Genomic DNA, 72,089 nt, shown 5'->3' on the forward strand with positions numbered 1-72,089 from the left:
ATTTGATTTTGATAAATAATTCAAATTAATTTCAAAATATTTCGATTATACGTTGCTTTTCACTTTGTGATCAAAAACATGCCAGAAAATACATCCATTATTCAAAGGGTTTGAAGCTCCCTAAACTCTGGATCAAATGCTAGGCTGTTTTATAATCAATGGAACAGAATTCGATCTGTAGGACCCACCCATATTCCTTTGAATACTATCCTGTTCACATGACAAATAATTATTCAGAAAAAATGGAAAATAATCCTGGCAGTGAAATAAGGTACTCGGGTTGAATTTCATCTTTGACATAGGCTCAAAATAGGAAGCATGGGACTAATAACATGTCACATATTTTGATTAATTTGTCTTAAAGTCTCAGTGGTCCAGCAAGCATCTTAGGGTCGAGGTGCATTGGGCACTCCTTCTGTGACTCTAAAAATGCAAAATTGCTGTAGCATCTGTCTGAGCTGACCCCTTAAATTCTGATATTTTGTTTAATAAAAAAAAAAATAAGGCGAATCAGCAGGGCCCCAAATGTATGTGGTGCATTGTTTGGGAAGAACATTCAGACTGGTGAATAGAAATTACTGTAGACAAATATTGAGTTATTTGACAACAATGAATATATGTTATTAATTTGAGAGAAAGCTTTCATAGTGAGATGTGCAGATGGGGGTATGATAGTGAATAAAATATAGTTAGAGAGTATTTGACAATAGACAATAGATGCAGGAGTAGGCCATTTGGCCCTTCGAGCTAGCATCGCCATTCAATGTGATCATGGCTGATCATCCCCAATCAGTACCCCGTTCCTGCCTTCTCCCCATATCCCCCTATTTTTAAGAGCCCTATCTAGATCTCTCTTGAATGCATCCAGAGAACCTGCCTCCACCACCCTCTGAGGCAGAGAATTCCACACTCACCACTCTCTGTGAGAAAAAGTGTTTCCTCATCTCCGTTTGAAATGGCTTAATCCTTATTCTTAAACTGTGGCCCCTGGTTCTGGACTCCCCCAACATCGGGAACATGTTTCCTGCCTCTAGTGTGTCCAAGCCCTTAACAATCTGATACGTTTCAATGAGATACCCTCTCATCCTTCTAAACTCCAGAGTGTACAGGTCCAGCTGCTCCATTCTCTCAGCATACGACAGTCCCGCCATCCCAGGAATTAACCTCATAAACCTACGCTGCACTCCCTCAATAGCAAGAATGTCCTTCCGCAAATTAGGGGACAAAAACTGCACACAATACTCCAGGTGTGGTCTCACTAGGGCTCTGTACAACTGCAGAAGGAAACATATTGAAAACATAGAGAACATTATTATCATAAAATGTGAGTGTACAATCTTTGTCTCAAAATACGGTTTGCTTGAAATACAGTCCATTTATTTACTAGATGATCTTAATAATCTTTAAAACTGTTTACTGTGATCCTCGGTGTAAAAATGAATAATCTACATAAAATATAAATATGTATTTGATCCAAACAAATACGTATGTTGTAGAAGATTAACTGTGGAAATATCTAGTCACTGGAGGAAATTGTACACTTTAGAATTGTAATTTGTATAATATCTGCACATTGCTGTTAATTCTTGGCTGTGTTTCAACCACTCTTGTGAATGCTTTATCTCCTTTCTCACTCCACTGTGCTTTGTAACATATTCCCTCTCTTTCTTCATCACTTTCTGCACACCACGCTATGCTGTCACTCTCTTTCTCTCTCCTTCAATCAACTAGGCTTCACTTTCAACATGTGCCATTAACCGATCTGAGCAGGTACCATCAACAGGGTTTTCAATCTGTCATTTAGACACCAGGTCAGAAAGTCACTCATGAAATGTTGTGATCACACTGAATCATATACGATAACTCATTCTTCAGAATGCGAGAGAATCCTATGCCAAGATTTATTTATAAGAAATATCACGAATAGCATGGATTCATTATGACATAGAATTATTCTTATTCTATGATACTTATTATACAAATTCTTATTATACAAAGATTATACACTCACACAAATAATTTTATGATAATAATGGTCTCTATGTTTTCAATATGTTTCCTTCTGCAGTTGTACAGAGCCCTAGTGAGACCACACCTGGAGTATTGTGTGCAGTTTTGGTCCCCTAATAACATAGGATTCATTATATCATAGTTAAGCCTACCAATATATCATAAACCATTGCATCTGCTTATCACCCCATTATCTTTACAATATCCTAAAATTCTTTACAAAAGCTTCACAAACATTTCATTGGATTATTTGTTTACAGGGTGGCACAGTGGCACAGCGGTAGAGTTGCTGCCTTACAGCGCCAGAGACATGGGTTTGATCCTGACTACGGGCGCTTGTCTGTACAAAATTTGTATGTTCTTCCCGTGACCCGTGAGTTTTCTCCAGGATCTCCGGTTTCCTCCCACACTCCAAAGCCGTACACGTTTGTAAGTTAATTAGCTTGGTATAATTGTAAATTGTCTCTAGTATGTGTAGATACCATTAGCGTGTGAGGAAGGGCCTTTTTCCGCACTGCATCTCTATACCTATAAAAGTCTCATCTTGTATGTGTGTATGTGTTTTTGTATTTTCACCAAAACGCTACGTGCGGTGCTCCCTCCTTACCGCCCCTCCCACACATTTCCCATCGCGGACCAAATATGATTTGAAAGTAATACGGCCAACTCTCAACACCATGGTAAAGGAATTCTATCCCACACAGACCAGCTTCTAAAGTTATTCAAGGTCATTCTCCAACTTCTATTCCTGAAAACAGCTGAGATACCATAGAGACTTCAATGCACATAGTTCTTAAATTTGCTCTCAGCGAGAGAAGGCCCAAAATTGCAAAGCCATTGTTATTCCTTCCACCCCCCCCCTACACCCCCTCCCCCACACACCCCTCCCCCACACACCCCTCCCCCACACACCCCTCCCCCACACACACACACACACACACACACACACACACACACACACACACACACACACACACACACACACACACACACACACACACACACACACACACACACACACACACACACACACACACACACACACACACACACACACACACACACACACGTGTTGCGTTGGGGGAACAGGTGAGTGCTAGAATATTATGTAGGGGGAGCAGACCCAGCAGGTCTGCACTTGTTCTAGTCTCTATATAAAATGAAGTTATTTGCCAATTTGTTCCCATTAGCAATTAGGTGTGCTGAAAAAAAAATCAACCAGAAGAAAATAAACCAAGAAATTGCACTTCTAGGAGCTGTTGAATATTGCTTGAGCTTTTTCCCAGTATGGTTTCTTCCTTCTGAAGGATAAGATTTTTTTTCAGCTGAATTATTGAGTGCACTATAATGCCACACAGTGGGGCATTTAATGAAGCAGGAGAAAAATAGCTCATTTTCAACATTTCTTAACTGAAATGATTACTCATTGAACTTGGAACAGTGAAAGGAAACCCATTGCATTAGTTAACTCAACTAATTTCTCACACAATGGAAAGCAGTGCGACATTTACAATGTTACTTTATTGTCCCATATACTTAAGTACAGTGAAAATCTTTTTGTTTACAGTTCAGTGGAAATCCTACTATAGATTAGGCACAATCATATTAAGTATAAGATGGTAAGATAGTAGAACACACTGAGTGAGTACACAAGGGGCACCATGTTTTAGGCACCAACTGGTATCCTTCAAGTCCGAAAATTAAAGAAACAAATTTGGCCATAACTTGGCCTTAACTTGGCCATAAAAGCTTGTTATCCTGAGAGTGGCACTGGATCGGAGTTTCAGAAGCCGTCGTGGCCAGGCGATGTGTTGATGTCCTCTACTGTTGCTCTGCGATTCCGTGGCACTGCAGGACACGTTCGTTCTGTGTGCTCGGCCACTTGGAACGGTGCCCTATTTAATAGAGCCCCAGGCTGCTTTAGGGCCTCCGGCGGCCCACTCCGCTGACTGAACCACACTAACGTCTCAATAACAGCCCATGAACTTGCCGTGTTTCATCTCCAATGGCCATCGCACAGCAACTGTGCCCCAGGATCCATCTGAGCACATTGAGAACACCGGAGCTTATACCCTAGCCTGCTCATCTGCATCGATCTTTCCTTCCATCCGCCACTGCAGCCATCTTGAAGACGCACCTGCCAGGTCACAAAAGTTTCCCTGCTCCTCACAGTTCACTAAGGGGTGGAAGATTGCAACCTTCACGTGGTCCGCCCTGTTTCGACTAATGCAATCAACTAGACGTGCACAAACAGAAGATCAAATAGAACAAGTTGTCCTACAACTTTAAGCTGTGCATGCCATACGAAAGAAGAAGAAGACAGTTCACTAAGAAGAAATGTGGAACGGCTGTTGAAATGTCAAATGTCTCCTGAATTCATGTACTCATTTCTTTTTAACAAAAGAGGATGTGAAATCACATGAGTTCTGCTTAGGTAAGCTAATTCGTAGTGAAGATAGACACAAAATACTGGAGTAACTCAGCAGGACAGGCAGCATCTCTGGAGAGAAGAAATGGGGATGTCTCAGGTTGATACCATTCTTCGGAAGGGTCTGAAAAGGGTCTCGACCCAAAAGTCACCTATTCCTTCTCTCCAGAGTTGCTGTCTGTCCCGCTGAGTTACTCCAGCATTTTGTGTCCATCTTCGGTGTAAACCAGCATCTGCAGTTCATTCCTACATAATTCTTTGTGAAATTTGACAAGATGTGTTCCTGTCAGATTTGGCCAAGTGAAAAAGTAATGCTTCCCAACATCTAATAATTTCCTACTTAAACATGTCAACCAGTAAGAATATGATAACCAGTGCTCTATTATTATAAAAGAACAAGGGACATGAATGTTCAGTATTACATTAATATTGCTATAATATTATGAAAGGAACATTATTATAAACTGAATAAGCTAACACGTGTCAAGCACTAATTCTTAATATTCGTTAAAAAAATGAATGTGTAATGCCTGCCAATTGAAAGCTATTGTAAGCCACTGAGGCAGTGCATTCATGTAACATAATTAATGCACTGTCTGTCTTCAATATTATTCTTCTGTCTCTGTCAAATGATACTAAAATCTAGGAATGAATGTCAATTAATGTCAAAATTAATACCTCAGAGGTTCCGTGCTAACCCATTTTCTCATCCACTCTCTACACACTCAGGACAAGTTACAGAGGCCAATTAATGTACACACCCGTACATTTTTGGGAAGTGTGAAGGAGACCAGAACAACCGAAGGAAACCCATGCAGTTACAGGGTAAATATGCAAACTCCTCACAGGCAGTAGCCGAGGTTTGTTTTGAACTCAGTTCTTGGGTGCTGATGGCAGCAGCTCTACCAACTATACTACTGTGCCACCCTATAAGAAAAATATATGAAAAACCAAATACAGTGTAACTGGTGCCTTCATTTGTGATCAGTGCTGGTGTATACAGTGGAGATGTTTTAGGACTCTGCATCAAATGGTATTAACTGCTCAGAGTTAATCATACTAATATGAAGTTTAGCATGTTTACTAAGTTTACTGCAAGGATATGAACACCATATCTGATTCTGTATCTGTATTCATATCCATGTTTCCTTATGACACTCTGGCCCATAAACTCTCTACCAGCTGACAGAGCATTACATTCCCCACTGTTTGTCCCTGTTACATATTCTGTTCATGTTCCCCCCGAGTCACCTGCTCACCAGTGGTAAATAATCTAACAACCCACACGCAGTTGGTGAAAACAAACGTAATCCCTTGTGATTACTGAGAGAAGTGTAAACTCTTCAGTGACAGGTCAGGATTGAACCAGGATCATCGGAGCTATGAGGCAGAAGTTCTACCAGCCTATGAATATAAATGGCGTTTCCGAATAGGATAATCTATAGAAGCTATTTGTCTTAACTATAAAAAAGATCATGGGAGGTGTGAGTGCTCAAGGCACTATAGTATTGACTGAGTGATTGTGTTACAACCTGCAACAGAGCCCTCATATTTGTAGATCCAAGATGGGAATATTCACACAGTTTTTAAAGGAGCCTATGACTCTTAATAGGAGAACTGGAAATAAGGCTGAATAGTCTAGTTAATGTACTGTGCTGGAACAATAGCAGTAGAGTCCAACGCCAACATTTCAGAAGCCTCAGGTCTCACTGTACTGATTGAGATACACATGCTTTATCCCTACATGCAACTTGGCTCCTATCCCCTCTCAACCTACTAAATATATTACATTTAATATTTCAGAAGTCCCAGTCCAAATATATTTTCTTTGATGGGTTTAACGTGATTGAATATAATACCTGGATAATCTTGAATGAGTAATCTCTTGGCTAAACATATTCTTCTTTCAAACTGATCAATGAATACAATGTTGAAGAAAGAACTGCAAATGCTGGAAAAATCGGAGACAAAAATGCTGGAGAAATTCAGCGGTTGAGGAATAGGTGACGTTTCGGATCGAGACCATTCTTCAGACTGATGTGGAGGTGGGGGGGGGGGGGGGGGGGGGCGGAGGGAGCGGGAAGAAGAAAGGAAGAGATGGAGACAGTAGGCTGTGGGAAAGCTGGGAAGGGAAGGGGAAGGAGGTAGAAAGCAAGGACTACCTGAAATTGGAGGTCGAATGACTAAAATGTGATTTTTCACAGGATATATAAGGGAAAATTATCCTTTGAATGCATGATTCACTTTTCTTTCACTGAAATCTTTGACAGTTAATCTTTGACTTTTGCCCTTATGTGTTATCTTTAGCATTCTATTGTCCCATCTCAATGGTAAGGTGTTGTGTTATTAAGAATACACATAAAACTGAAGTAACTCAGTGAGTCAGGCAGTATCTCCGGAGAAACATTTCGGGCTGAGACCCTTCTTCAGACTGAGAGTCAGGGGAAAGAGAAACAAGAGATATAGAAGGTTTGCGGAGGTGCAAGTGAACCTCTGCGTCACCTGAAAAGATATTAAGTTCCGCAGCTTGCAATGAATAACTCTTAGTTATAAGATCGTGGTAGGAGAGAGCTGTGCTGTAAAGTTAGGTAAGGCATCCAAACCAGTCTTACAAAATCTCAGTTTAGTCCAGTTCGGTTTAGTTTATTGTCACCTGCACTGAGGATAGCATGCCACAAAAGCTTTTTGTTGCATGCTATCCAGTAGGCAGAAAGACAATACATGATTGCAATGGGGCTATTTACAGTGTATACGTGATAAGGGAATAACATTTACTGCAAGGTAAATCCAGCAAAGTCTAATCAATGATAGTCCAAGGGTCACCAATGAAGAAGATAATAGTTCAGGACTGCTCTCTGGTTGTGGTAGGATGATTCAGTTGCCTGGTAACAACTGGGAAGAAATTGTCCCTGAATCTGGTTGTGTACGTTTTTGTTCAGTTTTTATTCTTGGAGAAAGAAAAGGCTTTGTACCTACATTTTGTCTCTTTCTAAAGAATGTTACGAATTGCAGAGATAATGGATACCCTTTCCATGAAAGTCTACATCCAGCTCTCAATAAAGCAAAGATTTCAATAACATTATTCTCCGTTGATGCTCACCAGCTGAACATTTGTGCAATAAAAGTCCACTTTGGGTCACTCCATTGTATACAGAGACTAAAAGGCACCAGAAGTGCAATCAATACTCCTTGGATTCTCAAAGAAACAGCAAACCTGTAGGTTGTGCTTCCTGTTGTGTTGCCTGACTGATCAGTGATAAAAGTAATTGAGCAGCTAGCCCTGGTGAATAATGGATCCGTGACCTTCATGATACCTCTGTGGATAGCAAAAAGGTTGATGTGGTAGATGTCACTGACACTAGACTGAAAGAGAACCCAATGCATAAAATGTGAGGAAAGTAATGAGTCTGATGGCTACTTTGCACGGATGTGTAATCCTGCCTGGACCTGTATAAATAGCAGGGCAATGTGACAATATGCTTGCTATCCCTCAGCTTCCCACACAATGATTCTCAGTCATTCTCAGCTATTATGCCTGGAAGAGCAGTCATGATATGTGTGTGTACTGAACTAAATTCAGGAGAGACCTTGTGTGTCATTTTACATCACAGCTTGCCTTTTTCTGCCTTTGTTGATCCTCCCAAGCCAATTGCGAGAATGTGAAATAAAGAATTTTGTGTTCTTCAAAGACAAAAAAAAAGCTTCTGCTTTATAACTGATTTCTTGTCAGCACAGCCAATTGTTGTGCCAATTCTGTTGAAAAACTGGATTTGAACAAGCATTAAAAAGTTCAATGAAGGCAAATTTCAGCTGTAGAATTTTGGGCGGCTGTGAACAATTATATATGGGAGGTACACAAAATTGCTGGAGGAACTCAGCGGGTGCAGCAGCATCTATGGAGCGAAGGAAATAGGCGACGTTTCGGGCCGAAACCCTTCTTCAGACTGATGGGGGGTCTATATGGGACATCAGTTTGACTTTGTGTGACTGTAAAATAGACAGTGTTGATTCAGCTACCTCAGGAGAGATACATAAATGAAAAAGAAACAGAGTTCTGGAGTAATTCAGCGAGTCAGACAGCATCTCTGGAGAGCATGGAGTTATGCCAGCACTTTCTGTTTTACTTTGTAAGACTTTCCAGCAGTTTGTGTCTTTTTCATGAACCAGTATCTGCAGTTCTATATAACTGCATTTAAATTGGTATCGAAGATAGACACGAAACGCTGGAGTAACTCAGTGAGACAGGCAGCATCTCTGGAGAGAAGGAATGGATGACGTTTCAGTTTGAGACCCTTCTTGAGACTGAAAGTCATGGGAAAGGAAAAAGAGAGATATAGAAGATGATGCAGAGAGATAAAGAACAATGAAATTGATATCACCGAGTTAACAATTTATTAAAAGTTTAAATTAAAATGGAAATTGCTTCTGCATCCAAGAGCAATTTGTTTGATGTGTTATTTAAAAGTTAAAGCTTAACACTGGAGATATTTGCTCCCCAATTTATTATTAAGGATGAAACTATGATTGAGGGATGTTAGGCAGCATTTTCATCTCACAGCAAGAAGAGTTTAGTTTAGTCTAGTTTGGTTTGGAGATACAGCATGGAAATAGGCTCTTTGGCACACCGAGTCCACGCTGACCAGCAATCCCCATGACACTAGTACACACTACAAACAGAGGTGATAGTGCAACCACAGTCAGACACCACCAGTGCAGGAAGAGCTTCCAGTTCCTCAGAAAAAATGCAGTCTATGTCCATTTAGATTTCATAGTATCTGTTACATTTATTTAAACTCTGATTAAGTGCACAAAATATGATATTCATGGTAATAAGCAGACATTTGTTAATTGCACTCTTTGCGACAATATTCCACATTAAAATAAAACATTGCAGAAAAACTAAATGAAGACAGAGCATCATCATTACACATTCTAAGCTTCTAGGAAATGTCAGTTTTGATAACAGAGGGTTATTAAAAATGCATGTATCAGATATAAGATACAGTTCCACAAGAAATGGAAAGGAATCAAATAGTATTTCTCATCTACCTTTTTATGGGAGGAGGAGATAGAGATGGGTAGTGATATCATTGTAAGGTTTTGAGGATTTTATGAGCATTTTTTACCAGATTTAGGGAGAGCCTGCAGTACTGAAAGCTGAGTTTTCAATACAATGAAATGAACGGAGGTGATAGATCGCAGTGATTAAACAGAGGTATAAAAGCTAGGAAGCCCATTTGTAAAATACATAGCAAATGAAAATGAGGACTAATTGATTCAGCTGAAGGGGCTGTCCCACTTGGGCGACATAATTGGCGAGTTTAGAAGAGTTTGAAAAAATGACATGTTGAAGACCTCCTTCGACTTCGTTGAAGACCAGCTTCGACTAGCTACGACTAACTTTGGGAAAATTGGACACCGAATAGTGGAGAGTGACAGTTGGCTGACAGTTACAGATACCTGGGATTACAAGTAACATCAGATCTGAACTGGACTTTGAACACTGCTGCCACAGTGAAAAAAGCCCAGCAGAGACTGTACTTCATCAGGCTGCTCAGAAAAGCTGGTCTGCACTGTCGCCCTCTCACCCAGGTCTACAAAGGACTGATAGAGAGCATCCTCACCACAGGCATCACGGTGTGGTATGGAAACACCACACAGACAGAGAGGAAGGCTCTGCAAAGAGTCATAAAGACTGCAGAGAGGATTTCAGAATGGAACTCCCCTCCATGGACACAATCTACACACAGCGCTGTCAAAAAAGAGCAGAGAGAATCATCAGAGACACACTACATCCAGCTCACTCCCTGCTCAAACACAAAAACTGCACATACGACCTCAGGCACAGACGAGCGGACAGCATCGCCACAAACAGAACACGCTTTTTTAAGAGCTTCTTCCCTGCCACAGTGAGACTCTTGGCCAAAACAAAATGAACTGATGTCCTGACCTACCTCATAGCATATCATATTATATCAAATTATATTGTCTCCTGGGCCTGTGCAATTTACAATGCAATCGACAATTTTATATAGGGTTTGTGTAATTTACAATGCTCTCACTTTCCCCTTTATATAGGGTTTTAGGCACTTTCTTTTTTATTTCTAGAGAAGTATATGTTTTTATAGATTATGTGTCTTTCTGTGTGTCTTTTTAACTTGACTTGACTCTCTGAACAACCGCACAAGAGTTCCTATGTGTGTAAGCACAAATGGCAAATAAAGTTTTTGACCTTTGACCTTGACCTTGAAGACGACCTCCTTCGATCTCCTTCGACCTCCCTTCGACTAAGATGAAGACTATCTATAACTACCTTCAACTACCCTCAATTACCCACGACTAATATGCCTACCTTCTATGACCTACCTACGAGTAAACCTACGAGTAAAAAAAAGTATCGACTTTTTCCATGGCGACCTTTTTGTACTCGCAGGCATTTTTTAACATATTGAAAAAAACGCCGCGACCTAGCTGAGACCTCGAGTACGCGGAGACCACTCTTGAGCATGAAGGAGAGTTACGAAGACCTCGTACGATCTCGTGTCAACCATGCTGCGAGGATGAGTCGAGGGCAAACTCGCCAGAACTCGCGGATTAGGTCGCCCAAGTGGGACAGGCCCTTAAAGCTCAATGATCAAGATGGTCATGTTTTAACAATCCATGCCAAGAGCAAGGTGGAGGTACCTGCGTTTATTGAGCTCATTCCTGACAAGGAGGTTAATCAGCTTTTCATATATCTCCTTATTGTGTGAAAGATGAAAGAAGGTGATGGATGTTGGAAAATTTGGATGATGATAGCAAATCTCTTGGGTTTGAAGGCAGGTTTCTGCTCCAGGTTTTATAGATTTTGAGGTAACTGATAGAGGAACCGTTGAATGATCTGTACATGGGTCAGGAATGGCCTGATGAGGAGGCAGGTGGGTAGTTTGTGAGATGGTCCATTCTTTCTGCTATTTACTACATAGTCAATTCCATTTGGCTGATTAGTTTGTGCATAGTTATTCTCAGTATGTTTTCATTAAATTTAGCATTGAGGAAATATGAAATAATGGATGATTTATTTAGCTCATAAAATCACTAATAAAACACAAAAGACCCCAAGGAACTGCAGATGCTGGAATCTTGAGCAAAACAAAGCACTGGAGTAACAGTGGGCAAGGCATCCTCTGTGGTGAAAATTAATAAGCAACTTTTCAGTCCCAAATCTATCAATTCAAAGAAGAGTTTTGACCTGAAATGTCACCTATCCATTCCATCCAAAAAATGCTGCCTTGCCCATTGAGTTACACCAGTACTTTGTGCTTTGAATAAAACACACGAGTTGCTTAAAGATTCAGCAGGTTCTAACAACTTAAATCTATTTTCTCAAGGTAGACACAGCCGAGAGCTTAACTTTGCAAGTTTGCCCCATTTTTCTGCACACCCTTGAGATGTGGGTGGTGAAAGAACCACAAACAATTTTGCCACTCTACCCTATAATCCTGAAAAGGTGGGTGGGGGTCTCCTTTCTAAACTGAATCACTAGTCACTAAATAGTCAATCACATTGGTGTGCAAGTGAATCAATTGGCTTTTATATCAACTTGACATTTATATGGCCACTTTACTGATCTAGGTTTCATGTCCCCAGCACCATAAATTTCCATTTAAGCCAAAGGATCAGGCCAGGTTTGTCAATTTGCCCAAAATGTATTAAATTGACTGACATTAATTTTTAAACCATGGGTGATTAACTGCAGCTTACAACTGAAGTTCATTCAAAGTCAAAATGTCATCATTTATACAGAAGCTTCTTGCTTATTTTATAGGAATGGTAGGTGAAATGATCCATGTCAAGACATAAGCTTTTACAGTGTTTATGCTTTTAAAGGTGTTATTTTTTTGGCCACTATTGCTAGCTGGTCTCATTTTTACTATGAATAGATCAAAAAGTTTGCTGGTTTAGTTTAAAATAATCAATAATACAACCAATAACTGGAGAATAAAGTGGGAAAGGGTTTATAGCTAACCTGCCTGTGCAATGCCAGCATTAATCGCAGGTGCAGTTCTGGCTCATTTGGAACTGGATTAAACAATGCTTGTGTTTTGCAATGTCAAGTCAACTCAAACCCTGGCAATGTATATTCTTAGAGAAACCATTTGGCAGGAGCTGCCTTTTAACAGCTGAAGGATTATCAGAGATGTAAATGTGAGCTGGGGCTTTAAATAAATACCAGCACGAGACATTATTAACCTTACCAGTAGTATCTCTACTGATTTTAGCTCCCTGGCCAAATTCTCAATGATTGGTACCATCTATAACAGTGAATTAAAATCAATCTTGCCTATATCGTTGCCTATATGTGACAAATCCATTAACCTACCACATATCAGTTATTTTTACAGTTATTATTTACTTGGAAATGTAAGAGTAAAAAATAACGAGTTCAATTAGTTTTGTTTGACTTTATATTTTCTGCGGCTCACTCATTTGTACAACTTCATTGGTTTTAATTTTGACTTCCTATGGATCACAATCATTGCAACAATTTGTAATTCAAGCACTAGGTAAGTTTCTATCATCGCTATACCAGAGGATTTACTTGCAACGATTTGCCAGGCTACGTCCAACTCACCCTGGAGTTACAATGATTAAGACTGAAATGACGTAAACAGTATATCTGAGCAAACAAAAACTTAAGTGATGACCAGAATAAAAGTAAATTTGGTTATGGCACAGTGGTGTTATTTTATTATTCAGTAGAAGGATTCTCCAAAAATATGCAGTCTGAAACAGAGACAAACAATAGACTAAGCATCTTTACCATTATGATTTGTGTCAATCAGTTTATCCTCCTGAAAGGCATTCTTATAATAACAAAAATACTGTACATTGTCAAAAGTATTATTTCAAAATGCAGAGGAATGTTACAACTATGAGGCAAACTATTTCTTTAAACCTTAAACCTTTCCTCTTCCTTAAACCAAGTAACCATACTTCTTTCCTAAGTGCAATTCCACTGTCAATTACAATTGTGTCAAATTTACTTTAGTTGTATGTAGAAGATCTGATATTTGATTATGGAGAGTATTTACCAATACCTGTGATGTAACAATAACATTCCTAACTGAAATCTGCTTGTGCACTTCTTCAAGTTTTTCCAAAGATAGACTGGGAAACACTAGGCATGATGAGGTTGAGTATGAAGCAGAATGCTGCATTATTTTGTAGACCAACAATTGAACATAAAGAGGAATATTCATGATAAACTCCAATTAATTGTCCTCGGCCCATCACATAGATGTTGTCATGAAGAAGATGTCCCAGCACTAATCCCTGTGGATCACCACTAATCACAAAAACAGCCCTCTGCTAATACCCTCTGCTAGATGGTTCAAAAACCATGATTCATCGACACAAAGTGATGGACAAAAGGTAAAGTGTATTGTTAGATGAGATTAGTTTTACACAAAGGTAAAGTACAGTTCCAGTGGTCACGGTATCAATCCTGATCTCAGGTTTAATTTAGTTTAGTTTAGTTTAATTTAGAGATACAGTGCACAAACAGGCCCATCGGCTCACAGAGTCTCTGCCGACCAGCTATCCCTGCACACTAACACTATCCTACACACACTAGGTACAATTTACAGAAACCAATTACCCTACAAACCTGTATGCCTTTGGAGTGTCGGAGGAAACTGGAGATCCTGGAGGAAGCCCATGCAGGTCAAGGAGAAAACGCACAAACTCTGTACAGATAGCACCTGTGGTCAGAATCGAACCCGGCTCTCTGGGCAGTTTAAAGCAGCAACTCTACCACAAGGTTGTGTGTGTAGAGTTTGCACGTTTCCTCTATGATGATGTGGATTTCCTGCGGATAGTCAAATTTCCACCTATGTCCACAAGGCATGCTGGCAGGTGAATCGGTCACAGTTAATTGCTCCATGTGGAACTGGAACTGGCAGTCAATCAGGGAAAGATGATGGGAATTGTGAGACAACAGACGTGCAGGAAAATAAATGAGGGGATCATTTCTGGTAGAGCTGCTGCTTCACCATGGTAGATACCATGGTTCAAACTAGGCCTCGGAAGCTGTCCATGGAGAGTTTGTACGTTCTCCCTGTGCCAAGTGGATTTTCTCCAGGTGCTCCGGTTTCCTCCCACATCCCAAAGGCATGTGGGTGCATAGGTTAATTTTGCCTCTGTAAATTGCCCATAGTGTGTAGGTTGTGGATGAGAAAGTGGGATAGTGTAGATGTAGTGTGAACGGACAACCCATGGTCAATGCGAACTTGGTGGGCCACAGGTCCTGTTTCCATGGCAAATCTCTAAACTGCACTGAAGTGATTGCTCTGGGAACCAGCAAAGCTTTCTACAATCATCTGGAGGAACTGCAGTCTCTTGTGCCTCCAGTATAACTTCATTCTATGTCCAAAGAACATGTGTGGATTATTATGATATGGAATTCACTTCCCATCAGGATAGAGAATAAAATTATTCGGAACTATCAAAAGGGAATTGGAACACTTTACATGGCAGTGGGATTAAGGGAACAATACTCACATGTTGTTCAGCAGAGAGAAGGCATGGATTTGATGGGCCAAGTGCTTTCTTTCCCTGCTGCAGTTCCAAGATGTTAAGAATTCAGTTGAAAGCTTTGAGTAAAGAAAATCAATTCATAATGACAGGTGGCAAAATTGCAATAATATCTCAAATCCGAGAACTGTTGCCTTTGAAAGAAAATCATTTTTTTGAAAAGATCTTTGGAAAGAAAGATGTTCTGGCATTAGCACAAGCTATAGCTTTGATTTAAAAAAATACCTACAGAGCAGTGCTTTTGCATAGTAATCAGACACCAGATGTCTGATGTTGGATTATGATCATGCAGACTGAGTACTCTCAGAAGAAAAAAATCAAAAACCTTTAAATTACAGAAACATGCTTAGTCTGAACCATGCTGCTTATTTTTCTTATGATCTTCTCGGTTTATTTAATGAGTCAAGTAGTTCATAAGAAAGGATACTTGCTCGGCTCTCAGTTTGCACCAAAGTAAATGATGATGCCACATTTATGGGTTAAGGACTGATTATCAGCCCTGATTTGCTCACTAGGTTACTGCTGAAGACTTTCTCGAGCAGAGTATAGAGGCATTGAATTATAACAGGATTAAGCTCAGTTGTGATGTCTCTACAGTTCACATGCCTCCATTTGAAGGTTTGCAGACAAATAATTCCCATCTAGTGAGGTCCCAAGAATAAGGTTTATCTCTAACGTTCAAAATGTGCAAAAAACTTCTGCAGAATGGTTCAGCTATGAACTTTGATGTGATAGTCCAATAGTTAAAAATAAATTATGATTGAAGATTTAAAAAAAGGAAGTGCAGATGCTGGTTTACAAATAAGGACACAAAGTGCTGTAGTAAAACTCAGCGGGTCAGGCAGCATCTCTGGAGAACAAGGATGGGTGATGTATCGGGTCGGGGCCCTTCTTCAGACCTATTGTGGGGTATTGGCGGTAGAAGCTGGAAGGGAGTTGAGTCAAGACAATTCATGGCATGAAATGGGTTGATGCAGGTGATGGTTATTTTTAATGGGCAGATATTTGAAATGAAAAGACAGAGATGTGAGACAAAAGAATTAAAGAGTTGCAAATTTTGAACCTAGAGGAATGAATGTAGGTGGAAAAGCAGGGAAGGGGCGAAATGGAATTTGGAGAATTCAATGTTCATACCGTTGGGTTGTAAGTTAGCCAAGTTGAACAGGAGGTGTTGTTCTTCCAATTGCATGTGGCCTCACTCTACCAATGAAGGAGGTCAAGGCAGTAAGTTCTGTATGGGAAAGGGAAGGGGAGATAAAGTGGTTAACTCTCCCACCTTCTTACCTGTGCCCCATCTGTAATCGCACCTATTCTCCCCCGCTCCACTTACATTCCTACCTCTAGCTTCACAATTCACAACTCTTTTTGTCTCACACTTTCTGTCTATTCTTCTCTTCTCCCTTCAATCAGTCTGAAGAAAGGTCCCAATGCAAAACGTCACCCATCCATGTTTTCCAGAGAAACTGCCTGACCAGTGGAGTTACTCCAGCACTTTGTGTCTTTTACTGAAAATGTATTGTTTTAATGTCACACTTTGAATATGCAGAATATTGATCACAATTTTTATTTCATCCTTTAAATGGATATCAGAGTTGAAGACATTATCGGTGGCCATCATAAACTTCCCTTGAGAACCCTTCTATGATCCATTGAGTTGAGTCAATAATTAATGACTGGAAGGATTTCTATGATACTGACTGTGCTATGATAAATGATATTCCAAGTCAGGCTGGTGGTTGAAAGTTCATTGTAATCTGACATGTTAACTCTACCCATGGGTAGTGGTTACTGGGTTTTTCCAACAGTTTCTAATATTAATTCTGATTTCCATCATTCATACTATTTCTCTTCTGATCTCTGTCTTGATCGTTGATGTGTGAAGGTTATACCATGATACATGATCAGAGGTTTTGCTGTTGTATCATTTTGTAGCTGATGGATGCTCAGTAGCTAATAGATACCCAGTTTTGAGGTGTTGTATTTGTACTCAATCTGTCCCGTTTACATTAGTGATGCATCCATACAGCTACATGAACAGCACCCTCAATTTGAAAATGAGATATGCCTTCTCAAAGCTGACATGCAGATCTCATCTATCAATACCATCAGTTGGACTTGTATCTGAAAAAGGTAGATTGATGTGCACAAAGTCAAATTTCACCATGGACTGTTTCGTCATCTGTCGTAGGTCCAGGCCAATAATAATTTCCTTTTGAATTCAGCCACTGAAGTCAATAGTCCTGACATTGCATAGCACATAGTGATAGCAATTAAGTTTAGTTTAGTTGAGAGATACAACGCGGAAACAGGCCCTTCGGTCCCCGAATCCGCACCGACCAGCGACCCCCACACATAATCACTAACATGCATACACTAGTGAAAATTTACATTTAAACCAAGCCAAATAACCTACAAACCTACATCTTTGGAGTGTGGGATGAAACCGAAGATCTCAGAGAAAATCTCCACGGTCATGAGTAGAACGTACAAACTTCGTACAGACAGGATCTCTGGCCCTGTAACTGCTGCAAGTTAGCAACTCTACTGCTGTGCCACTAAGCCGACCTCAAAGTTCCTCAAGCAGTGTATGTGTCTGTTATCCTTGGAAGTGCTTTGGCGTGATCAACATTAAACAATAATGTTTTTGTTAGTTGATAGAGAGCAATAGATAGCAATCCTTGGGACATGTCTTTGCTTCTGTTTGGCCTTGTGCTATTGTCTTCATTGAATCTGAATTTAGTGTTCCAAACCTCCAAGGAGTTTTCCTCTCTACACAACCATGATGCCACTTTGGACAAAACAAATTCAAGAATGGTGATGGAGAAATTTGGTTCTTTGGTTTTTGAGAGATTTGGATTTTGCTTGATTATTCTAGAGAATAGTTTTCCCACTATGGCATATACAGTTATTATTGAGAAGGGTCTGCATGGCTGACTGATCTGAGAATATATAAATTGTGTCCAGATTAATATTGGATGGAGGATCCAATTTTAAGATTATTGTTTTACCTTTGAACTTTTGATGCAACCTCTTGGCCTGTTTAAATGTCGCAGATGGTGTTTAATCAGCTGTGAGTTTGAGAGAGAACAGTAGATTTCAGTGACATCTTTCAAATCTAAATAAATCTTGATTTGTAAGCTTCAGTGGTACTTTAAAGAGGAATTCAGATAAATTTACAAGCGAGATAATTATAAGTGTTGAAATATTGTAAAAAGCATAACAATCTGCGACACATAATTATGAATATGATGCTGATAATATTTTCTCCCAACAGATATATCGTAATAGTAAATAAATTTATGAAGAAAACCTTTACAATTATTTTACATCAGGTTTATGAATAAACCTTGGCTAGTGATTAATGGATGTCTTTATTGAGACGGTCAGTAGCATGATAGATAGTGAAGCACAGGATATTATTCACTAAAGGATGCAGGAGAGGTTAATGGAGGATGTGGGAAAATTGGCAGATAGGGCAAGAGGTTAGGGAGGGGTTTGTGTAGTAAATAAGAGAAACAACAGCAAATATGACATTACACTGCAAGCAAATGACGACATGCTCTCCAGATGTATATTTTGGCTAACCTTAGCTAGCTTTCCTTGTTACCCTGGCTTGTCCTAATTGTAAGAGTTCAAGACTCACTAAAATGCTTCCGCTAAAGTGGCTACGGTGTCTCTAGTTGAAAGAAATTGCAATTTAATGAAGAGAAAAGAATACCAAACCAATTACTGAACCTTAATCATGTCTTCAGCTAAGTAGGTGTGAGCCTTCTGTATCATTAGTATTCCTGGTCTGGTCCCTGGATATGGAATCTATTTACTAAAAAATTACATTGTACTTTCAACACCAGAATAAACAATGACAGGGACACTGAATAGAGCTGTATTTCACAATAAAGTATCTCATTTATTTATGTGCTAAAAGGCCACCATACACAAAACAGCTGCATGACCTGCAGTGTGGAATGCAGCACCAGTCAAATTTGAGGAGAGGCAGTCCATAATGAAAACATGTGCTCGAACAGTTTTATAAAGAATATCATTTATTTCCAGATGCTTGAAATGTTTGCTAATAGTCATGGTGATAGGGCTTACTTAAGAATGTCATTCTCATCAAACTTGCAGAATGTCCATTCAGGATATTAATGATTGAAGGACACCATGAAAATTAATTTGGGCCAATTCTTGGAAAATGTTTAACCTTTCATCACCAAGGGCGGCAAGGTGGCGCAGCAGTAGAGTTGCTGCCTTACAGCGGCAGAGACCCGGGTTAAATCCTGACCATGAGAGCTGTCTGTACGTAGAGTTTGTGCATTTTCCCCACGACCACGTAGGTTTTCTCCGGGTGGTCTGGTTTCCCCCCACACCCCGAAGACATACAGGTTTGCAGGTTAATTGGCTTCAGTAAAAATTGTAAATTGTCCCTAGTGGGTAGGATAGTGCTAGTGTCTGTAGATCACTGTTTGGCACGGACTCCATGGGCCAAAAGGCCTGTTTCCATGCTATATGTACAAAACACTGTACAGGCAGCATCCGTAGCCAGGATTGAACCCGAGTCTGGCGCTGTAAGGCAACAACTCCACCGCTGCGCCACTATGCCGCCCACTGAAGGAAAATATTATTTAAATGCGTTACCTTGTCATTACTTTGATTCTAAAGTAAAATGGTCACTCTGCTAGACCCTGACTCCCTCATAATTGCTGCTCTGTTAAACCTGATAAACAAGTCCTTACCTTCCACATAAACTTTAAAAATGCTCCAGCTCCTACTCTATTCCACTTGGGCTGACTGCTGCTTAGTCTTTACATGGAATACAGTATGTTCACTTCATTGAAACATAAAAGTAAGATTTGTCATTGAGTCATAGGGTGATACAGTGTGGAAACAGGCCCTTCGGCCAAACTTGTCCACACCGGCCAATATGTCCCAGCTATGCTAGCCCCACCTGCCCGTGTTGGGTCAATATCCCTCCAAACCTGTCCTATCCATGTACCTGTCTAACTGTTTCTTAAATATTAGGATAGTCCCTGCCTCAACTACCTCCTCTGGTAGCTTGTTCCATACACCCACCACCCTTTGTGTGAAAAACCTACCCCCCAGATTCCTATTAATTCTTTCCCCCATCACCTTAAGTCTTTTATCCTGGAACCTTTAATCCTGAACCACTTTCCCACTATAATCATGCCTTATCTATACCTCATGGATTTTCCTGCCTTTTCTCCTTGTCCCTTGACGTCCCTTGACATCCCTATCTAACGAAAATCCAATAAATTAATTTCACCCATTCATTTGACAGTATTTACTTACCTAATTGTCTGCAGAATTCATTTTTATACCTTTTAATCCATCCACTCTGCACAAAATATGTACAGTAGACATTTGAATTGTCAGGGTTCTGTGCAGTAATAAAGATGTTAATGCAAAATAAATGCTGCCACTTTCTGAAATAGTCAGCTGCCTTTGCCTTTTAAGACCAATTGATAGTACAGGTAATTACTCATTACTGTTAAATGGAGAGAGCAGCAATCTCAGCAGTCAGAGAGCATGTTTAACTTTTAACTTTGCTGTAGACAAAACTCCATCAACTGTCAGACATAGAAGACCATTATAAAATCTACTTTGACCAGAAAATAATGGCGTACTTGGCAGTAGTGACCTCGCAAAAAAAATGTGATTGGAATTCATTAAGATCATAATATCATCAGTGATAGGAGCAGAATTAGGCCATTTGGCCTATCAAGTCTACTCTGCCATTCAATCATGGCTGATCGTGCTTGCATCGGCAGCACATATACTAAAATTGGAACGATACAGAGAAGATTAGCATGGCCCCATCGCAAGGATGACATGCAAATTCGTCAAGCGTTCCATATTTTTTTTCTTTAAATATCTTCAGATCCGCCACTTTGCCATGAAAAAATGTCCCTCTTTTCCTGATCTCCTGCCTGTCACAATGTTGGATAAACTCACTCTTATATTTGCAAATAAAGGACTGATCTCTGTATTATATTCTCAACTGATGTCTTTAGGAGATCAAAACCTGAACAAAGCTAAAACTAGGTGGGAGGACGACCTTGGTATGGATCTGTCTGGGGAATGCTGGACAGAAGCACTAAAAAGAGTCCATTCCTCATCATCAAGTGCTAGATTGGGGCTCATACAATTCAAAGTTTTACACAGGACTCATTTAAGCAAAGCCACACTTGCTGACATATATCCGGGGACAGACACTGGTTGTGACAGGTGCTCCTTCTCTCCAGCCAATCTAGCTCATGCATTCTGGTCCTGCCCCAAACTTGGTGACTACTGGGCAGTGGTTTTTAAAATCAGTGAAGTCCTTGGGGTGACAGTGAGGCCTTGCTCGCTTGTAGCTGTATTCGGTGTAGCAGATGAAACTTTGGGTTTAAATGCTAACCAATCTGACATCATTGCATTCACATCGCTTTTGGCTCGTAGGAGAATTTTGCTGGTCTGGAAATCTACCACTCCTCCATCTGCTGCCGCTTGGCTGGAGGACGTAATGTTTTTTCTAAAACTAGAAAAGATCAAATTTACACTGAGGGTGTCTGTGAAAAAGTTTTATTCGAAATGAAAACCTTTTTTTGTCATACTTTGAGAGTCTAAAATAACTACCCACTGACTGAGGGCACTTGATTGTAGATGGGGATCTGCCTTTATTTATGTTTTACTTTTATTTATTTACTTATTTTTGTTTACACGAATGTTGATTACCTCACAGGACGGTTGATGCATAATGAATGGGTGCATTCTGAACCATCTGACATGTTGTGGGTATGTATGGGCCTGAACCTTGGAAGAATGTAGAGGTATTGCTGTCAAAATGTGCATTTGTATTTGTGATATGTTGTATTGTGAACACATCAGCTGTCAAGGGGAGTTCAGGGAGGGTGAGCGAGGGTAACTTTGTTGTTATATATAAAAAACAAAATGGAGGGAAATGTAATGCATTACGTCAGCGGTATTGTATCTTTCCTTCAATAAAAATATTCAATATGAAATCATGGCTGATCTATCTCTCTCCCCTTCTCACCATAACCTCTGACAAGAGGTCTCTCTATTAAGAGATTGGAACAAACAGCAGAATATTCATATTAATTATGATTATCTTCTCAAAGGAGAAAGTAAAATGGTTCTAAAATACCTAACAGAGGTTTCCCTTCCTATTGTCATAAAGATTGGAGCATGTTTGGCGCCTTCTGTCAGTGGATAGAATTCCTAAATATTGCAATCCATTTTTTATCCAATTATTGATTTTCTCTATCATAGAAAAATTAACCACTGATTATAGGTTTTATCTGAATTTGAAAGATGACAGGTTGTTGGATTCAAAAGAAAAGGCAAAACACTTTCAAACAAACATTGTCACAAAACACTCCAATTAACCTTTTTGCCTGATATTTGAAATTGGTGACCTTTTGTGGCAACATATTCCAAGTTAGCGGCTATCAGCAATAATATTGAGGAATTTATTTCTTTTCTTGACACCTGAAAGTGCAATTATATCATTTACTCACGAATTCCAAAATCCCTCTCTTAATTTCTAACTGAAAACCTTTTAAACAATGAAGTGGCTTTGCGCTTAATGTAGGAAATAGGTTTTAACGCTATAGTTAAGGAATTGAGAAGTAGTGGAAAAAGAGCAGATATAGTCAAGGAAGTCAAAGATGGAGAACAAAGGAGGGCCCAGTAAGGGAAGACTGCCGAGAAACAAGGTGTTGGTGGCCAATGGGGGGGGGGGGGGGGGGGTCAAGTCAAGTCAAGCACAGTGAGTGTAGGGCCAACAATCCATTTCAATCCATTTCATGTCAAGTCAATTCATTTCAAGTCAAGTCAAGCACAGGGCAGGCAAGGCCAGCCAACAATACAAATCATTTGCTTTCATTTCAGGTGAGCTCAAGCAAAACAAAGGCAAAGCAAAAGCAAAAGCATAGGGAAGGCGGAGCCAGCCAACAATACAATCCATTTGCTTTCATTTCACGTGAGCTCAAGCAAAGCAAAGCAAAACAAAAGCACAAGGCAGGCCAAACAACTCATTTCATTTCATTTCCATTTCCATTTCAATTTCAAGCACAGGGCAGGCCAAACAACTCATTTAATTTCATTAAGGGCTAACAAATCATTTATTGCAAGCACATTAAAGGTTAACAAATCATCATTCATTGCAAGAACATTGCTGGCTAACAAATCATTTATTGCAAGCACATTAAGAGTTACCAAATCATCATTCATTACAAGCACATTGCTGGCTAACAAATCATTTATTGCAAGCATATAAAGGGTTAACCACATAAAGCACATAACCAATAGAGCACATAACTGCATAACCACATAACCACATAAAGCACATAAAGGGTAGACTCACAGTTCAGTAGACTCGCAGCAGAAATGGAGTTGTGGCCTCTCCCTCGCGATCTTTCAGAGTGACTGACTCATGTCCAGGCTTTCGGGGTTTTATAGTCCTGCCCTCCCCCGGAAGGGGCGTTATCTTTATCAGTGTGATTGACAGGTGAGAGGACCAATCAGCTGATCTCAAGATTTTTTAAACACTCATAACTTTTTTATTTTTCATCAATTGGAAAAATCTTCAGGGCAGCTTCAGCGGAGGAGGACTGTGAGTAAGATGGCCAAAAATCATAGTGATATAGGGCAGCATTTTTTTCTAAAATCAATATACAGCGCAGACAGGAAGTGGTCAAGATGAGACTTTTAGTTATATAGATAAAGAAGGATTAGAAAGCCTTGCCTAGAATTTGGTCAGCACATTTTAGTGGATCAAGAGTACGATAGTTTGAGGTGGGTTAAAGAATAGTCTGTTTTTGGGCAAAATAGTATAAATTTTAGTAAACACAAGGCGCAATACATGGTATGGAACAGCCTTTACATAATGGCAGGCATCTCAAGAAATTTAGTTATCTTGATCATTCTCTGGGGAAGGAGAGAGAGAGAGAGAGAGAGAGAGAGAGAGAGAGAGAGAGAGAGAGAGAGAGAGAGAGAGAGATTTGCATGCTTGAGAGATTTGAGAATTGGGACAAATTGAAAGAAAGTTAAGGCAAGGGTAATCTACTGTGGATTGGTAATAGGTAGAATTGATAGATGCTGGAATAGCAATGGGACTGGTATTTGAAAATGTGATTGGGGAAGTTTATTGGTAGCTGTGAAAGATTTAATGCGAACAGCCCTTGATTTCCCTTTCTCTCCACTCCCCCCCCCCCCTCTTCACAGTTCTCTGACAGTCTTACTGTCTCTAACTACATTTTATTTCTGTACAGCCCATTCCCCTGACATCTGTCTGAAGAAGGGTCTTGATCCGAAACATCACCCATTCCTTCTCTCCAGAGATGGTGCCTGTCCAGCTGAGTTACTCCAACATTTTGTGTCTATCTTCGATTTAAACCAGCACCTGCAGTTCATTCCCACGCATAATGCAACATAATGTTTGGTGGTGACCTTTGGACAGACCTCTGAATCTGAACGGTCAATAGAGCCTGCAGATTTTTGCTGACAGTGTAATTTTTCAGAAATAATCTCTCCCTGATGTTTGTAGGCTAATTTCTTCCTTGTATAAAGTAAATAGAAATTTCTGGAGGTTTGCAGTAGATCACACGGAGAAAGAGAGTAAATGTCTAAGATTAATTCATCAATTTTCTGTTTTTATTTCAGATTTCTGTCATTTTTAGTTGTTTGGCTTCTGAAGATCACTTCCGTGCTTCTCGTTTAAAATGATTGAAGAAGTAGTTCTGAAGAAGCTCCATAAAAATTTCTCTCACTCTGGGGATACCTCGATGCATATAATAATTCCAATTGCCAAGAAATACCTGTGCCTGATGGTTCTGAGTAAGCACCTGGACGGCAATGTTTTATATAGCAAATTGTGTGGAGCGCAGTGTAAAGGTGTAACAAAATATATGCAGGATTCAAGGATTTGGATCAATGAATGGAGAAAGCACATTTTGAAGAGCAGAAATAACTATTTATTAAAGCAAAATACAAGCAAAACACGGAAAAAACTATCAGATATCAATAAAGTAACAATACAAAATAACAGGTAGACAAAAATGCAGGAGAAACTCAGCGGGTGAGGCAGCATCTATGGAGCGAAGGAAATAGGCAACGTTTCGGATCGAGACCCTTCTTCAGACTGATGTGGGGGTGGGGGGAGCGGGAAGAAGAAAGGAAGAGGCAGAGACTGTGGGCTATGGGAGAGCTGGGAAGGGGAGGGGAAAGAAGGAGAAAGCAAGGACTACCTGAAATTGGAGAAGTCAATGTTCATACCGCTGGGATGTAAACTACCCAAGCAAAATATGAGGTGCTGCTCATCCAATTTACGGTGGGCCTCGGGCCATGGAGGAGGCCCAGGACAGAAAGGTCAGATCCGAATGGGAGGGGGAGTTGAAGTGCTGAGCCAGCGGGAGATCAGGTTGGTTATTGCGAACCGAGCGGAGATGTTGGGCGAAGCGATCGCCAAGCCTACGCTTGGTCACACCAATGTCGAGCAGCTGACACCTAGAGCAGCGGATGCAATAGATGAGGTTGGAGGAGGTGCAGGAGAACCTCTGCCGCACCTGGAAAGACTGTTTGGGTCCTTGGATGGAGTCAAAGGGGGAGGTAAAGCGACAAGTGTAGCATTTCCTGCGGTTGCAAGGGAATGTGCCAGGAGAGGGGGTGGTTTGGGTGAGAAGGGACAAATTGACCAGGGAGTTACGGAGGGAGCGGTCTCTACAGAAAGCCGAAAGGGGAGGAGATGGGAAGAATGGCCAGTGGTGGGATCCCATTGGAGGTGGCGAAAATGTCGGAGGATTATTTGTTGTATGTGACGGCTAGTAGGGTGGAAGGTGAGGACAAGGGGGACTCTGCCCTTGTTACGAGTGGGAGGATGGGGAGTGAGAGCAGAGTTACGGGGTATAGGAGAGACCCTGGTGAGAGCCTCATCTATGGTAGAAGAGGGGAACCCCCGTTCCCTAAGAATGAGGACATCTCCAATGCCCTGGTTTGAAACACCTCATCCTGGGTGCAGATGCAACGTAGACGGAGGAACTGGGAGTAGGGGATGGAGTCCTTACAGGAAGCAGGGTGGGAAGAAGTGTAATCCAGATAGGCATGGGAGTCAGTGCGTTTATAGTAGATGTCGGTCAGTAGTCTATCACCTGCGATGGAGATAGTGAGGTCTAGAAATGGTAGGGAGATGTCGGACATGGTCCAGGTGTATTTGAGTGCCGGATGGAAGTTAATGATGAAATGGATGAAGTCAGTGAGTTCAGTATGGGTGCAGGAGGTAGCACCAATGTCGTCATCGATGTAACAGAGGTAGAGTTCGGGGATTGGGCCATGGTACGCCTTGAACGAGGATTGTTCGACGTTTATAGTCAGTGCGTTTATAGTAGATGTCGGTCAGTAGTCTATCACCTGCGATGGAGATAGTGAGGTCTAGAAATGGTAGGGAGATGTCGGACATGGTCCAGGTGTATTTGAGTGCCGGATGGAAGTTAATGATGAAATGGATGAAGTCAGTGAGTTCAGTATGGGTGCAGGATTTAGCACCAATGTCGTCATCGATGTAACAGAGGTAGAGTTCGGGGATTGGGCCATGGTACGCCTTGAACGAGGATTGTTCAACGTACCCTACAAAGAGGCAGGCATAGCATGGGCCCATGTGCTACGCCTTGGATTTGGAGGAAATGGGAGGAGTCAAACGAAAAGTTGTTAAGGGTAAGGACCAGCTCTGCTAGGCGGAGGAGAGTATAAATAGATGGGGATTGGTTGGTTCTGTGGTCGAGGAAGAAACGGAGGGCTTTAAGACCCTCCTGGTGGGTCCATGGTGATGATGTGGGAATGGGGGCCTAGAAAATGGAAGTCATGGAGGAGACGAAGAGCGTGTGAGGTGTCTTGAACATAGGTAGGGGAGGGATTTAACCAGGGGGATAGGATGGAGTCGAGGTATGTGGAATTAGGTTTGGTGGGGCACGAACAGGCAGAAACAATGGACCTGCCAGGACAGTCAGGTTTGTGGATTTTGGTGGGAAAGTAAAATCGGGCCGTGCAGGGCTGGGGAACTATGAGGTTGGAGGATAGGGAGGGCAGGGAGCTGGAAGTGATGAAGCCATTTGTGGATTTTGGGGAGAAGGTAAAATCGGGCCGTTTGTGGATTTTGAGGAGAAGAATAACAAGAATACAAAATAACAGGTCTCACTCCCCTGTGCGTATTCTCCTGTCTGCTGTTACTAAGCTCACTTACTTTCTCTCTCTCTTTTTAGTGAAGCTCTTTTCTCTCCCAAAAGATGAATATCATGCTCTCATGGTAGAAGCATGTATTTATATAATAATTATATCTCTAAGACCAACAGGTGATTAGGTGTCAAACTAGCTACCTTCCTTGGTACCATAATGGTGTGAGTTATGTGTCCTGTCAGAGACCAAGCCAGCCTTGGATGTCTCTGGGAAAGAAAAGTTTGTCTTAGTGACCTCACATGATATACTGGCCCCTTTGAATGAGCCCAATTATTCTTCAAAAACATTTACATGTTTTTCTAAGCAGGGTTTGAAATGTAGTGCTGCTAATTTACCTGACAACTCTGTTTTAGCTGGCACAGTCTGTTTATCCCCTACATTACAGAAGGGTACTGCCCAACATTCAATTGGAGTAGTCCCGGCTAGATGTAACATAGAATATATGACATAGAGCAGTGCAGCACAGGAAAAGTCCCTTTGCTCCGTGATATCTGTGTTGAACATGATGCTAAAAATGTCACCAATTCCTTCTGTCCAGAGATGCTACCTACCCCTCAGAATTACTCCAGCATTTTGTGTCGGTGTATACCAGCATCAGCAGTTCCTTCCTACTCATGCTAAATTTAACAGTGTCGGAAGGAACTGTAAATGTAGCAGGAACAGCAGAATCTGGTCCATTTGTGCCGGGCCAAAAGCCTCTTAAATGCCTCTATCGTATCGGCTTCCACTGCCACCCTGGTAATATGTTCTAGGCAGCTACCACTCTCGGTGTAAAACAAAATTTGCCACACACAATTTCTTTAAACTATCACCCTCTAACTTTAAAGGAGCACCCTCTAATAATTAGCATTTCCACTCTGGAAGAAAGTTCTGACTGTCCAACCTTTCTATACCTCGCAGAATTTTAATGCACTTCCATCAGGTCTCACATCAACCTCTGATGAAAACAATCCAAGTTTGTCCAACCTCTCTTTATAGCTGAAAGGCATAGATAATGGTTTTATCAGGAGATAGGCAGGGGTAGCATTTGGCAATCATAAACATAATAACATTAGAAATAAAAGCAGTCAGTGGCTATTCTGTTCTTTGCACCTGCTCAGTCATTCTCTCATATTATGGCTGGTCTACCTCCGCATCATCTTATTATACCCAACCCAATATCCCTTGATTCTCTTACTATACAATAATTTATTCATCTGCCTTGAATGTACTAACTGATTGAGCTTCCATAGCATTCTTGGATAAAGAATTCAATGACTCTCTAGGTGATGATGCCTCGTCTTATCTGCATCCTGAATGGCTGATGCAACATAAAGGATGACATTCAACATGATCACACAATCTTTGATCATCAGTGATTGGAACATATGGAGATTCATGACTATCTGATTAGGTGTCAGACGTTAGTGGGGGAAGGCAAAAGAATGGGGTTGAGAGGGAAAGATAGGTCAGCCATTGGAGTAGACGATGTGTCGAATGTTCTAATTCTGTTCCTTTAACTTCTGGACTGATGAACTTATCAACCTTACTGCGTAGGCTGAGATACGCAGCATGACTATTTGATTCTGGAGAGCCAGTACTATCTGTAAACTAGCACAACAGCCTGATTGACCTACTGTTCCATTCCAAGACCATACTAGTGTACATATCCCATCCTTCAGGAAAGCAGATCTATAGAATAAAATGCCCAGCAACTCTCTGGACATAGAAATGGTGGCAGAAGATTGTAAAGTTGCTGCAGTCTTTAAAAATGATTAGAATCATTACCCAGTGAAATTTTATAGACGTGTTAAATTGACATTTATTGTGAGAAGAATTGTTGGACCTTATTATAGTCGAAATAAACCTAATGACTTTAGTGGGATCAAAGGGAACAATTCCCGCTGGAGATTCAAGTTGGAGTAGAAATTCAGAAGACGCTACTGAAAATGAAATAAGTTCAGACATTGCCATATAGATTATGAATACACATCAAATATAATTTTTTGAAGTTTTGATAAGATTTTGATAAGCCAATGGCAAAAAAAGTATGTTAAGTGTAAGTGAAGCATTTTTAGTCAGGTATAAACTGGCTAAATAATAGGATACAAAATTGAAAAGTCACTTGCAGAGTTAAGAGTGACAATTTTCGCTGGGTAACCCACCACATGGTGCTTACTATAAACTGGAGAATTTCAAATGCTGGAGAGTTCAACTGCATCTGGAACAGAATGCTAATTCTTTAGGGATTGAGAAATGCAGAGGGCTAAATTGGATAGTGTCTAAAAATAGACATGAACCAAGAAGTATCAAGAAGGTTATGCCCTGGACAAAATTATGTCTGCACGCTAACTATCCTGATATTAATGTCGAGTAACTAATGTGTGGCCTGCATTAGTTACTTGCCTTATGAATGGGTAGAACCAGTTCATGCCATTGAGTGAAATAAGAGGAAATTCCTTCAATTTGATGGGAGTGGTTCGTTAGAATTGACTACCCATGAAGGTTGTGGAGGCTCAGTGACTGATCGTTCAAATAAGTGACTTGTACATTTTGGATGCTGAGGGAATCAAGAGATATGGCACAGAGGTAAAATATATGTTTCTTATATATACAGAGTGCCAACAGAAGCAAAATGTTATGAGACAGGGTTAGTTATAGCACCTTACATACAACATCTCCTTGATAGGTGGTAATTATGACACTATAACTAGAGGCAGACTTGGGACCCCAGACAATGTTATTTTCTGTGGACCTACTTCTCTTTGAATCCTTCAATCCTTTCTGTGTTATTTACTCCAAATAGTTTAAGCATGCTAACCTTCCTTTCCCCATTCCTTTCACCTTCCAATGATTCACACAGGAAGAATGAATGAATGAATGAATGAATGAATGAATGAATGAATGAATGAATGAATGAATGAATGATACTTTATGAATTATACTTTCTTACTGTCTCCGAATACATTTTATCTCTGTACCGCCCACTCCCCTGACATCAGTCTGAAGAAGGGTCTCGACCCACAATGACACCCATTCCTTCTCTCCGGAGATTCTGCCTGTCCCGCTGAGTTACTCCAGGCGCCTCAATATCCTGAGTTGATAAAACAGTGGGCAGAAACATTATCAGACAGTAAATCGAAATAATGCATCTGAGGCCAGATACTCTTAGGACAGCTCATTCTGACCAGGGTTCTCCTGTTCCTTTCTATAAATGACAACTTGCTTTTACTCGAGATAGACACAAAGTGCTGGAGTAACTCAATGGGTCAGGCAGCATCTCTAGAGATAAAGGATGAGTGACGTTTTGGGTCAGGACCCTTCTTTAGACTGCTTTTACTCCTTTTTCTCTTTCTTCAGGTTATTATGAAAGTCTGGCAGGACCGCAGGGTAAACATGCTTCCCAACAAAGAAACAAGTAGCCTTTTACAGGTTCAAGAACATAAAAGAAGACCATTTGGCCCATCAAGTCCATACTGGCTTTTAAGAGAGCAATCCTATTAGTCCTAGTCCATCTTTCCTTCTATAAAAAATAGAGAACCATAGATGCTGATTACTGCACAAGAGAACACCAAGTGCTGGAGCAATTCAGTAGGTCAGACAGCAGCTCTGGAGAACATGGATAGGTCTCGAACTTTACCGTTACCATTTTCCCTATACCAACTTTCACCTTTACCACTGCGACCTTTATTCTCTCTCAAATATGTGCATCAACCACTCTGGTTAGTTTTTCCATTAACCTCTACTTTATAGTAGCCACTTAACCTGTCATCCCCCTGTTATGTTAACTCCATAAATGTGAACCAATTTAGCAGGAAAGACACTGATTTGGCATTGCATGGTGATGTGTCACCTCTGCATGCCTCAGGTGTGTGTAATTGAAGTGTATAGAAATGTGCAGTTGAACCTTTCATGATGTACAAGCTTTGCTATAACAAGCAACTGATTATGATACACAATTGATTTTGGGCAGCAGTACATAACAGCTCATGTTGCATGATTGCACCTCTGTATTTGTAACTAAATACTTGAAATGGCACTAAAAAAAAAATTTCAAAAATGTCAACATCTCTTACTGCCGGTAAGAAAATAAGAAACCACACCACGAACACTTTCAGAAGCATTGGATACAAACAATTTATTCTTCCAATGGCCATGAATTTTGTGCATTGAAATTCAGACATGCATCATGTGGAATTATTTAAATTTACTGACCTTGGAGTATTAATTGTGTTAGCCCTGGAGAGTTGCTTTGGAATAAGACATTTGATTTCTGTAAACATATTGGATTAAATGCTGTGCATGAACACCAAAACTCCAAGAGTTTATGCTGCCAGATGAATAATATTTATATCAAAATGTTTTATTTTTGAAATCAGAAGTTAGATATTTCAAAATGCAATTGCTGACCAATCAGGTCTATCACTGTCACACCATCAATGGCTTCCCAAAAGTCCAACGCAAGATGGATGCTTCATTAATCCAGTGGTTTTCAATCAAAGACTACCGATACTTTGATTGCCCATTTGAAAGGAAACTGCCCAGCATCCGGAGATTATTCATCTATCTATATTACTAAAACTCTGTTCTTGACCGGTTTTGGCTTTCTGTGCTGCGGTTTCCGAGAGTACGCCGCCACCTACGGCCGTCATTTTTGGCCACCTGGCTCAGAGCCCCCCTCCGCCGCATGTATGCCGAGGATTTTTCCCGTCGATGAAAATTGACAGAGATATTAATGTTTTTACAACATTCCCCATTCTCTCTGCTGCCCCAGCTGGAGGGAGGGGGAGGGACTATAAAACCAGGAAGTGGTGTGCCTCAATCAGTCTCTGCAAGTGTTATTGCCTCAATCAGAGCTTTGAATGACACTGACAAATGTCTACAGCACTGTGAGTAACCTTAATTTGGTTTGAAAATGAAAATATGGTTAGAGGTAAAAAAGCACTGCCTGCAAATGGTTGTGTGGGTTTGGGTTGAAGTAAAAAGGCACTCTCTCCACCCCCCCCCCCCCCTCCCTCTCCTCTCCCCCCCCCCCCCCCCCCTCCTCCATCTCCTCTCCCCCCACCCTCTCCTCTCCCCTCTCCTCTCCCCCCTCTCCTCTCCTCTCCCCCCTCTCCTCTCCTCTCCCCCCTCTCCTCTCCTCTCCCCCCTCTCCTCTCCTCTCCCCCCTCCCCTCTCCTCCCCCTCTCCTCTCCACCCCCTCTCCTCTCCTCCCCCTCTCCTCTCCTCCCCTCCCCTCTCCTCCTCCTCCCCTCTCCTCTCCACCCCTCTCCTCTCCCCCTCTCCTCTCCCACTCTCCTCCCCTCTCCCCCTCTCCTCTGCCCCCTCTCCCCCTCTCCTCTTCCCCCCTCTCCTCTCCGCCTCTCCTCTCCCCCTCTCCTCTCCCCCTCTCCTCCCCCCCTCTCCCCCCCCCCTCTCTCCCCCCCCCCCTCTCCCCTCCCCCTCTCCCCTCCCCCTCTCCTCTCCCCCTCTCCTCCCCCCCTCTCCCTCCCCCTCTCCTCCCCCCCCTCTCTCCCCCCCCCTCTCCTCTCCCCCCCTCTCCTCCTCCCCCCCTCTCCTCCTCCCTCCATCCCCTTCCCCTCCATCCCCTCCCCCACCGTCCCTCCCCTAAACCCCCCTCCCCTCCACACACCCCTACCCCCTCCCTGCTCCCCACCTCTCCCCCGCCGCTCATCTCACCCCCCCTCTCTCCCTGCCCCCCCTCCCCTCTCTCTCCCCCCTCTCCCCCCCCTCTCTCTCTCCCCCCTCTCTCCCCCCCCTCTCTCTCTCCCCCCCCTCTCTCCCTCTCCCCCCCCTCTCCCTCTCTTCCCGCCCCCCCTCTCTTCCCCCCCTCTCTTCCCCCCCTCTCCTCCTCCCCCCCCTCTCTCCTCCTCCCCCCTCTCTCCTCCCCCCCCCTCTCTCTCTCCCCCACCCCTCCTCCCCTCCATTAGCGTGAGTGCGGGAGGGGGGGGGGGGGTAGTTAGTGTGTGATGCTGCATGCTGCCTCCCCCCCCACAACTGCACGTTGGGGGAACAGACCCAACGGGTCTGCACTTGGTCTAGTATTATCATAAATTCATAGACTCATACAGCACAGAAACAGGCCCTTCAGCCCACCATGTCTACACTGACCATGACATACTTATCTATGCTAATCTGATTTACAAGCACTTAGTCTATACACTCCCACACCTTAGTAATTCAATGTTCATACACATGCTTTCCAAATGTTATGGGAATATTTACCATCTCAGACAATGCATTCCAGATTTTGACCACTCGTGGCTGCAAAAATATCTTGGTCAGATACCATTAAACCTATTCACTATGTTGCACATCCTAACTAGGAACAAAACTATTTAAAATACAATCAGAACAAACTTTAAAACCAAGCAATTACATTGCCTTTGTGAAGGTGTGGATGAACAGAAACTATTTGATTATTAATGTGATAGGAAATGCAGAATTCACAAAAGAATCTAATTAAAATGATAAAATACACTTTACACAATGAGAAAACCGTTTGAATTCTGTTTACCTTTCTTCTGCAGAATTTTAATTGCTGATGAATTTTACGAAATTGCTCAATGCAACCATAAAGTTAAACATTTCCTAACTAAATATTGCAGTCTGAAGGAGGGTCTCGACCCGAAACGTCATCCATTCCTTCTCTCCAGAGATGCTGCCTGTCCCGCTGTTACTTTTGTGTTTATCTTCAGTTTAAACCAGCATCTGGAGTTCTTTCTTACACATTATCGTTCCATTTTGACTACACAGACACAACACAAAAAACCTAATGTCTAAAAATGTCCAACAAAAATGTTTCAATACATCAACATTCCATGTATCAACTATCAGAATTTAATACCTATGCACAGTAGTTCTTATAGACATAGAGTCACACTGCAAGGAAACAGGCTCTTCAGCCCAACTTGCCAATGCCGATTAAAGTGCCCCATCTACACTAGTCCCACCTACCCATGTTTGGCTCTTATCCCTTTAAACCTTTCCTATCCATGTATCTGTCCAAATGTATTTTAAAGGGCTTGTCCCACTTGGGCGTCATATGCGCATAATTTACACAACATCATTTACGCGTCACGATGCACGACGCACGCATTGTGTGCATTACGCGTGCATGGTGCATGGTGAGTCATGGTGGCATAGGCAATGACGCGCAGTCGTGCGCGATGCCCCAGGATTTTGGGATTCATAAAATCTTCGCGAACCACCTGCGTGACATGCAAATGACGCCCATGTGGGACTGGTCCTTAGATGTAGTTTAAGTCTGCCTCAACGATCTTCTCTGGAGGCTCATTCCATATATCCACCACCTTCTATGTGAGAAAGTAGCCGCATAGTTTCCTATTACATATTTCTCCTCTTAAACATATGTCCTTTGATTCTTTATTCCCCTTTTCTGGGTTAAAGACCGTAGATATTTCCTATCTTTTCCTTTCATGATTTTATACACATCTATAAGATCGCCCCTGATCCTCCTAGGCTCCAAGGAAGACAGTCCTTGCCTGCCCAACCTCTCCCTTACAGCTCTGGCCCTCAAGTCATGGCAGCATCCTTGTAAACCTTCTCTGCACTCATAATAAAAACCATGATTTCAGTAGAGCTTAAAGGATATTTAATATCACAGAAAGGAGTTGAAGGATTTGGTTCAGTGTATTGAATAATGCCATTTAGGAATAGCCCAGCTTATGTATTTTGGACATCTGTATAGTTTTGAACTCCACAGCTACATCTACATTGAGCTCTGAGTAAATTAATCTGGGAGGAGCAAAGAATGTACAATAGGAAGATTCTATTGCTAATTTGTAATGGGTTTATGAAGGCACTAGCGCCTACAGATTTTTGAATCTGATGTAAAAAACAAACTGCTGTTGGAACTCGATGAGCCAGGTAGCATCTGTGGAGGCAAAGAAATACACGATGTCTTGAAGGAATAATTTCCATTGTGTTCATCTGGAGTTAAGTTATCTTGGCTAGGTGAAGAAAGGATAGGTGACGTTTCCGGTCTGACTGTCTGAAGAAGGGTCTCGATCTGAAGCATCACCCATTCCAGAGATGCTGCCTGACCCACTGAGTTACACCAGCATTTTGTGTCTGCCCTTTGATACCTCCCTGATAAGTGACCAATGATTGGCACACTGTTTGTTAGGAATCGGGATTTTAAATCAAGGCAGACTCCATGGCCGCCAGGTTGACCGGCGGCGAGGATCCGGTGCCGTGGATGGAAGAGATACACCGTGCTGGGAGATACCGCAGCTTCCCTTCCCCCCCCCCCCCCCTCCCCCCCGGGCACGGAGCAGCAGGCACTACTTTTTTTCCCAAATCGTCCCACGGGTCGGATAGGACCATTCGCGGGTAGTTTAACACCCCCGATAATCAAACAGACAGATTCCCCCTCCCGCAATGCAGCGCAATATTTCACGGTCCCACTCACCCAAACTAGGCCCGGGGCGTCGAGGCGATGTATTGAAAATGGCGGCGTCTAATCCGACCCACTGCGCACACGCGGAGAAACGGAGTCACTTTATGTCGCTTCCGCGTCACCAGCTTCTTCCAACTGCGCAGGTCACAAATAAATTTTTTTCAAATCATCCCGTGGGCCGGAACCAGAATTTCACGGATTGCGGTCCAATTTATTTTTCTTTTCTTGGGATTTGCTTTTATTCTGGGTGAAAAGGGGGGTGCGACCGTTCCCAACGCACTCCCCCCCCCCCCCCCCCCCCCCCTTCGGACGGCCATGATTTATGTCTATCTTCGGTGTAAGCCAGCATCTGTAGCTCCTTCCTACAAGGGCTAATGTGGTTCATAAGGTCAAGTTCTGGTCAGCGAATCAATCCTTTTATATTGGAAGAGAAGTAAAGAAAAGTTGACAGATTAACTTAGAATCAGAAATAACAATCCATGGCTGGGAAATGGATGGCAAAAAAAAAGAGATCAAAGGTAACCATCCTAAGCGAACGTCATAACACAGATATATGCCACTGGATGGAGCAAATTTCTTACACACAGTAAAGATAATAGCTATTATTAATTAATTTGTCTCTGTAATTTAAATATTATTTATTTGTGAAGGATAGGTTACAAAATGGAAGTAAGAAAGCAGAAAAGAACTGTAAGTAAAAATGGACATGTGCATACCAAATTGTGTCATTGTCAATAACATAACTAATTTTGTCAGAGTTCTCCTATTCTTAATGAATCATGTACAATTTGTGCTGTGCATGTAGCATGGTGTGAAATTGGCCAGTATATGAGACCCAGGTGTTGTCTGTAATTAATCTGAAATAACCCTGTATGTCTCTGCTCTGACTAGAATTTCAATGACTTGTACGCATTTACAACTGCTCTACTTTTGTGCAATTTCCAACTTTGGCCAGTCCTATTGCTGATTCGAGCAGAGCTGGGTAGCAGATGGAGCACATCTGCAGCAAAGCAATCACATGGTAATCTGTTATGCCTGTAAGTGATGTAAGGCCATCCAAATGTTACTTAATATGGTAAGTTAAACATTAAAGTATAAAACAGAGGTCCAAAGAATTTGCTTCCGACTTAACTAATTGTATTAAAAACAGAAACATGATCATTATGTTACCCTTACAACTTTTTCCTAAAAATGAACACAAGGAACTATTCACCTGGGAACCGCAATGATTAGACCATTGATTAAGTATCAGTAATTAACATATGTTTTAGCCCGATTTAATTTTATTGATGTTATATGCAATCTCTTTTCTACTCCACTGACTCCTCTGTCAAGCTTCCCAAATTTGCAGACGACACAAGCCTGATTGGACAGATCCAGGATGGGGAAGAATCTGCCTACAGACAGGAAGTGACACAGCCTGCGGCCTGGTGCCATCGCAACAACCTGTAGCTCAATGTTCTTAAGACAGTGGAATTGATAGTGGACTTTAGGAGAGCTCCCCCTCCCCTCACCCCACTCACCATCAACACCACCACTGCCACATCTGTGGAGTCTTTTAAGTTCCTGGGAACCATCATCCCCAAGGACCTTAAATGAGAGGCTACCATCGACTCTACTGTCAAAAAGGCACAACAGAGGATGCACTTCCTGCGGCAGCTGAGAAATCACAATCTGCCACAGGCAATGATGGTCCAATTCTACACGGCCATCGTAGAGTCTGTCCTCACCTTCTCCATCATGGTCTGGTTTGGCTCAGCCACCAAGCACGACATCCGGAGGCTGCAGCGAATCGTCCGATCAGCTGAGAAGGTTATTGGCTGCACCCTGCCCTCTATTGATGCACTTTACACTACAAGGGCCAGGAAGCGAGCGGGCAAGATCATGTCTGACCCTTCTCACCCCGGCCACAAACTCTTTGAATCACTTCCCTCAGGAAGGTGACTCCGGACTGTCAAAGCTGTCACAGCCAGACATAAAAACATCTTTTTTCCCCCACGAGTAGTTGCTCTACTCAATAACCAAAATTCTGTAGCCTCCTTTTGCTCTGGTATTTTACTTAATTCACATGTTTAATCAATAATATTTTATTATTAATGTTTAATGTTTTATGTGTCATTCCTAACTGTCATTGTATGTCGTTGTCACATGTGGGCAGAGCACCAAGGCAAATTCCTTGTATGTGAATACTTGGCCAATAAACTAGTAAGATTAAACGAGAACTTACCAGTTCGAAGTTTGATCGTTATTTTATGAGGAGTACGTTGAGGGAATACGTGAAGAACCCCGCCAGGACGCATGCGTGTCATTCTTCAAAGCAGCGGTGTGAAATCACAGATAACTGTAATGACTGAACATAGTAAGATTAGAGAAGAAAATACCAGTTGAGTATATGATCAAGGGTGGGAGCGGAGGGCACGTATTCCCTCAACGTACTCCTCATAAAATAACGATCAAACTTCGAACTGGTAAGTTCTCGTTTAATCTTACTATTTTACTTCGGAGTCACGTGAGTGACTACGTGCAGATTTCAAAGCTCTGTGATTTCATGCCGTGGGAACAAGTCCATGCATCACATCTGCCTTAATTGACTGTGGGAGGAATTGTGTTAACATGTTTAGACATGAATCCAACATTGAAATCCATGATAAATTGTTAACAACAAATTATAGCCCCCATTTATGGGGTGAAATTATATTACAGAACTTAAAATTGGCTCTGCAAAGTTCCAGTTTAACTACTGGTTTGTGGTAGAATAGTTGGAACATTACCCCCTGATCCATCCTGCTGTCTCGAGGATTTGGTTCATTGGTACATCCAACTCCATAGCTGCCGATGTAGTTGCAGCCCTGGTGGAATAAGATTTGAATATGTTAGTATCCACCCCAGCTGTTGTTAAAACCTGTTTCAGCCATCTGGAAATAGTTTGAACCAACACTTTTTGTGGGTTTGTTTGTGGCTGATTAGTAGTGCCATCTCATAGCCTCAGATGTTTTTGGTGTTCTCCATATAGAACAATAATTGTCTTATTATACAGAGACGATATCTGTAGGGTAATCCCTAAATTCTATTTTGAGGCTGTTCTGTTTGACTAATTCGTAATATGAAACGTTATATTCCTGTTGAAGAAGTCATATAGTCCAGCCTTAACTTATGTACGACTGTACCCTTAGTGCCGTGACCAAAGCCATCAGCATGACTGTTTTGTGCGTCAGTCTTAGCAGGGACAGAGTTGTTGCTGGAGACCAATTCCTTAGCAACGTTAGGGCAATACTCATATCCCATTTAGAGAGTACCTGGTTCTTGGGGGATTTATATTAAAAATTCCCCTCATAAGTTTGGTTACCAGGGGTGAGTCCCATCAGAATGACGCTCTGATCCTCGCCATAGATATGTTGAAAGGGCACTTCTGGCGCAGTTAATGGCACTGTAACTGAGCCCCTCATCATAATGGAGGCCTGCCAGGAATTCGAGAACAGACGTTATGTTTATCAAACTGTAGGTGATGTTGTTTCTGTGACAATATATCTCCCATTTCCTGATGTATACCAGATATAGTTTTTGGTGGACTGTCTGTGGCCCGCTGAGATAATGTTCAATGTTCTGTCCGCCAGTCCCAGTTGCAGTAGAGGTTTCTTTAGACTCTACAAATTGATAGGTTTGTTGTTTTTGACATGGATGGGTTCCCCTGTTACGGGATGAACCAATAATCTGGTTGTTTCAGGATGGTGATGCAAGGTTAAAACCCATGTTGAGTATCACAGGGAACCATGGTTTTATTTATTTATTTATTGTTTTATTTATTTTTTTATTTTTTTTAAATATTTTATTTTATTAGAAGTAAGTACAGTCATATGGCACCAAAGTGCCTAATATATATTTTCATAATACATTTTATGTACAACTTCTTTTTTTTTTGTTACATTGAAAAAAGATTAGAATAAGAAAAATAAGTTAGATAGTAAAGGATAGAAAGATGTGAAATATATAGTGTGTGAAGAAAGAAAACGAGTAAATGAAGAAAGTTGAGAGAGAAAATAGAGAAAATAAAATAAAATTAAAAAGAAAAGGATATCATTATTTATAATCTTGACCAACCCTCGTCCAGTCCTGAAACAGTTATTTTTTACAATTGTGTTGCACCATATGATTCCAAAAAAACGACAAATGGAGACCAACTCGTTATGAATTGGTCTGATTTATCCATTAGGAGGAATCGCATTTCCTCAAGATGAGCGGTGGCCAACATACTTGCAATCCACATGTTAAGCGTTGGTATTGATGTATCAGGGAACCATGGTTAAGTAGGCCAATCGGCACTACCAATTAACAGACGTTGAGTCTTGTTGTATTTTTCGTAATACCCGACTGATGATGCAGAAAAGGAGAGAATGCATAGATAAAAAATTGCCCCCTCAATGCAGTGAAAAGCATCTGTCCCTGCTGTCCCAGGGTCTGGTTCCCAAGAAACACAGTTTGGTAACTGGTGATTAAGGCTTATTTTATTGAATTTGCGTGACCTGATGTCTGTCACTGAATTTTGGGTTACCTGGTAGGTAAGTAGCTGATATTCCAATATTTCTCTGGATACACCATTACCAAATTGTATTAGTCAGATTGTCACTCTGTAGTCTAACATGCTGGTGATTTATCCCAGAGCAGTATGACTTTAGGCCATAGAATGCACCCCACATTTCCAGATAGTTTATGCCCAGTGTCTGTGATAATGATGCCTCCTGTGCCTTTCATCTACCTCCACAGATGGAGATGGAAATTGGTAGTACCCCAACCAAGCGCACTGGCATCAGTTTGTAGCACCACTAAGGGTTTGCTGATAACGATAGGGTTGGAACAATGCCGAATGTTATCCCTCCACCATTTTAATTCCATAAGCTTTGATTGGTGGCTTATTGGTCTGTCAAAATGACCAGTATTAACTTTGAGTGTTTGTATTTTTGCCTTTGTAGATTTTTGGTAATACAAAGGTCCAAATTGTGTGGCTGGAAAGGCAGACACTATATGCCAATTATACTTGCTACCAACCTGATAGACAGTTCACTGATGTCAGTGGGGTTGTTGCAGGCCTCAGTTGAGACTGTAGCCTTGTCCTTTGGTAAAGTCACCGACATGTGAGCTGTCAATAGTGAACCCCAAATAATCCATTATGTTGGTAGGCGTTAGTTTAGATTTAACTGGATGGATGATAACCCAAGTTTTCACCCAATTGTATGAATTGAATTGAATTGAATGCCTTTATTGATGGCTGTTACAGCTAGTTAGGCCAACTCCAAAGTTATGCCCACAATTAGTATGATCATATGATTATGTATTTGGCAGAGCTCTATACTGCCAGAGCTGCCCCATCCAGTTGAATTTTTTTAAATAACGTTTGTGATCAGTCCGTGTAGGCACTGAATAGTAAGCATCTTTTAGGTCGATGCTAGCCATGGAGTAGCCTTTGGAAATCAGTCCTTTAGCAGTTACCAGTTCCCATTTTGTACTGAATATATAGTACAATGTATTCAATTTGGTCAATTCGATGATGATGCGACTGTCACCATCTATTTTGTTTTTGGTAAAGATATAAGACACAAATTCCAGCCAATCGTGTTGGGTTTACCCATTACCCCTTTTGCACAATTCAATGGTATATCCCTGGATACTGCTTAGGATATAAGTGTCTGTAGTTAATATACACCATGTATCCAAAAGAGTGTAATCTCCCACCAATGTGTGTATTATCCACTCTTCCTATAATTTGTAAGGGACCAGACCCACCTATCTCCATTGTTACCAGTGGAAGTTTGCTTCTTCCGTGTGGTCTTCGTGGAGGTTGAGGCGCCGGTGTGCATCTTCCAGAAAGGCCGGTCTGGGCTATGGTCTAAAAGACCGCTGTCCTGTATGCCCGGCCTTTGAGCTTTCACCAGCTTCTCTTGTTCTGCTGGTGGGTGCATAAGGGTGCTGTCTTTGGCTGTAGGAGATCCTTAATGTTGTCGCCTTTATGAGCCCCAGGGCTTTCCTAAGTCCTGCTCCGACATGTTTCCAGATGCTATTTCCATGACTGGAACATTCAGGGATGCGCAGTTTCCTGGTGCCAAGTATTTTTGCAGTGGTGTCCATCGTGGTCTGGCTGTATGTATTGAACACCATGACCAGTAGATTTTGCCTTCCTGCACCCCCTGCACACTTGTAGTTTTGTTCGTCAAAACCCCTCTTCAGGGTCAGCCCAGAATTGACCCCCCAGTACTCCCCTCTGACGAGGGAGATGCACTGTGCAGCCCTACGTAAGGTGCTGCTGTGGGTGTTTTTTATATCCCCACGGTGACTAGACTCCTCTCCCGGAGTCTGTCATGTTGGAGCTCGGCTCCATAAGCCGCTCCAACCGGCTCCAGCGCTCACGGTCGCTGGCCGCCCAAAGTCGGACTCATCAGTCCTCGACTCTTTTGGTTTGCTTCTTGCCTTCCCGCCCAGACACTGTGTTTAATCTGGCCGGTGCGGGGGCGAAGTCGGGCACAGCTGTTCCCTTATGGGTGATTCCTGTGCCGCCGGCCGCTGCTGGCATCCGCAACTCCGCGGTCTTCCCCCGCCAGCTCTGGCTCTTTGCCTTGTGCATGTTTCCCCCCCACCTGTAGAACAGTATAGGAACAATAAAGACCGCAGTATCACTTACCTGCAGGTCCAGGCTTAAAACTTGCCGTTAAGGGGGAACGTCCTTCCACCCCTCCTCCTGCCGTTTTGACTTGTCAAAGCCAACGGCTCCATTCTGTATAGTCTCCCGCCCAGCCATGGCGTTTAATCTGGCCGGTGCGGGAGCGAAGTCGTGCACAGCTGTTCCCTTACGGGTGATTCCTGTGCCGCCTGCTGTTGTTTGCACAGCTCTCCATGTTTCCACACCTGTGAAACAGTATGGGGAGAATAAAGACCGCAGTTTCACTTACCTGCAGGTCCAGGTTTAAACTGTCGCTACGGGGGAACGTCGTTCCACCCCGCCTCCTGCCGTTTCGACTTGTCAAAGTCGACGGCCCCATTCTGAATAGTCTCCCGCCCGGCCGTGGTGTTCTGGCCGGCGCGGGACCAAAAGTCGGCACAGCTGATCCCACACGGGGCTTGTGCCTTCAGCTGCTGCTGGCTCCCGCAACTTTGCGGTCCTCCCCAGCCAGCTTCACTCGCAGCACTTGTGGACACTATTTTGTCCAGCTTCCCCCCCCCTGTGTAAAAACAGCGCGGGGACAAACACTACCGCAGAGTAAATCACTTACCTGCAGGTCGGGGTTTCAAACTTACCGCTGCGGGGGAACGCTCCACCCCGCCTGTCGTTTCGCAAGCGTGAAAGCGATATGACACGCATGCGTCCTGGCGGGGTTCTTCACGTAGTCACTCACGTGACTCCGAAGTAAAATTATTAATTCATTCAAAACTTCCATGTCCAGCTAAACCATATGCTGAGCATTGATATGCCACACTGCAATTTAGTACAAACTTGATACCCACTTATCTAAGACTAAATTGCAAATCTCAGTCAAGTTGGGGCAAATGAATGTAACACTGAAAATAGGACCCATTAGTCCAACTCAACCATAACAATCAAGATGCCCCCTCTAAGCTATACCCATTTACCCACATTTGGCCCACATCCCTCTAATCTTTCCTATCCATGTACCTGTCAAGTGTCTTTTAAATGCAATTTTCTACCTGCCTCATCTACTTCCTTCGACAGCTCATTTCATAAACAATCCTATGAGTGAAAAAATTGCACCTAGAATAGAATAGTTTCTTTATTGTCACTGTAACATGAACCATGTACAACGAAATTTAAAAATGTCAGCCAGTCAGTGCACCATTCAAACATTTCTAAAAACTAACGATACATACAAGGTAAAATATTTAAAAAAAGATAAACAACTAAAATAAATATCATGAAAATAGCACGCATAAACACCCAACCCTACATCCTTCTGTCGATTTCACAGTGTACCACAGTCCCTTAGTATGTATCGCCCCTGCGTTCCTTGGCGGCTACATTTACTGCCTTTATAGCAGTGGGGTAAAAACTGTTTTTGAGTCTGTTTGTCCTTGTCCTTGTAGATCTGTACCGTCTGCCTGACGGCAACAGTTCAAACAGGGAGTGTCCGGGGTGGGAAATGTCCTTTATAATACTCTGGGATTTTTTGATGCAGCGGGAACTGTGTAAGTCCTCCAAGGTAAGGAGAGGGCAGGAACCTCAGGTTCCTATTAAAATGTTCCCCTCTTATCTTAAACCTTGGTGTTCTCTAGTTCTTGATTAACCTACCCTGAGTAAAAGACTGTGCAATCACCCTATTTATTCCCTTCAAGAGTTTGTACACCTCAATAAGATCATCCCTTAGCCTCCCATGCTCCAAGGAGTCAAGTCCTAGCTTGCCCAATCTCTCCCATAGCTTGCCTTATCTCTCCCGATAGCTCAAGTCCTGGTAGCATCCTCTTAAATCTTGACTGCACTCTTTCAGAAGAATGTAGGCATTCTTCCTATATTAGACAATTTAATGCTAACAACTCACGGAGTTCGCAAAGTAAAGAAACCACAAGTAAGTGCCAACGGGTCATTTTCACATACGATCTGGTGAGGAATCGATAGGGCCATTGGTAAAGTTGTAATTTGGAACCAGAGAACCACAAGAAGAGAGAAAAGCGGAGAAGATTTAATATTGACTGGAAACTTGAGGATAAGAAAGAATTCAAACAGAAGTATTATTTACATGAAAAAATAGCGTTAATGCACCACCTTGAATCAATAATAAACAAGGAATCTATGTTTGATGTTACATGTTGTCAGTGGAAGACTGAGCTGAATACCAAATTGCCTTGTTTAACTCAAAGTTTTAGGTTCAACTGTTAACTGTTGCTGAATTTTGTGCAATTAGATATATTTTCTTCATGGCAAGAGATGCTGAAAGAAGAAAGCAGTGTTTAACTCATCTATACTATTAGTGGACATTTTAATATCATAATTGTATCTAATTTACATTTAATGTGGTATTTATATCAAACAAATTGCTAGTTGTCCATTATTCAGAACCGTACAAACAAATGCGTAGGAATTGGACATTAAGACTTTTGGCTATGCTATATTGATAAATCCCATGGGTTTTTCTTCAGAACACTTCCAAAATTGCCTGAAGGATAAAGTTAATTTTCACTATTTGATCAAATGGGGCCTATTTTGTTTTTTCAAGGCCCACAACTTACACTTGATATTATTGTGTACCAATCCCACAAGAATATCAGCTTTCAACATACATTTTGAATATGCACAAATAGCAAAGATACACATACTAATAGCAAAGCTTGATCAATGAGCTACAGGAGAGAGCTCTTTGATTCAACCTGCCTGATGCACGAGTGCACATTATGGAAAAAGATGAAGTCAATAGTTTGCTCATTGTCATTGTGCCTGAGACCCTGCAACACCTGCTCAGAAATCGGAAGGGAGGGATAAAATTATCAGTTGTGATAATGACTTTGGTAGGGCATTGATTATATGGCTCACAAGAGGATGACTACAAGCATCTCAACTTGCTGGAGGTAATGGATTAGTTTAGTTTTATTAGTTTAGTTTATTGTCACGTGTACCGAGCTACAATGAAAAGCTTGTGTAGGGATTTAGGAAAAGCTTTTTGTTGTGTGCTAACCAGTCAGCAGAAAGACAATACATGATTACAACCAATCAATTTACAGTGTATAGATTCATCATAAGAGAACAATGTTTAGGGATGAAGCCCAGGGTTGGACAGCCTTCGTGACAATGAGATGATACGTTTGCCCTCACTCTCACCACAACAAATGCTGACAAGCATGGATACTACAAGTGTCTGTCTGAAAGCCACAAGTATTCCAGAATGAACTTACACAGAGTCTTCATGTATCCATGCATTTTCACCCTGATGCAAGCAAGAACCTGACTTTTGTTTTACTGAAGCAACCAGCAGCAGCAAGATGTACAGAGAGATGTTGCACGTCTCAAAGAGCAATGAAATGTAATTTGTGAATGGATTTCTGCCTTCACTGGCCATAGGGATATCCCCCAATGGGCAGTTTGCCATCCTGCAGGAGTAAAACCACGTGAGCAACAAAGAGAGAATTACTATGCCTCAGCAGATTGCACTGCCGCATGACCATACATCAACATATCACTCTCATATTTGCAGATATTTTGGTCACACTCTCCTCTCCGTCCGTCAAAGCCATTTGGGGAGGCCACATGTAGTCATTGCCTGAAGAAAGGTTATGAATCAAAACATCAAATGTCTATTTCCCTCCATGAATGCTGCCTGGCCTGCTGAGTTCAAGACAAGTCAAGCCAAGAGAGTTTATTGTCATCTGTCCCAGATAGGGCAATGAAATTCTTGCTTGCTGCAGCACAACAGAATATAGTAAGCATAAATACAGAACAGTTCAGTGTGTCTATATAACAAAGACCATATATATACACATAAATAAACAGATAAAGTGCATTAGGCTGTTATTGTTCAGTGTTTGTTTGATGGTGAGTTTAATAGCTTGATGGCTGTGGGGAAGAAGCTGTTCATGAACCTGGATGTACCAGATTTCAGGCTCCTGTACCTTCTACCTGATGGCAGTGGAGAGATGAGTGTGTGGCCAGGATGGTGTGGCTCCTTGATGTTGCTGGCAGCCTTTTTGAGGCAGCAACTGCGATAGATCCCTTTGATGGTGAGGAGGTTGGAGCCGATGATAGACTGGGCAGTGGTCACAATTTTCTGCAATCTTTTCCGCTCCTGGACGTTCGAGTTACCGAACCAAGCCACGATGCAACCAGTCAGCATGCTCTCTACTGTGCACCTGTAGAAGTTCGACAGAATCCTCTTTGACATACCGACTTTCCGTAAACTTCTCAGGAAGTAGAGGCGCTGATGTGCTTTCTTTATAATTGCATCTGTGTGCTGGGACCAGGAATGATCCTTGGAAATATGCACTCCCAGGGATTTGAAGTTCTTGACCCTTTCCACCATTGATATAAATGAAATTGTGGGTCCCTAACCTACCCCTTCCAAAGTCCACAATCAGTTCCTTGGTTTTGCTGGTGTTGAGAGCCAGGTTATTGTGCTGGCACCATTTGGTCAATCGGTCGATCTCACTTCTATACTCTGACTCATCACCATCAGTGATTCGTCCCACAACAGTGGTGTCATTGGTGAACTTGATGATGGAGTTCACACTATGTCCGGCTTCGCAGTCATGAGTATAGAGTGAGTACAGCAGGGGGCTGAGCAAGCAGCCTTGAGTTGCTCCCGGGCTGATTGTTATCGAGGATCAGATTCAGATTCAGATTCAAACTTTATTGTCATTGTGCAGTGTACAGTACAGAGACAACGAAAGGCAGTTAGCATCTCCCCAGAAGAGCGAACATAGAATAATGAGCAATAAATATATATACGTACATACAGTCGTAGTAGTGCAATGTTTCTGGGGGAAGGAGTGTCCGGGAGTGGGGGGGGGGGGGTGACTGGCAATCACCGAGGTGCAGAGTTAAGTAATGTAACAGCCGCAGGGAAGAATCTGTTCCTGGACCTGCTGGTCCGGCAACGGAGAGACCTGTAGCGCATCCCGGATGGTAGGAGGGTAAACAGATGACACATTTCCACCAATACAGACAGACTGTGGTCTGTGGATGAGGAAGTCGAGGATCAAATTGCAGAGGGATGCGCAGAGACCCAGATCTGAGAGCTTGGTAACCAGCTTGGAGGGGATGATTGCATTAAACGCCGAGCTGTAGTCTATGAATAACAGCCTGACATATGAGTTTTTGTTGTCCAAGTGGTCCAGAGCGGAGTGGAGAGCCAGTGAGATCGCATCCACCGTTGATCTGTTGTGGTAAGCGAACTGCAGTGGGTCGAGGTTCTTGTCGAGGTAGGAGTTGATATGCTCCATAATTAACCTCTCAAAGCACTTCATCACCACAGGCATTGGTGCCACTGGTCGATGGTCATTGAGACACGTCACCTTGCTCTTCTTGCACACCAGTATTATTGATGCCCTTTTAAAGCAGGTGGGAACCTCAGACCTCAGAAGTGAAAGGTTCAAAATGTCAGTAAAAACTCCAGCCAGTTGATCCGCACAGGTTTTTAGAACACGACCGGGTATGCCATCGGGTCCAGGCGCTTTCCGAGGGTTCACCCCCCTGAAGGATCTTCCGACGTCGGCTTCTGTGACTGTGACTGAAGTACCACCACGGCGTGTTGGAGTTCCTCCAGCAGTTTGATTTTTTAGTCCTACTCGAGGTTGTCAATTAATAAACGTGTGAGTATCTGTAATTTTGGATTCAGAGAAAATTAAGTAATTTGAATTTCAACATCTTTCATGCATTTATTACCCAAATAAATGGAAATGTAATAAAGTTACAACATTTTTGTGGTCAGCAAGAGCTATAAGTGAGTATGCAGATTCATGAAAGTGATGCTTTAAGCACTGTAATTCACAGTCGCTCACTATCCTGCAGCAGCAGTATAATCTCCTGGGAGAGATTAAACAGGCGGGTCCAAATTGATTTTTTCCAATCTGCTGCTTTTCTCCCAAGGCAGAGAAGTAAAAAAGACACTGAGCTCACCAGGTAGAGATTTATCATTCATCTCCTGTGCTTTTTTTGTTCACAACTGCAATTAGCTTTTGTCCTGATTTGTAGGTGAGCACTAAAATCTAGGGGAAGTTGAAGGGAATGTGGGCAAAATAAAATGGGATAGTGTAGGATGGGTGTAAATGGGTGCTTAATGGACAGTGTGGATCTGTTGGGCTCAATTGCAATTTTCCATGTCAGGTTAGAGAGCATCTATGGAGAAAAGGAATGGGTGACATTTTGGGTCGGAACCCTATGCCTCTATACTACCCATTTACTACCAATTACATTTTATTCAAGGACATCAACTCCATGCAAATCAATGGCATTGCATTCCTGGTGTCAGTGGCTGTTGCTGTAAAGCTGAGGGGTGAATGTGAAGTGCATCTGTACACTCAATGATTTTGTATTTGTCTCACTCGGTATCATTGGTAACGGAACAGATCTTCTCTGGGTGCTGCCATTTTCTGTGCTGCTCAGCATGAAGCAAATTGCAAATACTGTGCTAGTTGCGTTTTGTACTCCATTTATAAAATGCATGGACGCTATAATATTACAACTTTACTATTACTGATCAAGGATAAGATTTCCCTTCCTGTGCTTCCCAATCCAGACTATTGTTTGATAATAAAACACAGAATTATAGAGGATATGTGGAATCCATTTAAAATAATTATTTACAAGGATTACAAGAATAAAGGAGTGATTGCAAACTAAACCTACACAGGTTTACTGAAATGATGTGGTCAGACAGATCTAACTCAGCACTTCAACTTCCCCTCCCATTCCGAATCCGACTTTTCTGTCCTGGACCTCTTCCATGGCCAGAGTGAGGACCACCGTAAATTGGAGGAGCAGCACCTCATATTTTGCTTGGGCATTTTGCTCCCCAGCGGTATGAACGTTGACTTTTCTAAATTCAGGCAGTCCTTACTTTCTCCTCCCCCTCTCAGCTCTCCCTCAGCCCTCTGGCTCCACCTCTTCCTTACTTCCTCCCGCCCCCCCCCCCCCCTCACATCAGTCTGAGGAAGTGTTTCGACCCGAAATGTTGCCTATTTCCTTCGCTCCATAGATGCTGCCTCACCCGCTGAGTTTCTCCAGCATTTTTGTCGACCTTCTAATAATCAGGCAACACCTTAAAAGGAAATAAAAGTAAAGAGGGATTGATATTTAATAAAAGGGATCCAAAGATCTTAAAGAATGTTTTCAGAAGGGCAATGGATAAAGTGATTTGACACAATCTTTTCTCCCAAGGCAGGGAAGTATAAAAGGCACTGAGCTCACCAGGTAGAGATTTATCATTGCCAATTTTGGCTTGTAGTCCATGATGGTATCCAGACCCTGCCATTATGTATTGGCATTCACTTGATTGAATTGAATCTTTAGCTTGTTTTGGAATTCTCTCTTGGCTTCCTGGATTGCCATGTGGAGATCAGACTTGGCCTTCTCATACAGAGTGGAGTCATCCTTCTTGAAAGCCTTAGATCTGGGACTTTAGCAGAGAGTTCATCTCCGTTCACCCAAGATATCTGGTTAGAATAGAACCTAATTGTTTTTGTCAAAACATTTCTTGATGAACCAGTGACAACTGAGGCGGATGAGGTGGCTTGAACATATTCCAGTCCTGTAGTAGACCCTCAGCCTCCTCAGACCACTGCTGTGTTATTCTCTTTGTAGGTGCCTCACACTTCAATCTCTGTCTGTAGGCTGGCCAGAGTGATCTGATGATCAGATTTGCACAGTAGAAACAAGAAATTGCAGATGCTGGTTCACACTAAAAATGACACAGTGCTGGAGTAGCTCAGTGGGTCAGGCATCTCGAAGAACATGGATAGGTGATGTTTTGGGTTGGGACCTTTCACCAGACTCCTGAATAATGGTCCCGACCAAGTAATATCACATTCATGTTCTTCAGAGATGCTGCCTGACCGGTTGAGTTGAGTTGAGTCACTCCAGCACTTCGTGTCTTATTTTTTGCACAATAGGTTGCTGCAAAAACAAATCAGACTATAGCAATGTCAGTAAAATTTAGTTACTTGTGGTGAAATTATTAATGATCTATTTACAGCCCAGAAAGGTGATTATTCACCTCAGCAAAAATAAAGTGTTGTCTCATTGCAATTAATTGATGTTCATGAAAGAGCCCCTCAGTGGAACAACACTGGTGAGTTAATGTGTATTAACTGCATGATATTGTTTCTTGGGTCAATGGAATAGATTAGCTGTTATAAAATGTATACAGTAACTGTCATCATATAATTAAAGCACAACTGGAAACATTGTACAATGTGTTCCAGATCTATGTAAATAGTTTGTGTCCACATTTTAACAGTTTTCACAATGAGCTGTCCACATTCAAGATGTTTATTTTCTTCACTGAACAGCTCGATGCTGAGATAGCAGAAAACCTTCATCCAAACTCACCAAAGATGTGAGGAATCTTTGTACATCTGGGACTTAACTGTTTCCTCTTTGCCCAGCAAACAATAAGGGATTGTGCTCAAGGAAACAATTGACGTTTTTGTATATCGATACAAGAGCTACTGATCACTGCTCCTCAAAAGAGTGTCAGAAATTCTAGTATTTAACTGCAGATGCTGGAAAATCGAAGGTAGACAAAAATGCTGGAGAAACTCAGCGGGTGAGGCAGCATCTATGGAGCGAAGGAAATAGGCAATGTTTTGGGTCGAAACCCTTCTTCAGACTGATGTGAGGGTGGGCTCCATAGATGCTGCCTCACCTGCTGAGTTTCTCCAGCATTTTTGTCTATGTCAGAAATCCTAGGATTACCTGTGAAGGAAATGAGTCTTCACCATTGAATCTGCTACCTAACATAGACAGAGATATGCAGTTGAAATAAAAGTCTTTATAAAATGGATCTTCTAAGCACTTCAGGATCTTTTAACAAATCTGCTTCCATTTTGCATAGGAAGGAACTGCAGATGCTGGTTTAAACCGAAGATAGACACAAAACGCTGGAGTAACTCAGCAAAACAGGCAGCATCACTGGAGAGAAAGAATGGGTGATGTTTCGGGTCGAGACCCTTCTTCTGACGTTTGGGTCAGGTCCCGAAAAGTCACTCATTCCTTCTCTCCTGTCCCGCTGAGTTTCTTCCACTTTGCTCTCTTTAACATGTCTTGGCTTTCAACTGTTGGTTCATTTTCATATCTGTATGCTTGAGAGCCCACTCTGTAGATGTGATGCTGAGCAGCGAAGAACTGGCCACTTCTGCCGTAAGTAATATTGACTCATTTTCCCCACTGAATTAACACACACCAACCCGCTAGATGCAGCACTACGCGCTTCATTTTTACCCTTCAACCTCCTCATTAATAACTCATGCTCACAACAATATTGGCCCAAACCTACCACAGGCATTCTTATTATCTTAAGCCACCCTCCTCCACATCTTAAAACTAACGTTTGTTTTCACAAATGTTTCTCAAATTTCACCTGAAACCGTCTTTCTATATCCATGGATACTACCTGCCTTTTGAGTGTTTTCAGCATTTTCTGTAGCGATTTCTGGAATCTACAATTATTTGTTGTCGTTTCCTATTACAAGGTAAGCAGATGTTTGACCTAAGCACCTGCCCTGGTACAAGATCCAATCCTCAGTTTTAACAGCTCTCTCTGGGGCCAGAAACTGTGACGTGTTTTGCAGGAAGTGGGTTTGAATTAGGCTGATTGGAACACATGTTTCTGGAAACTCCAAGGAACTGAATCGTCGAGCAAAAATAGATTTTGGCACATTTGTACAGTTCCTGGAAAATGCGAGTCCCTCTATACTCCGTGTCGATTGCCTTGTGGAAAAGTCAGTAGGATTACCACAATTGAAAATGGAAGTTAGCCAGCAGTGCAGCAAGTTAGGAGTAAATGTAAATGTTCATAAGATCATAAGGTCATAAGTGATAGGAGAAGAATTAGGCCATTCGGCCCATCAAGTCTACTCCGCCATTCAATCATGGCTGATCTATCTCTCCCCCTAACCCCATTCTCCTGCCTTCTCCCCAATACACCTGACACCTGTACTAAAGAACTTATCTATCTCTGCCTTAAATATACCAATTGACTTGGCCTCCACTGCCTTCTGTGGCAAACAATTCCACAGATTCACCACCCTCTGACTAAAGACATTCCTTCTCATCTTACCTCAAGGAACATCCTTTAATTCTAAGGCTATGGCCTCGAGTCCTAGACTCTCCCACTAGTGGAAACATCCTCTTCACATCAACTCTAATCAAGCCTTTGACTATTCGGCACGTTTCAATGAGGCCCCCCCTCATTCTTTTAAACTCCAGCGAGTACAGGCCCAGTGGTGGATGAAAAGGAAAAATATTGCTGCATTTTGTGCTTACACCATATTGGAGGGCATCAAATGTGTGGTACGTTAATGCAGAAAGATGGCAGTGCATTGCTAAAATAATTTAAGGAAATTGAAATGCAAGAGTAACAGAAAATGGGGTTATAAATTAATTAATGGGATTATTGCAAATAAATTATTATTGTGGTGTAAATGAGGACAGATTTTAACATTTGTTAAAAAAATGATGGAACTAATGATATTGATAAACTGATATTTCGATCCTGTCCATGGATCTGTTTGTATGGAGTTTGTATGTTAATAATAATAATGGATGGGATTTATATAGTTTATATATTTATAGATTTATATATGTTCTCTACATGACTGCATGGGTTTTTCCCAGGTGCTCCGGTTTCCTCCCACACTTCACTGATGTACAGGTTTGTAGTTTAATTGACTTTGGTAAAGAATTGTAAATTGTCCCTTGTGTGTAGGATAGTGTCAATGTACGGTGGGCTGAAGGGCCTGTTTCCGCGCTGTATCTCCAAACTAAATTTAACTAAAACCTTAGGTACACAAAATTGCTGGGGAAACTCAGCGGGTGCAGCAGCATCTATGGAGCGAAGGAAATAGGCGACGTTTCGGGCCGAAACCCTTCTTCAGACTAAAACCTTGTCTAAATTGCAAAAAGCTGCTTTAATTTAATCTATGACCAGTATGATGGTTTGTAGCAAGTGAAAGTGAGTGGATGTGCAGGGAAATGATAGGTACTTTCATTCCCCATAATGTATTCTCCTCCGCTGTTGGCATCTTTCTGCCATCTGAGGAATTTATTTTTCCCCACCATATGTTAACATCAGTAAAAACATTTTCTGGCAACTTGCATCTGTATTTTCATTTCTGAAAAGTTGAGCAAGCTTATTGCTGGCAAAGATAGAAAGAGCTCGAATGGCTTTCACTAAACTCACCATATCCCATCTGTGCTATAGTCAATGGAGATCTTTTGAAATGTAACTTACATGACTGTGGGAATTGCTGCAGCTAGTTTGAGCCCAGCGTGGTCCCCCAAATGATGAGACAATGACCAGATTATCATTTTAAGTGATGTCGATTGAAGGCTAGCTATTAGCCGTGACACAGGGAGAACTCCCTTGCTCTTCCTCAGAAAGTACCATTGGGGGATCTTTCACATCTACTTGTGAGGAGAGAAGGGAAGATAAGTTTGACATCTTTTCCAAAAATGGTGTGCTGCCAAGAGGAACTTCAGAAAACTTGGATAGAGACAAAAAAGTTGGAGTAACAGCAGAACAGGCAGCATCTCTGGAGAGAAGGAATGGGTGAAGTTTCGGGTCGAGACCGTTAGAAGGGTCTTCTCTCCAGAGATGCTGCCTGTCCCGCTGAGTTACTCCAGCTTTTTGTGTCTATCTTCGATTTAAACCAGCATCTGCAGTTCCTTCTTACACATTCAGAAAACTTGGAATTGATTGCTCTGCTCCTGTCCAATTAGCCCTGACCTTAGCACTGAAAACCACACAACCCAAAATTATTCGAAGGTGTTCGACATGCAGGCTCTCACTAGTCTCTTCAGTAATTGAGAAAACCAATGCATCGATGTTTCTTTGCATATCTTGAATGGAATAACAGCAGGGTGCAGCCAAAGGCAATTGCATTGCCATAGAATTAGAATTAGATTCCTTTATTGTCATTCAGACCTTTCGGTCTTCTTGCAAATTCTTTAATCTAGAATTCTTGCAAAGTTAGCTGCAGTGATTGGCCCAAGCATAGAAAAGCTTTGAAAATTGGTATTGGGGTGTTGTCAGATTAACTCTGAGACTTCCTGTGGCTTAATGCATGATCCAACTTCATTGAAGAAAGTAAGGGCAATTAAATGATGGTGCAGTACATGTGCAGTAGCACGTTGGAACAATGCCATGCTGAGCAGAGTTAGTGGTTACAAGCAGCAAATTCAGCAATTAAAAACGTCAAGTTGGAATGTGCAAAATGCTCATTAAATCCCGTGTTTGCACTCCATCGCATTTTAATTATCTCCATAATAAAATCACATGTGTAACAAATGTGGTGCAGTAATATTTGTTGAATCCACTGTAAAAGACTATACGGCCATACGACAATTCACAGTAAGGCTATTCAGCCCATCAAGTCCACACCAACATTCGATCATGGCTGATCTATTTTTCCTTCTCGACCCCATTCTCCTGCCTTCTGCCCTTAACCTTAGACGCCCTTGCTAGTCAAGAAATTGTATCATGTGCCTCTCAGCAATGTCACAGCATTGATCGGTGTGGTATTTTGTAGAGTGTCTGTGTGTCCCTGTGGATTAAGAAAAGGCTGTTTTGACACTGTGATATTTTAACTTAAAAAAGAATCCTATTAAATCTGAAGAAGGGTTCCGACCCCAAACGTTACCAATTCCTTTTCTCCAGAGATGCTGCCTGACCAGTTAGTTACCCCAGATTTTGTGTTTATCTTTGGTATAAACCATCATCTGCAGTTCCCTCTTACCCAAAGAATCCTATTGTTGGTGTTAATCAATGGCTACCCTCAAGTCCCTTTGATAGGGACATTGAGGCAGTCAGGCTGTGCTTTAACTTTGCCACCCCACTTTAAGTTGGTAAGCTATTGCAAATACTTTCCATTCAGAAATCTTCATCTTAAAAGTGGCACTGGATGATGTTCCAAACTCTGTTTCAGTTTTGTTACTAATTTGTAGGATACAGAATGTGCTTGCCAACAGCAAGATCAGCAATAATAATGCATTCTTAATTACACTTCATACAGCAGCAAGAAGCCAGTGAATGGAATTATTGCATCCTTGTGAATATTCTCCTGCAATAGCAAGTTCCATGATTTTGTTGCAATGATAATTAAGGCAAGGCCATAAATCTCCAAGTCACGGCGATGCAATCACTTGCACGTTAAAATGGCAGCATCAGGACATCAGCTGTTCTTTTCCATCTTTGAGTTCATGAATCTTAGGAAGTTTTATTCTCTTTAATCAATTTTTGATATTTAGTTGTCTCCAACAAGGCGTTGTCCTTTCCCTATTGCCCATTGGGAAATTGGTGGTATCCTACCTCCTTGAACTGCTGGTGAAGGTACTCCCAAAGTGATGCTTGTGTGCAAATTTAAATATTTACACCCAGCAATGATGATGCTTCTTAAATATCAATGGAGACAGTAGAGATTTGGGGTGGCGCAGTGGCACAGTGGTGGAGTTGCTGCCTTACTGTGCCAGATTCCCAGTTCGAACCTGTCCGGGTGCTGTCTGTTCAAAGTTTGTATTCTCCTTGTGACCACATGGGTTTTATCCGGGTGCACGCATTTTCTCCCATACTCTAAAGACGCACGGGTTTGTAGGTTAATCTGTTTTAGTAAAATTATAAATTGTAAGTAGTCCCAAATGTGTAGGATAGTGTTAATGTATGGGGTGATCGGTGGTCGGTGTGGTCTCCGTGGGCTGAAGTGTCTGTTTCCGCTCTGTATCTATAAAGTCTTAATCACTCAAACAAGGAAATAAAAATCATAGTTTTGAACTCCTGATGTGACCTGTAATTGATGGAAATGGTTTGGGAAGTCAAAATATTCATCAGTTCCAAGTCTCTTGGTATGTTTTTTTGCAGCTACATTATTTATGTTGTTGTTTCAGTAAAATTACAAATCAAGAAATCCCCTTCATTTATTAATGATGGAATTTTAATGGTGGTAATAATGAGAATTTGATCACTGCTGATGCTCAGAGGGACCTTGGAGTCCTTAGATCAATGAAAGTTAACATGCAGGTATGGCAAATAATTAAGAAGTCAAATGGTCGGCTTAACTTTGTTGCATGAAGAATTGAGTGTAAGAATCTTATTGAAATTATAGATTGGCCTGCTGAGAATGCAACAACATTGTGTGCAGGACTAGTCTTCATTTCAGGAAGGAGATATTTGCAATAGAAGGAGTGCAGCCAAGGATGAGGTTTGTAAAACAACCAGATTGGATGAGGTTTGTAAAGCAAAGAATGCTTAAGATGTTGGAATCTACATTCTCCAGAATGTAACAGAATTCATAAAACAAAAAAGAAACTGTCAGGGCTCTGGGGAATGTTCTAGACAGAGGGACCTAGGAGTGCAGGTACATAGTTCCTTTAAAGTTCCATCACAAGTAGATGGGGTGATCAAGAAGGCTTTCGACACATTGTCCTTCGTCAGTCAGAGAATTGAGTATAGAAGTTTGGAGGTTATGTTACAGTTATACAAGACATTGTTGAGGCCATATTTGGTGCATTGTGTTCAATTTTGGTCACCCTGTTATGGGAAATATGTTGTTAAGCTGGAAAGGATGTAGAGAGGATTTATAAGGATGTTGCTAGGACTCGAGGGCCTGAACTGTAGTGAAAAGGTTGAGCAGGCTAGGAGTTTATTCCTTGGAGTGCAGGAGGGTGAAAGATGATCTTGTGGGGATGTATAAGGTTATGAGAGGAACAGGTAGGATAAATTCACAGAATCTTTCACCCAGACTAAGAAAACCAAGAACCAGAGGACATAGGTTTAAGGTGAGAGGGGAACCAGAGATTTAATAGGAACAAGACTAAATGGGACCCATTGGGTCCCAACATCACATGGGAGGGCTGGTCCCCTAACGTAATATTCCACCTCTCCAACAATTCCAATATTGCTGGCCAGAGGGAGGGGGGGGGGGGGGGGGGGGGGGAGGGCTTTCTGGAGCGCTAGCATGGTGTTGTGGGCCAAAGGGACTGGTTTCCAGAGGGCTAGTATGGACGTTGTGGGACCTGTGGGCTGAATGGATTATTGGGCTGGCAGCTCAATCACCGAGAACACTCACATACACACTCACATACACACACACACACACACACACACACACACACACACACACACACACACACACACACACACACACACACACACACACACACACACACACTCACAAACACATACACACACACAATCACTGACTCACACACCATATATATGGCAGTAAACTTTCTTGAATACTCAAATGGCTCTCCACTTTGGGGCTTCCGCAGTCAGTGGCACTTCCGCAATCAGCGTGACCTCTGCACTTACCGGAAATTACGCAATCAGCGCGACCTGTCCACTAAGCGGAAGTCACAAAATGCGCGGGACCTTTGAACCAAACACAGTTGGACCTAATAAAGCATATATTCCTTCCAAACACAGTTGGACCTAATAAAGCATTGCAGTTTCAAGCACAGGCAGGGCAGCAGGTCAAACAACTCATGGCATTGTCATATGTTTCTTATGGCAGTAATAATAATAATAAATTTTATATTTAATGGGCGCCTTTCATACAAAATCTCAAGGACACCTTACATAGTAATAAAAACATATAATCGGAGTAAAACAAGTAATTAAAGACATCACAATGACACAAATTAAAAACAGAATTCAATCCAAAAACAGAAAATCAAAAACACAGTGTGAAGAGAGAGCAGCGGCAACCAATTCGTGCCAGCGTCCACTCTCCCTTCACGGCAGCCATCTTGGACACATACCTACAATACTACAGTTAGACAAAAAAATCATCCCCCCACAGTGGGTAGCACCGTGGAGGAAGGCACAATGTCCAGTCCCCACCCCATGTTCACCCCAAAGTCAGGCCTATTGGGGCCACCGCAATTGCCTCTACGGAGGCCCGATGTCCCTGGCCGTTCTCACCGGGTGGTCTTGCCCCGGCGTCGGGAGAGTCCTTTCGGCGGCTGGGCCACTTGGAACGGCCGCTTCTTGGTTGGAGCCCGCGGCTGCCAAAGCCGACAAGGCCGCGCCGGTTTGGAGCACCCAGGCTCCCGATGATAAAGTCGGCGCCCCGCTCTCGTCACTGCCGCCTTGCCGTCTCTCCGCACGCCGCCTTTCCGCTCCGCAAACCCGCAGCCCGGAGATGTTGCTCACGGCGGTCCAGCTCGCCAGAGCTCCAGCGCGGCGACCCAGGCAAGGCATCGCCCGCTCCGCTCCGCTCCGCTCCAGCGCTCCAGCGCTCCAATGCAGTGCCGCCACGCAGGCCGAGGTGCTGGGTGGTTCCCGCCAAGAAACGGCGCTCCAAGCCCGCTGGTAGGCCACGACGACGGGTCGACGGGCAGCCCGGAAAAAAGGCTGCCACACCGACCAGGTAGGGACCTATAAATAAAGTAACACCTACCCCCCCCACATTAAAAGACCATATCCCCTACAAACAAAAAAACAGGACTCACTAAAAACTAAAAAAAAAAACGAATTTAAGACGGACGGCTGCTGCTAGCAGCCGTTCACCAAGATGGCTCCTCCTCCAGGATGAAAAAGAACTGTTGGACATTGTTAAAACATATAAAAACAAAATGTCTACTGATTTCAACGACATTGACATGTCGTTAGTTAAGATGGTCATTGAGGGGATTTCCAAACCTCTAACATTCATCTGTAATTTATCTTTCCAAACCGGTACTTTTCCAATCAAAATGAAAATAGCAAAAGTCATACCGATATACAAAACTGGGAACAAGCATCATTTTACAAACTACAGACCTGTTTCTTTACTCCCTCAATTCTCCAAAATACTAGAAAAAATGTTCAACAATAGACTAGACATATTTGTAGAAAAGCATAAACTAATCACTGAAAGTCAATATGGATTTAGATCAAACAGATCAACATCACTTGCAATAATAGAATCAATTGAAGATATCACAAACGCTATTGACAATAAACTATATGCAGCTGGGATATTTATTGATATAAAGAAAGCATTTGATACGATCAATCATGATATTTTATTAAAAAAATTAGAAAGGTATGGCATCAGAGGTCTAGTACTGGATTGGATAAAAAGCTATTTAAGTAACAGGCAGCAGTTTGTGAAGCTGGGTAGCTACAGTTCTACATGCTTGGACATTGCTTGTGGTGTCCCCCAGGGGTCAGTGTTGGGTCCAAAACTATTCACCATGTATATAAACGACATCTGTAATGTGTCCAATGCCTTGAGGCTGGTCTTGTTTGCAGACGACACAAATATTTTTTGTTCTGGGGAGAATTTAAAACAACTACTGGATAAAATAACAAAAGAAATGGGCAAACTGAAAACATGGTTTGACAGGAACAAAATATCATTAAACTTGAGCAAAACCAAAATAATGTTATTTGGTAATTGCAGAACAAATACACAAGTAAATATAAAGATAAATGGGGTTGAAATTGAACGAGTTCATGAAAATAAATTTCTTGGGGTTATAATGGATGATAGAATCAGCTGGAAATCACACATTAAACATGTACAATCCAAACTGTCAAAAAGCATTTCTGTATTACACAAAGTTAAGCAGGTTCTGGATCACAAATCACTCCGCATTCTCTACTGTTCACTAATCTTACCCTATTTAAATTACTGTGCAGAAGTCTGGGGCAATAACTATAAAAGTTCGCTACATTCATTAACTATTCTGCAAAAAAGAGCAATAAGTATTATTCACAATGTCAGGTATCTGGATCACACTAATCAATTATTCTTACAGTCAAAATTATTAAAATTAGCAGATTTGGTTGCATTTAAAACAGCACAGATAATGTTTAGGGCCAAAAATAAAAACTTACCTGGAAATATATAAAAATTATTCAATGAGCGAGTGGGGGGTTATAATTTAAGAAGAATATTTAATTTTAAGGTACAAAGAGTCCGCATGACCAGAAAAATTTTTTGTATTTCGGTCTGTGGAGTAGGATTGTGGAACAGTTTGAATGTGGAGTTAAAGCAATGTCCAAACATGAACCAGTTCAAAATGACATACAAAAAAATTTTTTTCACAAGGTACAGGGATAAAGGGGATGGTTGACAAACAGGGGTTAGTGTTTGTTTATTATTTTGTTTATTATTTATTTATGTTTTTTGGTTACTTCATACATATTACTTGTAAGTGTATTTCAGTTGTATGTATATACATGTTTGTATGCATCTCTAAAAATTGTCTGGGGTATTATTATTATTAATTAATTAATTATTAAATATGGAAGAAGGGTTTAGGGAGAAGGGGTGAGATTAAATAAGTTATCCTTCTTCTCACTCCTTTTCGAGTTTGTAAAGAAAAAGTGTTGGACATTTAAATTTTGCTTTATGCTTTTCATTGCTTTGCAAATATTGCCTGGAATGTCCAAATGTTTGACTATTTCGATTTTGTTGTTGTTATTTATTCCTATTTATGTCTTTACTTGTTCGGAACAAATAAACAAATAAATAAATAAATAAATAAATTATGGGCTAACAAATCATATATCGCAAGTACATTGCAGACTCACAGTTCAGTTGATTCACAGCTTAGAATGAGAGTCGTGGCCTCTCCCTCGTGATCTTGCAGAGTGACTGAGTCACGTCCAGGCATCCGGGGTTTTATATTCCTGCCCCCCTGGAAGGGGCATTACCTTCATCGCGGTGATTGACAGGCGAGAGGATCTCAAGGTTTTTTAAACACTCATAACTATTTTATTTTCCATCGATGGGAAGGAGGAGGACTGTGAGTAAGATGGACAAAAATCATAGCAATATATGTTAGCCTTTTTTCAAAAATCAATATACAGCGCAGACAGGAGGTGGTCAAGATGAGACTTTTTATTATATAGATAAAAGGGGCAACATTTTCACACATATGGTAGCGGGATGTATGGAATGAGCTGCCAGAGGGGGTGGTTGAGACAGGTACTATCACAACATTTAAAAGATATTTGGACAGATTAATCTATTCATTGCCTCACTAATGTCTTTAAGTTCCCTATGTTGGCTATTTCTGACATGATGCTTTCCCTGCTTGTAAGCACGTGGGTTAAACAGACAACAAACTGCTCATATTCAAATTTTGGACAACAACCTATGGGCATAGAGGTAGGCTCATCACAGGGTTAAATAAGGGGATAGAATAAAGATCAGGTGCAGATAAGAGAGCTATACCAAAAGACTTCCCACCATTAGACTAAATGATTTGGAACCTGCTTAGGTGGGTTTACTTTAAGCAGTAATGAAACATGCTTCACAAAGTTTGTGAAGATCTGTCTCTGCATGCATGACCCATATCTTCACCGACCTTGCATCAATCATTCAAAGTTCCAAATTTACAACACAACGTGCATCCTCTGTACGCTACGAGTCAGATGTACAAAGGAGCGTCATGGACTTCATACAATTCATGTTTAGCAAATTTAAGCTAGAGTTTATTTGCACACTTCACAAAAGCACTCCACTGTGTGATCTAATTTATTAACATATATATATTATACATCTCCCATCATCTTGGTTCACTTACTGAATATTTCTATATCCCTTGAGAAAGTACATTTGCATTACATTGGATCATCTAATTGGGACAGAAAGCTGAAAATTGTAACTATATTTCATCACGATCCTAAACACTTTTGCAGAGCCAGAAGTATTTCTGATTTTTTTTCAATGTAAGAAAACAACAGTCAGACTGTACTCTACCATGTCCATAGCAATGAGATTCTGTCAATATTTGCTCAGTAACAGGTAAAACTCCTTTGGTTTTATTTGAAATCATGCCTTGAATCTATTAATCCATCTGACAGTGAAGTGGGTACTCAGTTGAATATTTCATCCCTGAAAGAGTATCGCCTGAAAGTGCTCTACACCAAGCCTATATTTTCGATTTAACTCTTTGAAGTCAGATATGAACTCATGAGTTCAGATGAGAGAGTGCTAACCATATTGAAATTATTAAAATTCTGTATGTTTCAGGTGCCTGCCTTATCAGATAACCAAGTCCACAAAAATTCCATGGAAAAATATAATTAGTTTAAAAAAAAATTAAGTGTGATTTGTATAAAATAGAAATATTTGTTCATACTTCTTTAATATTTACCATATAGCAAATTTGTACTGTACATAATTAGATCCAAAGAAACAATAGATATAATATGCATAGGAAGGAACTGCAGATGCTGGTTTAAACATATATATGATATATGTGATATTATTATTGGAAAGTTTTGGACCACCATGATCTAGAAAATGTTAACATTTCGTGGTTGTGGTTAATGCTGATTCATAACCATATCCTTGTTGTCACATTTAGTGTCATCTTTGCACCAACTATATTGTGATAAATGTCCTAGTTCACATTCCTAATGTAGAATGTCATTGTAAACCTGTCGTGCTGTGATTACAACTTCCTACGGGTTATGTGATATATTATCTCAGTTTTATGTCTTCCATCTTCTCAGTTGGTACCACAAGTTATCCTCCATGGCTTTACCTAGCTCTACTATTCTTCCCCAACCATCAGACTTTCTGCTGTTTAATGATAGTTCTTAATATAGATACATAGACATAAATACATAGACAATAGGTGCAGGAGTAGGCCATTCGGCCCTTTGAACCAGCACCGTCATTCAATGTGATCATGGCTGATCATCCACAATCAGTTCCTGCCTTCTCCCCATTCCCCTCGATTCCGCTAGCCCTAACTCTCTTTCGAATACATCCAGTGAATCAGCCTCCACTGCCTTCTAAGGCAGAGAATTTCACAAATTCACAACTCTCTGTGTGAAAATGTTTTTCCTTATCTCAGTTCTAAGTGGCCTACATCCTTATTCTTAAACTGTGGCCGCTGGTTCTGGACTCCCCCAACATCGGGAACTAGCGTGTCCAATCCCTTAATAATTTTATATGTTTCTATAAGATCCCCTCTCAACCGTCTAAATTCCAGTGAATACAAGCCCAGTCACTCCATTCTCCATTCAATATGACAATCCCGCCATCCTGGGAATTAACCTTGTGAACCTACGCTGTAATTTACTTTATTGTACAATGAAGTATTATATTATTGGAGAGTCCAGCATCTGGCCAGGTGTTTACTCAGTGGTGACAAGAGAATGAGAGAAGAGTAGGTATGCTGAAAGAAACTATCATTAACTCTCCATCTTGGTGACAAGTAAGAGATGGAGATTTGGAAACTGACGGGGCCTCTATTTCACCATAATCTTTTGCTCATTCAGTTATTAGATGGATACATTCTGACAGAAGAACAACATTTCTGGACTCATGTACAAGTTAATAATTGAACCACTCGCATGAACTAGTATGATATATTTTCTGGTTCTTTCACAAATTCAGAAGTGAAAGAATGAGACACTTCAACAGATGCATGTTGTTCTCACCTGCAATGTATTGCCTTGAATGAAGTACATTCAGGCAGAACTGTAAAAAAGATATATAATTTGAATAATATATTCAATAAAAGGTATAGAGGTGGGAGGAAATAACAGGGAAAGAAACTGCGGATATTTCTTGCAAAATCTGATACGAGCAAGGGGTTAAGTGGCAACCTTTTTTTTGTCATTAGATTCTATGAGATGGTTACATTTGAAAACTCTTATGTTGCACCTCTTTCAAGGTTTCAATGTTTTCAATGTTCTGTTGTGCTGCTACAAGTAAGAATTTTATTTTTCCATTCGGGACATATGACAATAGAATACTCTTGACCAGAAAAACAAAAGCTGGCCAGAGGATCCTACGCAGTTCATCCCCGCTGTATTCCTGAGAAACAGGCTCAGACAAAGTGCATGCAATAATTGGTTAATGTTACACTATTTTCTTTTAATGTCTTTTCAAACACTGCAGGGAATGTGTTGAGTTTGAAGCTGAAAAATAAAGATATTAGTCTCCAACCTGGGTTCATATGTTCAATAATATCATCAATAGTGCAGAATAACATCCATTTGTAGTTTTCTTAAAAGCTCATTTGTGTAGTTCTTTCTCTGGGCTTCTATTCAATAACTAATAAGTTACAATGGCTATTAATCCAATCTAATTTTGCACATCTGCATATTAATCTCAGTGACCATCAGCAAAATGTGTCCATGAATTACTGTAAGGAGTTCACATAGGTTCTCTGACACACTACAATGCACCAGCCTGCTGAGTAATTGCCAAACTCCAGTTCGTAGACATGATAGATGAGAGCACAGCATTGCCACCTGTGGTAAGAACTTTCTGTTACCTGGCTGTAATGAATCTTTGCTTTTGCTTCTGCAGTGATTGGAAGTGAAGAGTCCTGTGGATGTTGTTTTTAACTCATTCTGAGAAATGGTAATAATGCTTCACTGAACTCATTATCTGTATAAATGCAGACTTGAATTTAAAATAACAGCCAATTTTCAGAGGCATTTTTATTTTAAATGATACTTATCAGAATCAGTTAATGAAAACCTTCCAATGCACCCACTCATAATTGACATGCAATAATCTTTACAATGCAACTGGAGAAATAACGGAACATTTGTCCATCAAACACTGTTTCTCAAAACTAATGGTAATTCTTAATAATTACCTTCAGAGGTAACAGATTGATGAAAACAAATAGCCACAATGGACTGAAGATGCTAGAAAACACAGTTCTGGAGTAACTCAGCAGGTCTTCTTCTTCTTCTTTCGTGTGGCGTGCGCAGCCTAAAGTTGTTGGACAACTTGTTCTATTTGATCTTCCGTTTGTGCACGTCGAGTTGATTGCATTAGTCGAAACAGGGAAGGTTGCAATTTTCCACCCCACTCAGCAGGTCAGGTGCCATCACTGGAAGATATAGATATAGTCATAGAGACATAGAGTCGTATGGCATTGCAACAGGCCCTTCAGCCCAACTTGCCCATACAACCAACATGCCCCCTTTAAACCAGTACCACCTGCCTGGATTTGGCCAATATCCCTCTAAACCTATCCTATCCATGTATCTGTCCAAATGATTTTTTAAAGATTGCAATAGTACCTGCCGCAACCACCTTCTCCGGCAGCTTGTTCTAAATACCTAACACCCTTTATGTAAAAAAGTTGCCCTTCAACTTCCTATTAAATCTTTCCCCCCTTACCTTAAAATGTCCTCAGGTTATTTATTCCCCCACTCTGGGTCAGAGACTCTCTGAATTTACCCTTTCTATTCCTCTCATGATCTTATACACCTCTATAAAGATCACCCTAAATCCTCCAGTGCTCCAAGAAATAAAGTCTGAGCCTGCTCAAACTCTCCCTATAACTCAGTAGGTGCCATTTCGGTTTGGGACACTTCTTAAAGCACCCATGACAACTATCCTGTTGCTTTTGCATCTTTCCTGAAGAAGTATCCTGACCCGAATGATCACCTACCCATGTCTTCCAGAGATGCTGCATGACCCCTTGAGTTGCTCCAGCACTTTGTGTTTATTTTAATGAAATAATTGGATGTGTTGCCAATGGTTAGATCTGAAACAGATTTCTGTATGATTTGCATGAAAATGAATTTGTGCTCCTGGTTTTTATGTCCTTATATTTGTTTTACCATTAGTGAGGCTCCATGCCTATGCTTAAACCTCAAAATATTAAAACATGAAACATTTAGTTTACCATAATAAACACACTTACATCTACAATAAAATTAAAGTAATATTCCTCATCAAAACCCTACAAATGGTGTTGCAGTGGTATAGTTGCTGCTTCACAGCGCTTGTAGCACCAGAGACCTGGGTTTGATCCTGACTACGGGTGCTGTCTGTACGGAGTTTATAAATTCTCCCCATGACAGCGTGGGTTTTCTCCAAGATCTTCAGGTTCCTCCCACACTCCAAACACGTACAGGTTTATAGGTTAATTGGCTTGGTGTATGTGAAAATTGTCCCTAGAGTGTGTAGGTAGTGTTAATGTGCAGGTTTCGCTGGTCGGTGCGGACACGGTGGGCCGAAGAGCCTGTTTCCGCACTGTATCTCTAAATTAAACTAAATTAAAATACATTTGTTCAATTATCATGCAGAGCAGTTGAGAAATGTAATATCTAGAAAACATACTGCGGCTACTTAGTTCAGGTACATAGTTCCTTGAAGGTGGCGCCACAGGTAGCTGGGGAGGTCAAAAGGCTTTTGGCACATCAGTCAGAGTATTGAGTATAGAAGTGGGGAGATCATGTTGCAGTTATTAAGATGCTGGTGTGGCTGCATTTAAAGTATTGCAATCAGTTCTGGGCACCATGTTATAGGAAAGATGTCATTAAGTTGATAAGAGTGCAGAGAAGATTCACAAAGATGTTGCCAGGATTCGAAGATCTGAGATAGGGAGATGTTGAGCAGACTGGGACTCTATTCTCTGGAGTGCAGGAGGATGAGGGGTGTTCTTATAGAGGTATATGAAATCATGAGAGGAATAGATCGGGTAGGTGCACAGAGTCTCTTGCCCAGTGTAGGGGGATGGAGAACCAGAAGACATAGGTTTAAGGTGAAGGGGGAAAGATTTTATAGGAATCTGAGGAGTAACTTTTTTACACAAAGGGTGGTGGGCGCATGGAGTGAGCTGCCAGAGAAGATTGTTAAGGCAGGGACCATCGCAATGTTTAAGAAGCAATTAGACAGGTACATGGATAGGGCAGGATTAGAGGGCTATGGGTCAAACACAGGCAAGTGGGACTAGAGTAGATGGAACATGTTGGTCAGCATGAGCAAGTTGGGCCAAAGGGCCTATCCCCACACTGTATGACTGTATGACTCCATGACTCTACTCACTCAGGCTACTCTGATAGCATCCTCGAAAGCATGACTGCCACCACCAAGATCCCGGGCATTCAGGTCTGGAGATACAGAGGTCTACAAGAAGTCCAGATACAACCTTGGTAAGGCCAAAAGGGACTTCTGCTCCCAGCTGGAGGATGAGACGGATGTTCAGCAACTGTGGCAGGGCTTGAATGCCATCACCTCCTACAAGGCGAAATCAGGAGGCAGCACAAATGTCAGCGAAGCATCACTCCCTGACGAGCTCAATGCGTTTTACGCACGCTTTGATAGGGAGAACACTGATGTGCCTTCCCGAGCCCCCATTCGCCGTGATGGTATTTCAGTCATAGTCACAGAGATCAGTAGATCCTTCAGGGGGATGAACCCTTGGAAAGCGCCTGGACCTGATGGTATACCCGGTCGTGTTTTAAAAACCTGTGCGGACCAACTGGCTGTTGATTTTACAGACATTTTGAACCTCTCACTTCTGAGGTCTGAGGTTCCCACCTGTTTTAAAAGGGCATCAATAATATCAGTGCCCAAGAAGAGCAAGGTGACGTGCCTCAATGACTATCGACCCGTGGCACTAACGTCTGTGGTGATGAAGTGCTTTGAGAGGTAGATTATGGCACAAATCAACACCTACCTCGACAAGAACCTCGACGCATTGCACTTCGCTTACCACTACAACAGATCAATGGCGGATGCGATCTCACTGGCTCTCCACTCCGCTCTGGACCACGTGGACAACAAAAACCCATATGTCAGGCTGTTATGCATTGATTACAGCTCGGCGTTTAATTACATCATCCCCTCCAAGCTGGGTACCAAGCTTTCAGATCTGGGTCTATGCGCATCTCTCTGCAATTGGATTCTCGACTTCCTCATCCACAGACCATAATCTGTCTGTATTGGTGGAAATGTGTCATCCTCGATAACAATCAGCACGGGAGCACCTCAAGGCTGCTGTACTTACTCTATACTCATGACTGCGTAGCCGGACATAATGCAAACTCCACCATCAATTTCGCCAATTACACCGCTGTTGTGGGATGAATCACTGATGGTGACGATTCAGAGTGCAGAAGTGAGATCGACCAATTGACCAAATGATGCCAGCACATTAACCTGGCTATCAACACCAGCAAAACCAAGGAACTGATTGTGGACTTTGGAAGGGGTAGGATAGAGACCCACAATCCCATTTATATCAATGGTGGAAAGGGTCAAGAATGTCAAATTCCTGGGCGTGCATATTTCTGAAGATCTTTCCTGGTTCCAGCATACTGATGCGATCATAAAGAAAGCACATCAGCACCTCTACTTCCTGAGAAGATTATGGGGAGTAGGTATGTCAAGAGGATTCTCTCGAACATCTACAGGTGCACAGTAGAGAGCATACTGACTGGTTGCATCGTGGCTTAATTCGACAACTTGAACGTCCAGGAGCGGAAAAGAATGCAGAAAGTGACCACTGCCCAGTCCATCATTGGCTCTGACCTCCCCACCATCAAAGGGATCTATCGCAGTCTCTGCTTCAAAAAGGCAGTCAATGTTAATCCTGGCCAAATTGGAGAGGCTAGGACTTTAAAATAGGGTAAAAGCTTCAGGACTGCTGGGAGATTTGGTCTATTTGGAATTGCTCTCTGCAGAACTGGGACACACTGCGGAGTGGTGCCAGCGTGTCTAGAGCCTGAATAAAAGTTGCAAGAAACGAATCAGAACATTTGCTGACCCTGTCAGTTAGGTGCAAAATGCATAGAAAGGATTGGATGGCTGCAAACCAGACATACACCTTGTAAATAATTGTAAATAATGTTGCAGAGTTCTACTTTGCCGAGTATGGATTGGATGAGATATTGAGCCTTGTCTGGGTTTCTTGCAGATCAGGGTAAATGTTTGGGATGGAAGATTGCAACCTTCACGTGGTCCATTCAAGTGGATTCCCCACATTCCTCACTGTGATGGAAGGCAATAAAGTCTAATCTTTATCCCTCTTTATTCTCCCGCGGTCGGGAGAGTCGAACCATCTGCAGTCGGGGCGATTGAAACTCCCGCAGCCGGTGACCGGAGCTCCCGCGACTGGGGCGGTCGAAGCACCTGTACATTTCAACCAATTGGCCATGCAGTTGTTATTATAGTGTTTCACATTACAGTCTATAATACCCTTCTGCACAGGTGATAATTGACAATCAAAATGTTAACAGAATCAGATTCCTAACACCATTCAGCTTTTGAGGATGGACAATAACATAAACAGGGTGATAGAAAAAATGGGAGTTTTATTTTCATCTGTCCTGAGTGTTACAGTATTTCCATTGACTTCAAATGCTCTGCTATTTTGCTGCACTAACATCCTTTGGGTCCAAGGAATTGATTGCTCGAATTTCCCTTGTTACTTTGTCATGCCATTATTACTTCTGTCATTCAATTATCTCCCTTCCCCCATCTAATCACAGACCATTCATTTGATCTCCATTCTTTCATTTTTTCATGTATGTATACCTCAGCATATTAAAATTAATATTGTTCTCCAAAATACCTTTTAAAAAAGAATTTGCACTGAATTGTAGTTAATGCACGGATTGCTAATTAATTGCTTGCTGCATTGTTAATTTTGTTTGATGCGGCTAGGTTGCACAAGAAACGTTTGTGGCTTCTATTGTGATTCTGTATTCAAATCAAGTAGCCTCCTGTCATCATTTCAGTTCAACCTAATAATATTAAATGTTGTTCCAGTACATTGTGTGACAGCATTGCTGGTGTATCCAAAGCAGTGTCATTGTAAGGAAAAAGTGGGGGCTCCATAATTTCAATGTTCAATTGTGAACAGAAATGGTTGAAGCCATCACGGAAAGAATGAAGTAAAAGTCTGCTTTAGATCTCAGATGAAACTCTTTATTAAAGCATACGACTCCCTCTCCCCATTTAATACAAATTATGCCATAATTAGCCTTACACGAAGATATTAATGCAGAGTTTGAGCCTTTTCAGAACTTCAAAAACAAGAATGCAGACAGTCGTAAAACATATTCGGCTGGTGTAGGTCTTAAGCTCTCAACATCCAGTAAAACAAGTATTGCAACTTCAGTACAATGACCATCTCCCATATCACAATATCAGACATTGAGTGTTAAATATTTATCAGCTTGTCCCATTTGTCAGTCTATAACCTTATCATGCTGCGCAGGTCTGCGTTTTTATTTGACATGCAATCCAATATTCTGACAGTGTTGGTGGGTGTTCGCACCTGAGAATGGGTGAATTGAGTGCTTGAGAAGTGCAAAGAAGATTTCGAACTGATTAAACAAAGTCTTGCTGCAATTGATGTTTTTAGGATGTTCTTATTGTCCATTGGCAAAACCAATGGGATAGACTAAATATTTTAACGGCAAAGGGACATCGTCCCTGGGCTCCAAAAGAAAGACTGGGTTCATTCAGCTACTGAGCAGGAGGAAGAAACTGGATTGTAAAATGGGAAAAGAAGTTTGAATAAAGAATAATGTAAATGTAATGTAAATTATAGATATTATAGATTGTATATAATGTACATAATAGATAGTTTGTATTTACCCAGCTATCATATAATCTTTTGCAAAAATCTTCAAGATATATCCCAACTTCTGAATGCATGATTTGTATATTTAATCCTATACTAGACTAAGTGGGACCCGTTGGGAGGGCTGGTCCCCTAATGCAATATTCAACCTCTCCACCAATTCCAATATTCGTGGCCAGTGGGGGGGGGGGGCTTTCTGGAGCACTGGTATGGGTGTTGTGGGACAAAGAGACTGGTTTCCATAGGGCTAGTATGGACATTGTGGGCCGAACAGATTCCCGGGCTGGCAACTCAGTCACTCAGGCCTGGTAGGCTGGCAGATCAGTCACTCAGGCCTGGTGGGCTGGCAGCTCAGTCATTCAGGCCTGGCGGGTTAGCAGCTCAGTCACTCAGGGCTGGTGGGCTGGCAGATCAATCACTCAGGGCTGGTGAGCTGGCAGATCACTCACGGCTATTCCTTGAAATTCCATTTCAAGCAGAGTGCAGGCCACTAAATTCAATTTGATAGCATTTCAAGCAGAGTGCAGGCCGCCAAATTCAATTTCATAGCATTTCAAGCAGAGTACAGGCCACCAAATTCAATTTCATAGCATTTCAAGCAGGGTGCAGGCCACCAAGTTAATTTCGCAGACTCCCGCGGTGGAGCACTCGAAGTCGGACTCCAGCAAAGGCCGCCAACTCCTCAATGTTAGGCCGCAATGCAGAGGGAGATATGATACGAAAAAAAAATCACATCTCCATCGAGGTAAGAGATTAGAAAAAGTTTTTCCCAACTCCAAATTGGTGCTGTTACGGATCAGAATTCTTCTTCAGAGTGTTCAAACGTAGGGAATATGTTGAATTTCCTCAGTCTTCTGAGAAATATGTCATATTATATTACTATATTTGATAGGCTGGATGATATTCCGGTTATGAAGTAATTGTATTATAAATGATTAAAATTAATCAAATCTGCAGAAAAAACAAAATGGTATATCTGTATCTAATTCTACTTCAATACTTTTCCAGACTATGTCCAAACAGAACATAAGATTTTGCTCAGCCATAACATTAATAACATAATATGATATTTTGAAAACATCATGTTCATAAGTTGTAGGAGCAGAATTAGGCCATTCGGCCCATCAAGTCTACTTAACCATGGCTGATCTATCTTTCACTCTCAACCCCATTCTCCTGCCTACTCCACATAACCCCTGACACCCTTACTTATCAAAAATCTGTCATTCACTACCTTAAATATATAAATTGGTCTCCGCAGCCTTCTGTGGTAATGAATACCCTCTGACTAAAGAAATTCCTCCTCATCTCCTTTCCAAAGGTTCGTCCCTTTATTCTGAGGCTATAGTGGACACATCCCCTCCGTTCATCCTCACCAGCTTTTCGCCTCCACATCTTTCAGGTTAAAATGTTCTGATTATATACTATCAAGA

General features: G+C 41.7%; 1 long non-coding RNA gene and 1 other non-coding gene across 2 annotated transcripts; one reads left to right on the forward strand and one right to left on the reverse strand.

The window, feature by feature from the left end:
* Window positions 1-20,783: 20,783 nt before the first annotated feature.
* On the forward strand, window positions 20,784-20,890 carry LOC116986536. Its single transcript, XR_004415509.1, has one exon. It is a non-coding gene; the product is annotated as a U6 spliceosomal RNA (small nuclear RNA).
* A 7,067-nt stretch (window positions 20,891-27,957) lies between these two features.
* On the reverse strand, window positions 27,958-45,556 carry LOC116986090. Its single transcript, XR_004415405.1, has 3 exons — window positions 45,546-45,556; window positions 41,585-41,587; window positions 27,958-27,994 (listed from the first exon to the last, which is right to left on the reverse strand). It is a non-coding gene; the product is annotated as an uncharacterized LOC116986090 (long non-coding RNA).
* Between the last annotated feature and the right edge of the window lie 26,533 nt (window positions 45,557-72,089).

Source organism: Amblyraja radiata, chromosome 23 (genome assembly GCF_010909765.2).
Source record: "Amblyraja radiata isolate CabotCenter1 chromosome 23, sAmbRad1.1.pri, whole genome shotgun sequence".
NCBI classification, from domain to species: domain Eukaryota; kingdom Metazoa; phylum Chordata; class Chondrichthyes; order Rajiformes; family Rajidae; genus Amblyraja; species Amblyraja radiata.